General features: G+C 37.0%; 9 protein-coding genes across 11 annotated transcripts in view; 3 read left to right on the top strand and 6 right to left on the bottom strand.

Annotated features, from left to right (window-relative positions):
* Positions 1–5,891: 5,891 nt before the first annotated feature.
* LOC115764978 (protein PAT1 homolog 1) lies at positions 5,892–10,447 on the bottom strand. Its single transcript, XM_030708305.1, has 5 exons — positions 10,355–10,447; positions 9,435–10,167; positions 7,057–8,579; positions 6,744–6,989; positions 5,892–6,676 (listed from the first exon to the last, which is right to left on the bottom strand). The coding sequence occupies exons 1-5, from the start codon at positions 10,397–10,399 to the stop codon at positions 6,398–6,400; spliced, it is 2,826 nt and encodes a 941-aa protein (XP_030564165.1). The 5' UTR covers positions 10,400–10,447; the 3' UTR covers positions 5,892–6,397.
* A 1,159-nt stretch (positions 10,448–11,606) lies between these two features.
* Positions 11,607–12,882, bottom strand: LOC115764921. Its single transcript, XM_030708226.1, has 2 exons — positions 12,450–12,882; positions 11,607–12,385 (listed from the first exon to the last, which is right to left on the bottom strand). The coding sequence occupies exons 1-2, from the start codon at positions 12,840–12,842 to the stop codon at positions 11,813–11,815; spliced, it is 966 nt and encodes a 321-aa protein (XP_030564086.1). The 5' UTR covers positions 12,843–12,882; the 3' UTR covers positions 11,607–11,812.
* An 843-nt stretch (positions 12,883–13,725) lies between these two features.
* LOC115764919 lies at positions 13,726–22,338 on the top strand. 2 transcript variants are annotated; one of them, XM_030708223.1, is made up of 13 exons: positions 13,726–13,818; positions 13,994–14,129; positions 14,208–14,318; positions 14,393–14,552; positions 15,487–15,522; positions 16,212–16,341; positions 17,367–17,615; positions 17,671–18,483; positions 18,547–18,718; positions 18,773–18,944; positions 20,309–20,434; positions 21,494–21,638; positions 21,711–22,338. In XM_030708223.1, exons 1-13 carry the CDS (start codon positions 13,730–13,732, stop codon positions 21,937–21,939), a joined length of 2,568 nt encoding a protein of 855 aa, XP_030564083.1. In that variant the 5' UTR covers positions 13,726–13,729; the 3' UTR covers positions 21,940–22,338. The 2 variants fall into 2 exon arrangements, 1 of the variants encoding a protein (XP_030564083.1); XR_004018063.1 differs by lacking the exons at positions 16,212–16,341; positions 17,367–17,615; positions 17,671–18,483; ... (3 more) ...; positions 21,494–21,638; positions 21,711–22,338 and adding exons at positions 15,596–15,766; positions 15,850–16,080.
* A 1,425-nt stretch (positions 22,339–23,763) lies between these two features.
* Positions 23,764–26,069, top strand: LOC115765075 (peroxidase). Its single transcript, XM_030708451.1, has 5 exons — positions 23,764–25,082; positions 25,143–25,482; positions 25,539–25,737; positions 25,804–25,909; positions 25,988–26,069. The coding sequence occupies exons 1-5, from the start codon at positions 23,764–23,766 to the stop codon at positions 26,067–26,069; spliced, it is 2,046 nt and encodes a 681-aa protein (XP_030564311.1).
* Positions 26,070–30,324: 4,255 nt separating this feature from the next.
* On the bottom strand, positions 30,325–43,453 carry LOC115764924 (peroxidase). The gene is made up of 9 exons (XM_030708230.1): positions 43,284–43,453; positions 32,836–33,008; positions 32,567–32,773; positions 32,291–32,502; positions 31,485–32,229; positions 31,185–31,341; positions 30,746–31,115; positions 30,585–30,690; positions 30,325–30,529 (listed from the first exon to the last, which is right to left on the bottom strand). Exons 1-9 carry the CDS (start codon positions 43,284–43,286, stop codon positions 30,421–30,423), a joined length of 2,082 nt encoding a protein of 693 aa, XP_030564090.1. The 5' UTR covers positions 43,287–43,453; the 3' UTR covers positions 30,325–30,420.
* Positions 43,454–45,699: 2,246 nt separating this feature from the next.
* Positions 45,700–50,872, bottom strand: LOC115764905 (epidermal growth factor receptor kinase substrate 8-like protein 2). Of its 2 annotated transcripts, none has more exons than XM_030708201.1 (7): positions 50,819–50,872; positions 48,352–48,745; positions 48,049–48,287; positions 46,928–47,615; positions 46,477–46,861; positions 46,067–46,407; positions 45,700–46,004 (listed from the first exon to the last, which is right to left on the bottom strand). In XM_030708201.1, the coding sequence occupies exons 2-7, from the start codon at positions 48,742–48,744 to the stop codon at positions 45,909–45,911; spliced, it is 2,142 nt and encodes a 713-aa protein (XP_030564061.1). In that variant the 5' UTR covers position 48,745; positions 50,819–50,872; the 3' UTR covers positions 45,700–45,908. The 2 variants fall into 2 exon arrangements, with proteins under 2 accessions (XP_030564061.1, XP_030564062.1); XM_030708202.1 differs by having other exon boundaries at positions 48,352–48,748; positions 50,819–50,844.
* Positions 50,873–52,427: 1,555 nt separating this feature from the next.
* Positions 52,428–59,411, bottom strand: LOC115764932 (chorion peroxidase). The gene is made up of 11 exons (XM_030708242.1): positions 59,132–59,411; positions 58,332–58,440; positions 56,258–56,588; positions 56,015–56,207; positions 55,775–55,953; positions 55,135–55,709; positions 54,930–55,077; positions 54,495–54,662; positions 53,077–53,194; positions 52,847–53,009; positions 52,428–52,618 (listed from the first exon to the last, which is right to left on the bottom strand). The coding sequence occupies exons 1-11, from the start codon at positions 59,241–59,243 to the stop codon at positions 52,585–52,587; spliced, it is 2,130 nt and encodes a 709-aa protein (XP_030564102.1). The 5' UTR covers positions 59,244–59,411; the 3' UTR covers positions 52,428–52,584.
* Positions 59,412–62,089: 2,678 nt separating this feature from the next.
* LOC115764880 (splicing factor 3A subunit 1) lies at positions 62,090–65,404 on the top strand. The gene is made up of 7 exons (XM_030708158.1): positions 62,090–62,269; positions 62,361–62,525; positions 62,587–62,758; positions 62,811–64,279; positions 64,335–64,513; positions 65,064–65,234; positions 65,295–65,404. Exons 1-7 carry the CDS (start codon positions 62,161–62,163, stop codon positions 65,394–65,396), a joined length of 2,367 nt encoding a protein of 788 aa, XP_030564018.1. The 5' UTR covers positions 62,090–62,160; the 3' UTR covers positions 65,397–65,404.
* Positions 65,405–65,445: 41 nt separating this feature from the next.
* The window catches only part of LOC115764881 (xylulose kinase), a 3,044-nt gene continuing 2,463 nt past the window's right edge, over positions 65,446–66,026 (bottom strand). The window contains exons 5-6 of the mRNA XM_030708159.1: positions 65,972–66,026; positions 65,446–65,899 (exon numbers count right to left, since the gene is read on the bottom strand). The exon at positions 65,972–66,026 is cut by the window's right edge and continues 135 nt beyond it. Of these exons, the coding sequence (XP_030564019.1) occupies positions 65,663–65,899; positions 65,972–66,026 (292 nt within the window). The 3' untranslated portion in view covers positions 65,446–65,662. The remainder of the gene's footprint in view (positions 65,900–65,971) is intronic.

The following is a 66,026-nucleotide window of genomic DNA, read 5'->3' as shown; positions in this document are numbered from 1 at the left end:
TGTAAAACACGTTTCAAATGAATTTTCATGAGGATCCTTGAAAATCGATTTGAATCCGAAACTTCACCCAACAAATTTCTTACCCCTTTTCCATTAAGGAGGAAACGATTTTCGGAAATGTGTTGAGCACCCTTAAAATTTTATAGAAATATCTTCGAAAACGAGATAGAGGCCGATCGTATGGCAAAAAAGTTTCATAAAACTGTCTTCGCCATTTTCCAAACCTTACAATAAGTCTTAGGTCTTACGGGTAGGACTGTACGTTGATTACCAATTAGTCAGTCAGTCATGACAAACAATTTTATATATTAATATTATAATAACATTTCAGCATATTACACGTCTGCAATTTGAAAGCCATCTAAAAGTTTTATTGGGAGATCACTAGAGACGTCAAAAAAGTGGTATAAGTAAATAAAAACTATGTTGGCTACAGATGAATGTTTGCCAAATCTTAATTTAAAAATGATTTTTAAATACATTCAAATATTAACAAGATTTAAGCATAATACTTATATTAACTTGAATATACTTGGGCGAGTTTGTCTTTCAGACCCTTGTCTATGTTTTAAGACCTTATCTTAAACTTACCGAATTCCCAAAAACACTGTTGTATATTATTTTGTAATATATATTTCGAAACTAAACATGTGCATTAATCATTTTCAGACTTTTTTTCAATCAATTTAAAAAAGTTGGGTGCTCAACGGAGGCTGTCGCGTTTATTTTTCTTTTCTATTGCGGTTGTGAGCGGCATTCACTGATATTTCATTTAGGCGGCGCACAATGGACTGCTGTGTCCTGCGGCATGATTCCTTGCGAACTAAATGCCAGCCGTGTACGCGGTTATCCTTTTATATGCTCTCGCCAGTGCGCACTTGTGACCACTGCGCAGAGCATTCTGCAGACTGACGCAGACGGCGGCACAGAAGCGTTGGACAAGGCGCCGTCGCCGCTGCCAAACATCCTGATTTCTGACTCATTGTCACATATGTATGTGTTGACATATATATGGCATCTTAACGTGTAATCCTACATGCGTAGTAGATTATTTATGGTTGAAAATCATAAGTGTGGCTGTCTAAGCGTGAATTTAAATATTGATAATTATAATTCACGTTTCAAAACACAAAGATATTTGTACTTGTTGCTTAAGTTTTCTAAGTACGTTTAGAAAAGTATTAAAAAGCTACGGACAGACTGCTTGGCACAAGGCACATGGCGAGTGCTTGCCTAAAAAGACAAAAACTAGGATTTGGTTAAAAGGATCAAGTGATTTTTAATGAGTCTATATTTGATACATATATGTACTTTTGTACAGATAGGTTTTTTTGCATTTCATGCAATTAATAGCAGCAAGTGTTAAGTCATGTCAGCGACAGAAGAGCACAAAAATTGAAAACAAAACATGCAAAAATATAATAAAAAAATGAAAGACTAAAAACTGAACAGTAATAGAAAATAAATTTCTAGTTGGCGACACTTGGCTTCTTGTCCCCATGGTGTTGAATCTTAAACCTATTTGTATCTGTATCTGCGCTCAGTTTCGTTGTCGAATGTTGGCTGCCGGTCTGCCGGGTGCCGGCTCCAGCTACACTGGCGGCAACCGCGATGGCGACGGTAACGCAGACGGCGACTGGCGGCCGAAGTCAACTAAACAACGCCAGCCATAACAACAGCAACAATAACAGTCATAACGACAACCCCCTGGAGAAATACCCGCGTCCATCCTTGGCGTCGCATTGGCAAAAAGCCCTTCCAGCAGCTTGATGTGGACTTGTACCGTGGAGCGGCGAGCGTATATACAACTAAGATGCTTCACCTGTGCGGCAAATATATTTTGATGAATAACAAAAGACTCTGCGTATACTTATGCATATGCAAGACTATGACAGCACATAAGCCTATATTAACTAAAGTTAACATTTATTCACATCAATTGGTTTCGTGTCGAACCCACTGTGCCGCTCGAGAATTCGGCGAGACGCCACAAAGAAAAATGTCGCCGAGTCAGAGACTTAATCATATCAGGACGCCTTAGTTTTTGACCAATTTGAAAACAATAACCGATCATAAAATTCGATATAAGGACTTGCACAAAAAACACTTTTAAAATATATTTTGAAAAGCGATCCCTTATTCCGTAGATTTTTGAATGCAAACAAAAGCTATCCCAAAAGTAAGCAACACAGTTTCAATAATATTCTAAGGAGTAAATAGTTAAGCCATTCTAAGCCCCACAACTGAAAATGTATTCTTAACAAAAATTAACAAAAGTGCTTTTTATACCCTTGTGGAGAGTCTTATAATTTTGTCATTAAAGAAGGAGTCATCTCCCATCCCCCAAGTTGATCTGATATAGCTACAATAGGAACGATCAGTCGAAAATGAAGTACTTGTATGGACAAATAATAGGTTTATCAAGATAGCTTGATCGAATTCGGCATTTACTAGTTTCACAATGCTGCTTATGTCAGAGTCAAAGCTTATCAAAATCGCAATTCTATATTATACAGCTCTATATGAAGAATCGGCGAAATATCCTTCTTTCCAACATATTTTCATCAAACTTAGCACTAACGATCTCTCTCTCGCTCTCTCTCTCTCTCTTTCTCTCTCTCTCACACGTATCTGCAAAACCGTGGGGAAAATGTCATCAAGGGTATTAAATGTTCGGCGTGCCAAAGATGTCCGTACCTAACCGTTTTTTTTTTTAATTTTTTGACGAACCTGAAAGTAAATTGTTTTCTCCATATAAATTATTAAAATATCTATTTGAAATGTTGGGTCCCAGTTCTTATAGATTCCCAGATCGACTCCGAGCTACTTTTACAAACTTTGGAACATTCTACTGAACATTTGCTGTGCTTTTTTCCCCAGCCTCAATTTATGTTTTTTCAATAACATCGGTGTTTTTCTTCTGATTAAATTTAACATAAATATTGTGTCAGTATGTGTGGAAATATCAAGGCAAACGTTTTTTTTTTTTTATTTAACATAAAAATAATCAGGAAAAATGTATTTCTACTAGCTCGCTTGCTTAGGTTTTGAGAAACCCATAGCAGAATTATTAAGAAAAAATTTTACAAATTAATAAATGAAATAAGACAATAAATCGACAGATGTAATTGTCGTCGCCAGAGATCCTATCATCATACAAGCATTCGGATTTTTCGGAAGAAAAATATCAATACCTTCAGGTTATAAAAAGATTATTGATTTGTGTTTTTTTTTTAGTTATTCTAATGGTCAATCAGATTTTTTATCTTTCCTCAAAATGTCGAAATTAAGTTTGAAAAAATCATCAAAATCGGCAATAATATAAAGTATTTATATTATTTATTTACTTATTTATTTATTTACTTTTTAATACTTATTTAATATTTTTAATATATATATTTTCCACAAATTAAAAGATCGAGTGGACTGCGAGCAGTCGGTTGCACCCGAGTTCAACATTCCTACTTGTATAACTATAACATGGTTCATTACCCCTGAATTTTTCAATTAACAAAATTATGGCATAATTAATTAATAAACGAAATGAAGTATGCTTTGCCCACAATTGCATTGCCTTAATACCAAGTATAGTAGGCTACGCCTTCCCAAATTTAGCTGGTAAGTTGGACTATTGACTACGGATCTATGCATGCTGTTTTGACTATTTTGCAAATAAATAGTTGATGCATTTGCTTACACATTTGTTGATGTCAAGTGTCAGATTTTGAGTGCTCTTGTTATCACTGCCAACAAGGCACCAAAGTGTGTAACAAGTGTCGGCTACTTCGGATGTTTTTCAAAACCCAGAATCGCCGGCGTCGACAGCGAGCACAACTAGGGATGTCAGCGCCAACGACGACCAGCCCGACGACAACTTGTCGGCATCTTATTATTTCTCAATGAAGTAAGCCACGCGCACACACACCCACATACTAAGTATGAAGCAGCCAAAGCGAGATACGGCTTGCTCTTGTGGCGACAATTCCCTTGTCGCATTGTGCTCATGTCGCGACAGTTAGGGCGATTGTGGCACGACCTACAGTCAGGCCGAATACACAACCATATGAACATTCGAGCATACATAGGAATATGCAGGACAAACCGGATACGGATACTCGTACGCACTGCTTTGATTTTCAAAAGGACACTGGCAGGGTGTGGCGAATTGGGCGCCATTATTACCACCATTGTCGCGACAAATGCCGCCGCTTTTTTTTTAATTAGAAGCGGGAATAGTTGAGGCGTCGATGAAGACGAGTTGTATTGGATTTCCACTTGGTAGGCCTGTTTATAAGTAAGTATATGAGAAAGAAGAGTTTACTGAAAGCAAATGCTGACGAAGATTAGATACCTTATTTATTTGAATATCAAAAAGATGAAGATTAACATTTTTGTAGCCATGATAGATATGGTGGGAAATGTTGATTACTACGCACATTTCCATATAATACTTATATTCTTCAATACGATGATAAGTTCCGACGATCTTGTCAAGTCCGAATATCCGTACTTCCGAAGCTATTTGAGTTACTGACTTTACATTTGAAATACATATCGTATAATTTACGCATAACAAGCTCATCATGTTTCCCTTTAAAGTTCATAAGGATTGGTCTATAAACCTAGAAGTTGTTAAGGAATTTAACAAGGGGCTAGGGGAAGAAGTACAATTAGAATTGTGTATTGAGTGTAGGTTTAAATGGAGGGTAGCGCTGGATTCAGGGTATCTCCGAGTTGGGCAGTCTCGACTAAAGCACTGCTGTGCATATATTTTTGGGTGGAAATCAGAATGTTTGTAATGACGTTTCGGCACTAGGCTTGGGTTATCTTCTCTCGACTGAGACTCTCTTATTTTAAAACCATGTCATTTTAGATTTTTAAATATTTTTTAATAATTCACACAAATGTCATGAAAGTAAAAAAGAGATTATTACAAACTATTTTGCTTTCACAAACAATTTTAGAAATCTTCTTAATAATGTTCCATTACACTACTCAAAAAAATATCAAATCATTTGAAATAAATATTATTCTATTATGTGTGGGCCATGTTGTTTTTATTATTATTCCAAGTCAAGTACATTGTTCTGTTTAATTTTTGGGTTTTAAAAACATTAAAAAAACGTGTTATGCCAAAAATTAAAGTGCTTTCAATATCTAAATAAACACAACATATACTTGCTGTAGTATATGTAATATATCCCATTCAAGGTCTATTAACTTAAAACTGTAATTTAATTGTGAAAAAGCCGACATTTTCGTTTTTTTTTTTTTTTAGAAAATATCTTGTTTTAAATTGAAACAAAGAACACGAATAAATTGAAACTTATACGAAAAAGACAACATACAACTTATTAATCGCGGTAACCGGTTACATTAAACAAAGATAATTTACAAATTTTGTTTGGAATCTCACAATTGGCTTTTTGTTTATTTTATTTCTATAAAACAGAAATGAGCAATAAAACACTTCTGCTGTGCTGAATGCACTTTCTTTTCTATTAAGTTTAGTTTAAAAATACACAAAATGTATCACAATTTTGAATATTCTTGTATTAGAAACGTCCGTTTTTTGTTTCATATTTAAAAAAAGTGTGCATGTGAGACAAATTTGATTTCAAAAAACCCACATCGCTTTAAAATGTTTCAAGTGGATGTATAAGCTTGATATTTACAAACTATCGAAACTGTATAGGAAATTGTTAATGTAAATATGAACAAAAAATAAATTGGATTCTTTAAATCACGCTAATGTTAATTTGTTATGCTTTATAAATGTATATCAATAAATAAATGTGCATTGGAAACAATTTTAATTCTATTCAATTTTTAATTACGCACAAGTTTACTTATTGGAAATGTAAATAAAATATGTAAACCAATCAAACAAGTTAAAATAAAATAGTTGTACAATATTATAAACCTCAATAAAATATAGCTGTCGACATGTATTCACTATTAAATACAGAATGGCATATATACAATGAGCAAAATGTTTGATGCCATAACAAGTATTTTGAATTTTTTGGGGCATATTACTATGGATGAAAAAACAGATTTTGAATTTGTTTACATGATTCACATTTTTTTTTGTGTTGCTTAAATATTGTTTCGCGTTAGTTTATATATGAGCCCTGCTTGTGATAAATGTACATGTATTATGTACATACATGTGCATGTTTATTTATATATGTACTTGGTGTATCCATGGGTTCTTTTACAAATTGTGCGCGTGTATTATGTATATGTAAAATTAAACACAACACAAATGTATATGTAGATACATAATTCATACATATATTAACTGCTGAATAACCCAACATTAATGACAGACCTAATACAAGGAATATATAACTTTTCAATTACAAAATCAATTGAAATGAAATAATGCCTTCGTTTAATTAATTTGATGTTTGGCCTCTGTAATTAAAGCCAAAAGCGCATCCAGTTTCAAGTCTTTGAAACGTGCAAAATGATTCATCATTGGCTGAATAGCATCTGACTCAATTGCCGCTGAGATGGTTTGATTTTGTATGGTGCGATTAAGGCAGGAAGCAACCTGTGCAAGAAACTCACGCCATTTTTGTCGGTTATCCTCAGTAAGCGTTTCATCAATGCCCGAAATGTAAATCGCCTCGACCCGTATTATTAATCCGACGAGCGAAAGAATGCCAAACTAAAAGTGCGGTTAATGCGAAGCATTAAACTCAAGTTTGGGTCAATGGCAAATCATTTTAACTTACGCGACTACAGAAAATACCAGACATCTTTTTGTCATTCAATGTAAACGCAACCGAAATGTTGATAATGGTTTCCAAATTTGCTTCGTGTATGTGCTTTCTGAACTCCGGATAAAGCGCATAAAGCGCACCCTCCACGTCTTCACGATCTTTCTTAACGACATTTTGTAGTGAACAGAAAACTCCACTCCAAACGGTCCAGCGTATTGTCTGATCAGCAATAAATGGCATGATTCGGCGTAAAAGTATCTGAAGAAATCAAAAATAAGAAAACCTCATCAATACGTATACGAAACCATAAATTTGTATCATATACCTTGCCCTTGCGCACGTTCATCATGGATACAACTTTATTAAAGGTGAGGCCGGATTTCAGTTTGTTCACCAAAACATTGCGGGACTCAATTTCATAGTTGAATTTATTTTTGAGCGCTGGGTTCATCGTTTGCGGATTAGCTGCCTCAGCCTCACGCTCCTCGGCCGTTTTATTAGCCATTTCAAGTTGTTCTACAGCGGCAATGCGTTCGCTTTCTTTCTTTTTCTTCAAAATAATAGTCGCCATAACCTCGGGACTTTCCAGGTCCTCTAGTTTAAGCAGGTATCGATACAGGGTCTCTATGTGTAGCAGAATATGGCGAGATTTACGCATGCTGCTCGGCACCAGGACCACTTCGTTTTGATATTCATTGGTTTTATCGGCATTTTGCCCAGTTGTTGATGATAACGACAAGGCATTATCCACTGGACTTATATCGCTACCCATGATATCAGCATCAATAATTTTGCGGGGCGCTGTAACACTTCCATACTGTAGCTTTCCCAGCGAATTCTCAAACTTCAAGGGCGAGAAGATATAACCCGGCAGAGCATTGCTGTTGTTAACACTATTTGTGACGCCGCTAGCGTTGCTGCTGTTCGCGTTGTCCGAATTTCGCCTCTCGCGATGTTGCTGGCCATTGCGCGAGCCATTTTTGTTACCTAACTGAACCAATATTAGCTGCGCATGGCCCCGCGGCTGCGTTAGTGGATGGTTCAACTGGTTGTCCTTATGTGCCTGACTGTGACGCACTTGGCCGTTTCTGCGCTCCCTGTGCACCGTGTAGTAGTAGTCGTCAATATATGGTGTGTCCGTGTTTAACTGTGACAGCTGAATTCCGATGAGCCAATGCTTATCGCGCGTACTCATCAGATTGGCGTACTCATCAAACTCCTCCTGAGGAAGATTACCGCCATAACGATTTAGTTGTTGTTGTTGCTGCAGCTGTTGGGGCAGCTGCTGCTGCTGCTGCTGCTTTTGGCGATCGCCAGCACGACTTTGCTGCTGTTGACGCGCAACAGCTGCGTTCTGAAGGAGCGGATGGTTCTGCTGAATTTCCTGCACAAGGCGCATATTAAACATGTTATACATAGAGTTGGGTTGCTGATTGAGCAGATTGTGTGGCGGCAGACGTGGCGGCGGAATAGGCTGCATAAAGGCCGCCGGGTGCATGCCAACGGCGCGCATCGCATTAAAGCTCGGATGCATGGCAAAATTGTTGAGCGCCGTGGGCAAAAGTGGGTTTGGCAGTGGACGGGGAAAACTGGGCGGCAAGACATGCTGTTGCAGCAATGGGTGTTGCGGCAGGTTCGTAGCCAGGCCAGTTGGATATATGAATCCAGGCGGAACACGATTCCCACTGATTCCGTTTAACTGTTGATGCTGTTGTGATTGGGGCGTCGGCATTAGACCTGCGCCGGCTGTCGGCATTGGACCGGCACCACCCAGCGGGTGTGGACCATGAAATCCAACATTTTGCCTTGGTGGCGGTGTTTGCGGCGTAGACAAAAATCCAGGAGGTGCTAAAATTACATTTGTTTTAAATCTTTTTATCTTATTGTTTAAATGTATCATGGTAATGAGCTCTATTTACATAACTTATGTATGCATAAGCATTTGAAATTATTCATTATATTCTAGGAGAAAGTAGCAATATGCGTACAGTAAACACTGATTTTGAGGATATATTTATGAGCGATATTTAGACATTTGCCTCACGGTTTTGCAGATACGTCTGAATAGTGAAGCTCGGAAATGCTGAGTTTGATGAAAATATCGTGAATAACAGAATATTTTGCCATACAAAAACGATCTTGATATTTTACCAAGATAAACAAATAAATGAAACTCAATCCAGATTTCTTAAAAAAAAAAAATAAATATTTTGTTACACACAATCGACTGCTTCTATGGCAGCTTTATGATAGAATGGTGTGATCCAAACGGCTCCGACATATGTACTATCTGCAAAAGTTCTGTTCCTTCTGTTGAAAGTCAATGCAATGGTATAAGACGACCGCTTAAAGCTGAGATACTAGTTTACATTCAAACAGACAGACGGACACGCCTATGTCAACTCAGCTGTTGATGAATGTATATTTTATGGTGTGTCAAATGACTCCATCTATGCTTTACATATTTCACGAGAAAATTATATTACACTCAATGAAAAAACGTTAAGGGTAGATTGAAAGATTTAAGTTTACAACAAGAGCACAACGGAAATAACTTGACCGGGTGAGATCATGACAGAACGGTTTTGGCCGAGCCAACTCTATAGCGAAATTTGGCCTATTAGCTGTCAAGTCCATAATATTAATAAATAATTGTTTTCGCAATATAGGTTAAACAATATATACGAAAGCACTTAGTCTTACCCTTGTGCTGCAGTGGCTTTTGTAGCTGTTGCTGATGTTGGGATATTGTTGGCGTTACCACCACATGCTGGCGATTGCCCAGACTGAAGTCCTGTTGGTGCAAAGGTTGCACCTGCTGATGTTGTATCTGTTGTTTGGGTATTGCCTGTTGAATGATTAGATTCCGTTCAATGTCCTCAAGCGTCGAGATTTTAGCCGAAGCGGATGGTGGCATGGGGGGTAATCCAAAATTGGCATTTGATTCATGTAATGCCTTCATTTGTGTGCCTGTGTTTGCGGTTGTCTGTGGTTGGGATTTAAATGCGCTGCGAAAGTTATCTCGAAAAAGCTGTTGATTGTTCGGTATTGGAAAGGGGGGATGAGTTGTCCAAACGCCCGAGTCCAAGTTGATGCGGTTGTTTCCATCGCTTTCTCCGAACGAACTTACATCAACGTCATCCAATTTCATTGACGACAGATTTAGTTCCAAGTCCGAGTCGTCAATGCTTCCGCTTTGGAACCCACGCAGGTGCATGTGCTGATGCTGACTCTGGAAAGCGCCATTGCCGCTCTGGCTGTGATCCGTGAAGTCAGTCCCTTTGCGAGCTTTTTCGCCATTGCCTCCGAGTAGGACAAGCGTTTCGTGGGCTTCTTCCCAGTCGCCATTTATAGCCGAGCCAAATGTTTCATCGTTAAGAGCGTCGTATTCTTCTTCCGGGGGCTCTGCAATTCGCCCGTCACTGCCATCTTCATCCTATAAATTATATTTCGCATTTTAATTGATTTAACATTTTTACATTTGAATAATACAAAAATAAGCATGGTAGCAATTTAGATGCATTTTTCTGTTTCCAGACGATTGTGATTTTCGCCGAAAACGAGTCTATGGCTTCCTTTACATTGGGTACATTACTATACTTGTTATCCATTAAATTTCTTACCGGTACACCTGTAGTTGTATCAAACCCGAAAAACGAATCGTCCATTGCGAAAAACTATTTGTTTTATAAAAAATTATCATGACTTGTCAGTCACCATGAATGGTTAAGTTGAGAAGAAGAAGTTGAATGCAATCCACACCATCCACAGGCCACATCCACATTTATTTACAATGTTACAACTATCGCCTTCATGTGCATATCGATAAATTTTGCGAAATAATTTGCGATAACAATATATTTTTACCTTATATACCCTGTATCCATGGAAAATGGTTAAAACCGCGTATTTTAGTTGGTTAGAAACTTTTTACTGTTAAAGCGCTGTGGTCAAAAATAAGGAAAATCCGTGTTTTTCTTTTAGCGCTACTCTGCATTATTCAAATTAATATTTCAATTTCTTTGGCGCGCTGTTAAAATTTTAAAATATTATTTGTAACCTTTTCCCCCATTTCCCGCTCGTTGAGAATTTAAGTCTATACGTATATTACTAAATTGGGCTCCACGTCTAAAGTTATATTTTACATGGATAGTTGAAAATATGTTTAAAGTCCATCGAATAAAAAACTAAAAGTTGCATAAGCTTGTAAAAACTTTCGTTCACTAAAACATGTCAAGTAAATGTTCACAAAGATCTTTGTAAATGAGTTTGAGCCCGATCGGACGAAACTTTAAACTTTGCGCTTACAACCTTCGAGCCGCATTTATCATCAAAAAGGGACGGACTTTGAGAAAAGTGTGAAACACGTGACAAACAAATGTTCTCAAAGATCTGAGATAATTAATTTTACGTCTCACATCAATTTTTATACAAATCCTTGGAAATGTATTTGAACCCGCAACTTCTTCCACCAAAACTTCCACCTCCATTTCCACTAGGGTGCATCGATTTTTCGAAATGTGTGAAAATTAATTTGAATAACAGAAAAACATCTTACTGTCTTAATAGAGATGTGTACGAGATAGTACGTTCTCAAAAGATAGAACAAAAGAGGAGAATAACAAATAAGTATTAATTGCTTGTGGTACTTATCACAAGTTTCATATTTGGCAGTTAAAACAAAAATTAAAATAAATCATGTATTCAAAGAATTCAATCCGATCGAATTAAATACATACATCAGACACGAAGTTTCGGATAGTTTATGCCATGAAGTGCATAGATTATTATTTTGTACGTTTGTCGTTACGAACATCGCATTACTTATTTAAATAACGGGTAGAAGTACGCATTTCTAACGTACTTTTCAATATTGAATTTAAGATAAAATGCAACTTTTGATTTGACATGAATGCAAATAAATTTATCTTCACTAAATTGACTGGTTTAAAACATTTTGTATTTAGACACAACATGTTGAATTACAAACTACTTACTTAAAGGCGTATCATGAAATTCACCTTAATTATTTTCTAATTATATGCAAAAAATTATATTGGTAACTGATAGATAAAATCTCGTCATTTCAGCGACAATTTCCGTTGCTCAATTTCCAAGAGCTTTTTTTTTAATTCTATTTTTTCCGCCATCAATTGCTCAATTACTGAGTGGTGCCTCTTGTTTTCAATTAATTTTTGTTTATAAAGCGCGCAAAATTCACTTAGCGCTAGTTGCGTACTGCTCGCAACATCACTGACCAAACTGATTTGTTTAGTCATTATTTCAAGTTCTTTTTTAATGGCTCTCGCCCCAAATTTCGAACTTTTGCCACTCTGTAAGAAAAGTGGGTCAATATCAATTTCGGCTTTTGAATCTTCTGGCTCATAGGCGAATCCGGAAGCATCTTGCAGAGCGCTATGATCTTCCTCCTCAGGCACAACGTCTTCGACGTCTTCCATGTCAAATGTAGCATTGGAATTGTCTTGTAGGTCATCCTCGGATGCATTCATTATAATTTGGCTGACATCATCGTTCAAACGACACAAACTAGCTATAGTTTCCTCTGCGGAGCTTAGACCGGTTGCTAGGGGAATATTGTGCATTTCATTTTTTTCCACTTTCTTGATTATAAATCTTTTCCAGTCCTTCAAAGCCTATGCAAAAAGAATCGCAGGTAAATAAGAAGAAGAAAAACTTACGATAAAATAAACACCTTACCTTTTTCCAAGTCGCCACGTCTTTTTGTGGCGGTCCACTACCATTTAGCTCCAACGTGAGTTGGTCCCAAAGCGATTCGAATGCATTGCGCGTGTCCCATGAAGGATTTTGCAGTAGAACGGGATGTTTCTTTATGAAGTTAAGTAATATTAACTCCTGCGCAGGGTTTCGAGGTTTGCCTCGATGGCGATCATTCAGCTGGGGCATCATTTTATACTTGCGATTCTGTGCCGATCCCGAAACATTTGCGTTTGGGTGCATTCTGTTCATGTGTTTACTTAAATTGGTTGTTGTCGTTTTGTAGGACAACTTGGCCTTGCATATGTTACACAGGGCAAATGTGTCATCAACTGCCCGAAAGAAGCACCAGATTTCACTTGTTTTTCTTTTCATATTGTTATTGTTTAATGCAACTTAATATAGTGAACACTTTTTTTAATAATAGTCGTAGTGTTGGTAAGTACAAAAATAGGGCTGCCATACAAATCACAGAAAACATAAAGGGTATTCTTGAATATGCATGTTACCTTACACAAAAGTGAAATTAGTACCATTATGAAAACTATTCATTTACTTTCGGGCATAATTTTCATTTTTTAATCATTTTAAAATTCGATGTACAAATAAAATGAAATGCTTTGAGCCAATGTGTCTTCACAGTAAAAGATTTGTATTTGTATTTCTTAAAAAAGAATATCTTATTTAACAAATATTTTAATTATTCGTTTTAAGCTGTGAACGTTAAAAATAATAATACCATAATGCTCGAATTAAATTTGACGATAGTTGAAATATCTTATAGTTTTTGGTTGTAAAACAAAATTTATAGAAAAGAAACCCATAGAAATCCAAGTTTGTGGTTTCTTATACAAAGTAAATGTTGAAACAACCTCAAAAATCAAATAAGTTGACTTCTTTTAATAAAATTCGTTCAAAATTCAATATCTTTTACAAAGAAGCGCCCTAAAATAAATACAAAAAAAGATTTATTTAAACATTATAGCAACCTACATAACTAACCTTTTAATGGAGATAAGCTTCACTGAAAATGCATATTTGATATTTCATATATGATTTAATATTTTTAAATAAAGAGTTACTTGAATAACTTTTGATTCAACGGGCTATTCGGCGCGGCATATACTGCTGCTGAGAATAATAAAAGCCTTTGTAAAAGGAAAATCTGTTTAAGTTTTTATTTCATTGGTTCGATTCGGTCACACTTATCGTTACCCACGACGCGCTAAATTAAAGTATTTATTTGCAGGTTGTTAGTGGCAATGGATAAGATGTACTTAACCATTTTGACGGACGTGCGGGACGACGATTTTGAAACCATGAGTTGTGTTACATGTCCGCAAAATCTGATGTAAGTATTATTAAACTGTGGGCATTATGACTAGGTAAATACATATGAATGTGCATAAGTAGGCATTCATATACATACATTGATAAATATGCAGTAATCTACATATACATACATACATATGCATAAAGATATGCAAATATACTTACAAACATTTTATTTCTTTCAATCCATGAAGTGAATCTGAACTATTTGTGCTTATACTTAAAAATGCATCAAACGCATTTTTCGATGGCATTGTCAAAGATTCGGAAAATTTGCTAAACATGGCCAGTAAATTTGTTAAGTCAAACGACATTAAGACGTCACTTAAGGTAAGTGATATCCTCACAAATAAGCACATAGTTATTTCAATTTTTTATACGTTAATGCATTGTATGTAATCTTTTCAGGGACTACAATTACTCAATAAAATTATTTCTCGAACTCCTACCAATACGACGGTATTTCTAGATGCACTTTTGGCACGCAGCGTCTACTTTGTGCAAATCCAGAAGTATCCCGTCTGTATCGTAAATGGAAATAGCTTGCCAAGTATTTGGCTGAATGTTTAAGTACGTACCATGTATACTTTCAGTTGGCAAGGAGCGACTTGGAATATTATAAGCGGTTCAACCCCAAACTTATGACAACAGAAGGAATATTAATCGTACAAACTCTATTATGCTTGTCTTTGTATTTGATGAGAAAAATGCCCGATGCTAGGCTTCATTTATGTCAATTGGAGGAAGTTTTGGGTAAATATATGTAAACTCTTATATCCGCTTAAGCTAAAATGAGATAAAACGAATGAAGTTGTGCATATGTAACAGATTAAGTATATATATTTCTCTATTAGTACGACGAGATATAAATTAATTCCGAATTGTAAATTAACTGATTTAAAAAACTAAAAGCTTGATATATCAAATTTTGATTAAGCTCAGTATGTAGATGTCCTAGTCGATATAGACATGTCGGTCTGTCTGTCCATCCTTATGTTTCTATTCAAGCTATTGTCCTAAAACATTGCATAGATCCTTCCGGCCAGTTCGGACCACTAAATCATGCAGCTGTCTTATGTGAGGTCAGTCGAAAATTAAGGTCTTGTGCGAACAACTTTTTTGTTTATCAACATATCGTGACCAAACTCCGCTTTTAATAATTAATTAATGAAAATGTAAAAATCAGTATAAGTTTCTTATTGTCAATGTCAGTCCGAAGGAACTACTTTATCTTTATAGCCAGAATTGGTCGAAAAATGAGCTTTTGTATGAAAAAGTTGCCGATTTTCCAGATATTTCGGCAGATGCCTATCTCTTTCCCAGTTTCAAGTATTTTTAACGTTTAAGAGTTGAAGACATTATATTTGTTAGTAACTAAAAACATTAAAAAAAATGTTTGGACCAAGGGAAGAATTAAAACACAAGATTCACAACTCTCTCCTATAGTGCCACGAGTACTTGCTCCAATCTCGGTGGTGTAACGCTTGTGTGAACCCAATTTGACTGTAAATGCAATTTTGACCATGCCCATGTCAAAAGTGCTAATCAAACCTTGTCTCTCTACTCGTTACTAAGAGAGGTATGTTATGAACCTTATTGTAGAGTGTATCTTCTGGCCGGTCATTCTCGATCAGACTAATTTATGTATTTGTTTTTTACCACTATTTACTTTGATTTCTCTTTACAGGTAAATTGCCAGCAAATTTGCTTCGCGAAAACTTCGGTAAATATTAAAAATATATAAATAATAATTTTTAATGATCGTTAAGTACACTGTAAATTCTTATTCTCTGCAGATTTTAACGTGAACGATTTTTTTTTGTTTTTTACAAAAGAAGTTATGCTCTTCTCATTGATTTTGTTTGCTTACTGAGTCAGATTGAGTCTAACTAATAAATTTAATTTCATTATTTAGAAGTTATAAAAAAGGTGAACTTCAGAAATTTGTTTTGCATGTAGTATACAATGTAAGTACCATATGTGCTGTGAGTGCACGCTTAGAAAGTTTTTTTTTTGATTACCTATTGAACGGTTTAAAAATAAATTTCAGCGATCTTTGTGCCAATACATTTAAAAAATCCATCCCTCGGTGTAAAAGGGGGTCAAAATTTTAGCGAAGTTTCGGGTTGAAATTAACTTCCAAAGATCTGTCTGAAAATTAACTTAAGACGTGTTTCACACTTTTTATTCGGGGTAATTAATTTGGCATGTTGGAAGTCCATTTTATTCCGAAAGCTGAGGAATATATCTTAAATGAATTTTCACTACCATTTAAAATTCTGTTTATAAAAACGAGGTGAACAACAAATTAAAGTTTATAAACAAATGCTCAAAAGTTGAAAGTAAGCATATTAAATAAATACAATAATAATTATCATACAATAATTAATGGAATTTAATACCTTTATCTAGAATTGCAGACGTTTTTAAAGCATTTGGAAAAATATAAAAAAGAAATTAAACAATCTCCAAGGAATATACAGTACAAAACTAATAAAGAAGGTGTCAGCTTTGGGCCGCTAAACGGATCGAAATTTTACAAGTAAGCACCTGTAATCTAAATTTAATTTAAGAAATACGCTGAAATCGGCAATGCCCGAGTAGAATAAAAAATGGAGCGAGATTCACAAACATACTTCCCCCAAAAACGCAAAAATACGAATGCTGCATGGACTCCGTCAGTAAATGAAGGTTTAGGCAGTCCTCTAACCGGGCATTCCATACCTTTTACTTTTACTCGTATTTTTTAAAGCAATTACCGACTTTGAAAATTAGGGAAGTCGAATCTCGCCTAATGCAGTTCGAATAAAAGCATCATGGGGAAACCCAAAATTTAGTTGATATTTTTATTGAAAGCGATTTTTTAATGTGAATATTCTTTAAAAATTATGATTTGTATTCTATACATTATTCTGATTTGGGTACAGCTTCCTGCTAGTGGCACGCTGTTGGAGTATACAAAATCGCTAAAACACGTATTCATTAAGTGCTTTGAATATAATCATTGTCCCCCATTTCCCCCCAAACAAGTCTCAAATGAACTTGAACAAAGATATCACTTAAGGTAACTTCCGTTTCTCTGTTCTTACGGCTTGGGTTATGCGGTGGTCATCCGTCAGTCGGCCAGGACATACAGACTATATTGGACCAAGCCTCAAGCGCAGAATAGGATATCCATATTATGGAAGTAAAATATTTCCATTTTAGCATTTTGGAGAGTTGCTCCTTCAGATTGAATAGAAATCAGTGCATAATCTACAAAGATACGTAAATAGAGAAATTGTCAAAATCATCAAAGTTGCGTTTAGCAGAAGCGTTACAAATATCAGAAGATCATAAGCAAATTTTATGATTATGGCTAAATGTTCAAAAAATATTGCACACAAAAAAATAATCGATTACGTTGAGTGAATAAATAAATTTTAAGAAAGAAATAATATATGCCTGATTTTTAATTTGTTGAAAATAATATGGGATGAATCGAACAGGCTGTGATGGAATATATACCCATAGCGCAATTGCTAAGAAAGATCTTATCTAACAAGATTTGTTTTCTTTTTAATTTAGTACACCGTTTATGAATTGCGAAGTGTGTGGAGTTTATCGAGATCATTTGTACACATGTACCGAATGTCGTTACAAGACGTACTGCTCTTTAAAATGCATACAATCCGATTGGGAAGAACACCAAACTGAATGTTATGGCTACAAAATTGGAATAATACAGATGCTGGAAGCAACACTGTTGTTTAAAATATTTATACAAGCCACAAAATATTTGTCAGCAGCATTAACAGGCTTAGCCCAGAAGCATGGGTGAGTATTACATTTATTACCAATTAAATGTATTTTTGTACGATTTGTTTTGTAGAGCCATCCGGAATGCAGATTCTGCGTGGGATTTCATTGTTAAATATTCAAAGGCTGACAATGCAAACCACACTATTATCGCAAAGTTCTTGTCCTGTCAACCCGACTGCAATCAACTGACAGCGGAAAAGTGGCGTCAGCTTGTAACAACTGGTTTTCGACTGGCTGTTTTCGTGTATAATGATACAGATATCAATGACAGAATTTTCTCTCAACTTCAAATGCCAAAAATTGAAACCATTAAGCTTATTGCAGCACTGTTAATGCGTTTGAATGTTCACATAACACTAAATTCGCAAAGAAATGAATTTCAATACCAGCAGAAATTGCCTGCAAGCTTTGAATTTCTTGAGCACCAAGGCTCACTTGATTCACGTATTAACGCGAATGCATTTAGCTATCACTCTATTAACGCCCACTTAGATTTTGTGAATTGTTATAATAGGCTGCAAAAGCGCATTTCGTCGACTAAGCATTCGAGTAATCAAGAAGGATTATTTTCTAAAAGCTACAAACCTCAAACAATTTCTGATTATATCTATAAAATTTCTATTGTATGTCTTAAGAACGCTAAGATACAGTCTGTTGGCGATTTAAATGATGTTAAAGCAAAAGCTTCGAATAATATCGAGCTATGTCTTGTGAAGTTGAATACCTCAATGGATTGCAAACTTTTCTCAAACATTGCAGAATACTTTCATAAGTTTCTCTATGATTATTTTTGCTTTGATGGGTGTCGGCGACATGAAACTACAACAATTTGTGGAAATGTAATAAGTTTTACAAATTTTGGTTTTGAAAACTGTGAGAGCAGGTAATTTAAGATGTTTTGATTTCGTTTTATAAACATTCAAATATTAATAAGTCAATTTCACAGAAACCCAAATAGTGGTGAATTAATATTAATGGCCGCCATGAATCTAAGAGCTGATGTAGAGTCGACAGTAACTCTTGATTCTGTCAACAAATTGAAAAACACATCGTATTTAGAAGTCATGGAACACTGCAAAAGGGAATCATGCTCTAGCCAAACTATGGCCGAATCAATTGTAAGAAATTATAAAATTGTCTCAATCTATTCTTAACACTATTGTCAATTTTAGAATAATCGCCATGGTATATTTTGTGCCTTCTGCGAGAAGGAGACAGTAATAACACCTGCTCTTGGTAAATGCCCGCAATGCCAAATAACTTATTCTGAACTTTTTGAGCAATATACCACATTTGTATCAACTATTGTGACTGAGATACGTACCAAGATATCAAATCCAAAAAGTATGTAATATATTTCAATATATTTCAATTTTCATATGACCAAATGTTCGGCTTATACCCCGAACCGAACCCGAACAATAGCTAGAGTCACTAACCTTAACATGTTGAATTTAGAATAGTATACACAGGTCAAGTATTTTTCATTTTATAGCTATCGTCACCCCCCGCAGCCACCCTATAGATATAAACATAGTAAATAAAACTATTGGAACTATCCACTTATTTATGAGGGTATGGTTCTAAAGTTAACTTTCCAATATTGATTAAGCGAATAAGTGGTTTTTTCGGGTGTGTCCGATTATGATTATCAATTTCCTTGTGATTTGGTATATACACACAGTTGAATGTCATATTTTTGCACTTGATTTCATGAAGATAGGACAAAAATTATATTATATATGTATGCATGTATATATTATAATTTGAAGAATTTAAAGCGTGGTCCTATATGTGTTGACGAAGGAGTACAGAGGGTACAGAGTCGAGCACTCTCTATATTGAAGAAGTATTTGAAAATGTATTCCAAAGGTCATCTTTTTATTATCAAGCATTTATTGAATTGGATCAAATATAAAGAAACAAAAGGAGAATGGCGGCGTTCTCATGCAAGTGCATGTGTTCTTATGTCTACAGGCACAAGTAATGTTACGTATTGAATTCATTCATATGTTATTAAGTACACAAGGTCCGTTCACTTTGGTGGCTGAATTACTTGCGTAGCGTTCACTTTGGTGGCTGAACTACTTGCGTAGCGTATATAAGTATGACGGTCACCAGCAGCTTTGACCAATCATGGTTTTTGATTTATGTTTGTGTTTACATTTGAATGCTTGGATATTTAACAGAGTGTTGATCTATAGTAATAGTTAAGTAGTAAATCAGACTACGATCACTTTAAAGCACCTTAGACAGTATGGTTGGGTAGAATACACAAAAGGTCTGTCTGTCAGCCAAATTGTGTATTGCTTTAAATCCACGTCATAACTGCTGACCAAGCTATGGGATATTTACTCACAGATCGGCTTCGCGCTGTTTGCCAAACAAATTCCAATTTACGCCTTATGTTATTTTGCGTGCAAATAAATTCATTTAGAATGTGTTTCTGATGACTCGTTATTGTTGGCTTTTCAAAGTTTGCATGGTTGCTGAGTATGTCCCAAAGATGTCCCCACTCCGAATGATTCCACTAAGCTTTGTATATTAACCAATTCGCGTATATAAGCTGTTATTACATCTGAGCACGGTATTGTATAGCTAGTTTAACCCCAATCGCAACGATTTTTCTTATTTTTTTATACAGCCACAAGCAACTACATATATTAAAAAGAATCATGATTTATTAATTTACATTTTTCTTTTGGCAGCTACACGACGCGATTTAACAATCTTGTATGGCACATACAACAGTTATGTTACTATGCATTTTTCTGAAGGAAATGCATTTCGTCTATCGGGCGTCCTAAGTTTCATCGAGTTTCTCACATCGAATGGTTTGTAGCTTTCGTTTTATTTTTATACTATCTATTCATTTAATGAGTTATAGAGATAAAGTTTGTTCAAATGAAACAGACAAGGGAAGCTTTTACGGCGCTAAAATTTACAAGCTTACTTTTTTTTGGGAGATTAGGAGCCAAACGTTAACTCCATATATGTTACAAATTTAAATGGGATTAAAACACAAAAAGTTTTTTATACAAAAACATAGTTTTCGACCAACATTTCTGTGGCAGCTGTAAGATATAGTGGTCCGAGGAGCATAAGTAAATTAATAAATGCAAAGCATTATCAAGATATCTTCATTATATTGGACCGATTCGGTCGGTTCTCACATGGGTACTGCTTGAAACAGAAAATCGGACACAGACAAAGTTTCAAGACGATTCCTTTAAAACAGACTAGTTCGCCCAGAAATATACGGACAGACGGATGTGGCTATACGAATTTGGCTGTTGATCGTGATCTAGAATACATAAACATTAGGGCGACGGCGATGTGTCCTTCTATGAGTGACACATATCATGACGAAATATAGCTGGATCGTTTCCATAATAATCGATATTTATTTCTATAATTATTGATATTAAAATTCGGTTGTTTGGGCTTATCTCGTAGGTTGTAAGAGCTTGGGCCTTTAAGATTGGATACTGTCCTCCAAAATCAAATAAATCAGAATATATATGGGAACTATCCAACTATTTTGTCCAAGTTAAAAAATTTAAATATATTGACTTATGTAAACTTCATGTCATGTAAACTGCATGTCAAATTTCGATTGCCTCGACCATAGAATTTGATGAAGAATATCTACTTTATGAGGTCGGAGATGGTTCTTTCTGCCTTATAAATACAGTTGTTCAAAATTGGTTAACCTCTTTACCTATTTTCAATGGGTTCAGGGTCCAAGACCATGTATTGGTTAAGAGAAGAACAATGTGAAACAAGGTTTATGTAGGAAGCGTATTAAATGATAGTAGGATTGTATCAATTCAAAATAAACTTTCATAAAAAATAAGAGTTTAAATTATTTTAATTTTTTATTTTCACATTAGATTTTTTAAACCATGCCTGCGATATAATTTTTGTGCTGCAAAGTTCTGATTACTTTTACGCGAAATATGATCAATTAAACAAAGATGTTTTTGTAAGGATATTAAAGACTATTCAGAAAATTATGGAACGATACATTGAGACTATGTAAGTACCCAATATGGATTTTTGATTATCAAGTTTCTATGAACATGGAAATATATACATATACTTTTTCAGTTTTAGTAATTGCTGTTTGGATGTAAATCCGACCTATCCCAAAATGTTATTGGCAATAACCTGGCACATTCTAAGCAATATAGGTGCTTATTTGGACATATATAGAGATGATATCGAAAAGCATAATTCATTCGTGGACAGTTTTACGCAGTATTATAAATGGAAGAAAATAATTAATTCTAACCTTACAATGTCAGTGTCATTGCAAAAATTTTTGAAAACAATTTAGCTTGTTCATAAGATACAATGCACAGATAAAAATGAGGTTTGATGCGGTATGAACCATAGAAACAAAATTTAAGCACATAAAGCACAAAGCATACACAAAAAGGAGTAATCAAATTGACAAGAAGTGGTCGCAAGTATTATCTTCCTAATGCTCAGTGGTACTGAAGGAGCCAATCGACAACAGGTCGTTTGTAAAAAAACAATCACATAACTGGCAACTGGCAACAAAAGAAAATGATCGTTCTTGCTTTGGTCTTTAGCCTTTCACATATGCGTTAAAGCACCTTGGCGACAAAACTATATTTATCCTTTTGAATTAGTTCTTATGCCGTTGTCGCCGCTTTTGATTGAGGGATCATAATATGGGCTTGTGCTTAGTGGACCCGTTTCAGCGTTTTTTGTTAATGGTTCACACGAATGTTAAAAATTAATTACAATAAGTTTAATAAAGTTTTATCAAAAGAACTAACAATATTTGTGTCTTATTTAAAGATAAGAAATTCATCCCCTTCCTCATGGCCACCCAATTCCCCTTCCTCTCCCTTCCCGTCGCATGCGTCACTCCCCTCCTCTATGTGATCTTGCTTCCCACACAGAAATGCAAACATACGACCCCCTGGTCCCTCCTCACGAACATTCACTTACGCACACACATATAAATATTAACATAGCACCTCCCACTCCCCCTTTCTTATGAGCGTCTCTCTCACATACCTACAGAGACACAAATGTAAGAATAACACCCCCCGCCACCCCTTCCCCATGAGCGTCCACTTACGCACACACACACACTCACACACACACACACATTAATATTAACATAAACACACTTGTCCTTGATAATAAATGTAAACAAACGTCACGTAATTTCCTGAAGGTAAACATACATTTCCATGTCTGACTAGCCATATGATCGCGTCAAGAACAGAATCAATAGCAGCTGAAATCAAATCCTGATCGTAGGTGTGTGTGCATGGAAGTTGGAATGCTTGTAACGGTATCTCCCAGTCGAGCACTCTCCTTGATCACACTTGCTATCTTAATAACTTCTCAATTTGCTTAATATCTACTCAATCTCTCAGTTCGAACAATAGCGCTTATATTTATGTTATTCGTTTAGTATATCATGTGTGTGTATCTTCGTTTTTGTATATCTAAGCTTAAATATTTACAACGGCATCTCCTAGTGGGTCTCTCGCGACTAGAGCACTCTGACTAGTTTAAAGTAAAAAGCCTTTCAAGTTTAGTGGTAGTTTTTTGAAAATGTCCACATATGCATTACCTTTTTGAACTACCTAAACTATTTGGACTTACTGCTTAATTTTTTTAATAGGAACGTGATGCTTTCTTAAATTTTTTTATCGTAACATCATCTTAGATCTTCAATTATAAACTTAATGTATCATACAATTTTAATAAGGCACAAGCGATCGACGATACTCAATCGAATGGGTGAACAAACATACTGGAATATATATAGGTATGCATAAGTTTGCATAGCAAATATATATTTATCTATGAAGCCCCCTGAAATGCGGAAAGAATTGCAAAGTATAAACGACACGAAGTGAAAGTGCTACTTGTTATCTTGTTCTGGTGTACTTGTTATCTTTTTTCTGGAAATCATGCATTTCGTTTAATCTTTGCCATCAAACTAAGAATTTATCACGTGCGTGCTTTACTATGCGGAAGATACCATTATGTGCATGACACGACTGTTGGGACTTGATGATCGTGCGAAAACTCAAAACATTAGCCGATGATGCGCCGTATATATGCAGAGTCTCTGGTGAAAGTGCATCATAATTGGCTTGACTTGATAACAATGAGAGTACTCACTGCGGTTGTTGGTCTGTTTTTGTCGGTGATCAGCGCATCAGAGGCGAACAACCAACATACAGGTTGCCCGTTTAGCCAATTGGATGCGTTGGATTTTGATACTTTGGGATCACAGCAAGAATCCGCTGGTCGAAAGAAGAGAAGTAGCGATCCGTATGACGTGCGGTCTACCGCGAGCGCGGATCATAACCTGGACGATCTATTAAAAAGCATTTTGCCCAAGTATAGCATCAATTCTGGACCCAGTAGTTGGATGAACTTACGGGGAGATGAAAAGCGATCTCTTGAGCTAATAAAGTGTGGCATACCACCGCGGAACTGCTTAAATGATACACAAAATTTGCATTATCGCAGCATAGATGGCGCATGTAATAATTTGCTCTATCCAGAGTTTGGTATCGCTACATCAAGGTACCGACGACTTCTGCGCCCCATCTATATGGAGCATGGACAAACAGTTCCGAACGCACGACTTGTTTCGCTCTCATTGTTCGGCGAGGATACTTTGATGGACAAGTTTCGCACGGTGGCTGCTATGCAGTGGGGTCAGTTCGTCGCACACGATATCAGCCAGATGACTACAAAGGGAGCACCCAAAGACTGCTGCGCCGAGTCTCGTCATCCACAGTGCCAACCCATCACACTAGCAGCAGGTGGACCCATCGCCTATAATACAGGGAAATCATGTCTCAGCTTTGCCCGTAGTGTATCCGACGCGGAGGCTATTTGCCCAAAGAGTGGCCTTTCTTATAGCGAGAAGCTGTCTGTGGTTACAGCCTTTTTGGATCTGTCATCACTTTATGGCAATTCGCAAGCACAGAGTCGACGAGTTCGTCTTTTCAAAGGTGGCCAGCTCATTACGAGTTACATCAACAACCAACAGTGGTTGCCTGTGAGTCAGAATCATGAAGGTGAATGCGGCACTAATAGTGAGTGCTATAGCATGCCGGATAAACGCAATCGTTTCACGCCTACTATTGCCGTGCTTCATACGGTTCTTCTGCGTGAGCACAACCGGTTGGCGGAGCAGCTGGCTATATTAAACCCTCATTTCAACGACGAGCGTTTATACCAGGAGGCCCGCAAAATCAATATTGCACAGTATCAGAAGATCACCTACTATGATTATCTGGTAGCTGTTTTGGGAAGCACTTACACGCATTTAAATGGACTTACTTACCCCTACTCGGACGATTCAACCGAATTTGTGAACGACTATGATGAGGGTGTTAATCCCAATGCCTACGCAGAGTTTGCATCAGCCGCTTTTCGCTATTCGCACACCCAGGTTCCCGGATGGTTTTCGTAAGTGGTGAAATCTTGTACATTAAAATCCCAGAATAGCATATTCTTATACATTTACAGAATGGTTGCGCCTAACCGGTACGCGAATCAGACGTTCCGACTCAGCGACTTTTTTGAGCGTACTGAGACCATTCAGCTATTGTCCTCCAATTTTAACCTAGCTGATCTGGTCCGTGGAATGGCCACTCAACTGCAAAAGCGGGCCGACAGTAATATCGATCGCGAGATCAAACACTACTTCAATCGGAAAGATTTTCAGGAATACGGTTCCGATCTAAAGGCGTTGGATATCCAACGTGCGCGCGACTTCGGACTCGCTTCCTACAATGATGTTCGTGAGTTCTGCGGTTTGCGGCGAGCCAGCGAATGGTCAGAATTCGCTACCGAAATATCTAATGAGGTAGGACAATCTTTATAGGTAATGCTTATTACAAACTTAACGTATTTTATTTGCAGAAAATTAAATTACTGCGTAAGCTGTACGCCTCTCCAGATGATGTGGAGCTGAGTGTGGGAGGAACTCTTGAATTTCATGTCCCTGACTCATTATTTGGACCTACTTTGCTTTGCATTGTGGGCAAGCAGTTCCTCAACACACGTCGAGGGGACCGCTTCTTTTTTGAACGAGAAAATCATCTAAGCGGATTTTCACGCAGTGAGTAATCACTTATACTATTTATTTATTTATTAGATTGTATAATATTGTTAACCACCCATAAAGACCAACTGGCAGAGATACGCAAGGTTACTTTGGCCTCTTTGTTCTGCAACAATGTTCAAAGCTTACATTATATCCAGCCGAATGTGTTTATTTTTCCTAATACTCGGTAAGTCGCAGTCATTGGATCTTAAGTTGTGTGGATTTTGTAAATGTCATATTAATCATTCTACTCACTTGCTTTTAGCAATGTTCTACTGAACTGCAACGACATACCTCAACTTGACCTTAGCAAATGGCAAGACCTTAGCCCTCAACTGGCTATCTAAAACAATCAAAACAGCGGAAAATCTATAACAGTAACTTTTTTAAATGAACAGCTAACATCAATTATCTTATGCTTAAACAACTAAACATTATATTACATTAAAAGATATATGTATGAAAAACTTTCATTTACGTTAGATTTCATCGCCCAACTGATTAATACCCACAACATCAACATATTCTTATAATTTCAAGGAATTTTTAGAGCAGTGGAATTGAGATGAAGTTTGTTAACCTATATTTTAGAACTAAAGTTGTCTAAGAAACCTGCAATATATATATGCACAAATATGAACTAAACTTCTTAGATAAAAATATTGACGCCTTTGCCCTGGTATTTTGGACAATCGAGGTCAATATCGAGAAAACCCTGCAAGTCTGTGATTTAGATCAGACAAAACTGAGTAAAGTGGACTGGCTCCTTGTACCAACCATCGGCCAAGGATCCAGAGCAATCGGGTAGGAGTATTCGCTTAGTTAGCTTAGTTGCTTGCCAGAACTACACTGCGGAGCATATCTGGATCCTGAGCTTATCTGCGGAGACTTAGCGGAATTTTTTTTGTATTTTCTTGGCCAAAGCATGCCAACGAACGCGCAATACGATGTGCACCTTTTATGTGTTATGCGTAATAATATAAAATAAAATATTATATAAAAATAATATTAGTTGACGAATTCGATGTTCAATTTTAACTTGGTTAAGACCTATTGAAATTGGATTAAATTTATATAATATTTGTACGACACGCGCGGGTTAGGTTTGTTTGAAAATATCAATAGCTTGTTCCGGAGTGTGTGCTTGCGTTCAGGTGTTCTTAAAAGAAGGGAATCTGCCTTCGACTAAAGCACGTTTACTTGTTTTACTGGAACATTTGTTTTGAGTTAGTATATAAGTACCAATTGACATATTGAAATTACAGGCAGTGAATTGTATTTAATATTAAATCTGGGTCTTGCGTAATATAAGTAAAAAAAAACCGTTAACCTTTAACTTTCGCTATGACCTTGCGGCTTGATTATACTTGGCTTGTTTCATTTAAGTTTCTAAATGTGGGTTAATGATATTCTGACGCGCGACACATTTGGTTTTAGGCGAAATACTAACAAGGTAGATGTCACCCCTTTTATTATGCAAAGTCAATGATATTCATATTCACACTATTATTAAATTCATTGAAAAGAAAGATTTCTCAGTGGATTTGATGAATAACGGTCCTATAGAATCTGAATTATTGAAAGTAATTTGTTTGGAAAAAATGCTACAGATTAATATAAAAGTGAACGATTCGTCGGCGAAAGGCAGCATATTCTTTTTCGCCATGAAGCTGATCATATCAATCTTCTGCTGCGGTAAGCTACATTTATTATTATTAGTAATGCCAAAATAATAACAAACCCATCTTTTTAAGGTTTCTTTATTGCCAGCAGTGTAGGCTCGGCGAGCAGAAAGAATAGCGATCAAGAAACTGGAAGATTTGTCGCAACTCTTCAGTCTCCAGTTCCAGCGCCAGCCCCAGCACCGCATGTGGTTTACAAAATACCACCATCATATTATCCGCATCCACATCAACCGCAACAATGTTTTTGTCCACCGTCTCCACCAGGGCCGCCGGGTCTACCGGGTCCGCCAGGTCCTCCAGGTTAGAATTCTACTCAAGATGAGGATTGTGTGCATGTGTTTATTATTGCTCTGCTTGTTCAACAGGAAGATCAGGATATCCTGGCCAAAAGGGAGATAAAGGAGAAAAGGGCGACAGAGGACACTTCGGTCCCCAAGGGGTACCAGGACCTCAGGGTCCCATTGGACCGCCTGGCTATCCAGGCAGCAAACCGTGGCCGGCACATCCGCCTATTTATCCCCATCCACCTCCAATAATAATTCCTTTTCCAATTCATTCGTCAAAAAAAGGACACCACCATGAGGATCACAGTGATGGCCAGAAAGGATATCCAGGGCATCCAGGATATCCGGGATATCCTGGCTATCCAGGCCATCCGGGTTATCCAGCGCATCCAGGTCATCATTCTCATCCAGACAATCCTCATCCAGGACATCAGCACCCAGGACATCAACACCCAGGATATCACCACCCAGGATATTATCATCCTGGACATCCACACCCAGGACATGCCCACCCAGGACACCCGCACCCAGCTCATCCACACCCAGGACATCCACATTCAGAACACACACATCCAGGCCATAATTGGCATCAATGGGGACCTCCGCGAAAATATTCTACAGGGCTTTCCCTGGAAAACGAAGTGTTTCTCGAGCTTCCAGAAAATGATATAAAAACTTTTGAAAATCTTAACGATGAAAGTACCTTAAACCACAACGAAATTATGGCGTCAGCGGCTTATCTAAAAGACCCTCTGTCTGATGAAGGTGAATCTAGTGATAATATGTCTGATACAGATAACATGAGTGCAGAAGATAGTTTAGAAATAAACGATCCAAGCACAAATGAGCACAGCATCCAAAAACAGCCAGCAACCACGGACAACCATTTTATTGAGGATAATAGCATCGAAGAACGAAGCAGCAAAGGTCCAATTATCCTAGCCATAAGCACTCCTCGCCATCCATTTCAAATGTATTCATATGATAAGGAACAAAATACATAATAACTAAATCAATTAAAGCAAGAGTTCTCAGGCTGAGCGTGCCCAACTTTAGAATACTCGTATACCATATTCACACAAAAGTCAACATTAAATTTGTGGCTTAAATTGGTGCGTGGGGGTGGACATGACATGAAAGATACTTAAGAACTCAAAAGGTTTGGTTAAAGACTGAATTTCAGTATCGATTTTTATCGATTAATTGGTAACGGGGTAAGTTTTCGATTACCGGAAACAAATGTCCTGCGCAGACACTGGGATCTATGTTCAACATTTCAAGCCTCTAGCTGTCTAGCTTCTGCTTTCATCTGCTTGTTAAAAGCATGTACACAAAATGATTAACCCCCTTTTTTTTTATTAATTTCAATGAATTCAGTGTATCAAAGACCAATTCTTTCTTTTTCTTCGTATTTGTTCTCTCTTGGCTGACTAATTGGTGAATTTTGTACTGTAACTACTGTACGTGGTGAAGGTGCATTTAAAAATATCTTTGTTCAAAGTTCAAAGGTGAAGTTTCACCTTTAAATTAAATCTTAAGGATCTTTATGAAACATCATTTGATAATATTTATTTAATTCAATTTTGATAATTCCATATGCGACTGTGGAAATATGGCTAACAAGATGAAACTTGTTTGCTTACAATTGCAAACTCAAGAGTTAATAAGAGAAAGTCTTTTTTCGGCCCATACGAGGCTTGGGCTTGAGTCTATTTTTGCGTATAAAATGCATGTACATGCTCTACTAAATTTCTGATACGCCAACTCAAATCTCGGTATAAAGCTAGACAAGGGCACTCGAACTTAAGCAAATATCGGTCGAAATTTGAATTTCCCTTTTGCTGTATAGCTTTCAGATTGAATATTTTCTTTAGTTTAATTTGTTTATTAACATACAATTACCATTTTTACTCAAAAACATAAGCACATAGACCAAACCAAAAAGAAAGAACACTTTTGAATGAATAACAAAACATCAGGAAGAATGACAAATATGTATTGACAAATATTTAGATAAACACTTTTGTGTTTCATATAAATGCCTTAATAACATATACATATATATTTATGTGTTTGAAAACGAAAGAAGAGACAACAAATAGCAAAAGAAAAAGTATAGAACAAAGCGCAGACTCTGCTAGAGTCGACTTTCGATATTTGATTCTCTATCGATCAGAGAAACATATTAATGCATTATATAGAATAAAGAAGTAGCTGGTTGTCAACAAAGAACTAAACTAGAGCAATGTATATAATTTCCTGTTGATCGCGCTAACCTGATGACGCGGAGTGTATATAGGCAGCGATAAGATTTTAATTTGCCAGATAAAATTAAGCTTATAATTAAAATTCGACCCAAACGTATTCGGCTTTTATGCCAGAAACTCTCTTAGCATTTAAAAAATATCTTATTATTAAAAAATATGTATGGAAGCGTCGTAATTGACGCCGAGCTGCTAATGTTGTTACATTCTGCTTGTTTATTATACCATATAACTTTGAATGTACGAGGAGTATAAATAGAATAGAGTCAAGCATCTAGTTTCATTTGCATTGATCGGGGCCATATATTAAAGACGGTTAAGTTCTTATATTGATTTGTTTATGTACATAAAAAGAGACAATATAATACATGGAGTTTGATTTCATAATCTTTAAACTGATTAATCTAAATGTTATTATATTTTGAACTAGTTAATGATAGATTCGTGTGTATAAAGTGCCAGCGATCATTTCTTTCCAAAAAGAATTGAGTGATCTGTGGAGGGATGTGCACTTTGGTCGATCCATTTCGTGAGGTCAACTTGCGGAATGTGTGTGCATGGCACAATAGGGTTCCTAATAAACGATTATGAAAAATGATTTATGTTAACTATAATTTTATTGTACTTACGATCCAGATATTGTTTTGAAAGCAGCAGGCTGCATTGAAGCAATATTGTTACCATTGTCGCAGAGCAAACGTGCCATGCTTGCCTTACGCAGCTCTACCAGTTGATCTAATAGTATATAATATATTAATATCAATATATGTAAGGGTGGATCTTATAATACCTGGAGTAAAACCAGTGATTTTATCTCCATTTTCATAGAAGAAACGATCGCCCACACGAGTTCTATAGAATTGTTCTGTAAGAATACAAAGAAAAGTTGGACCGGCTAACGCACCGGCAACATGTGCCTCTAAAGAACCACCAACTGTTAAATCTACATCCTCATGACTATCATAGAGCGACTTAAGTGTATCAATTATTTTCGGACTGATCAGATCGCCAAAGTCTTCCCACGAGTGCGCCCGTCTTAGCCCACAAAATTCCCTCATATCATTGTATGATGCAAGTCCATGATCACGATTGCGCTGAATATCCAAAGAAAGCAAGTCCGTGCCGAAGGGCATATTTCGTCTAAACAGGAAATGCTTGATCTAACAAATATAGGATGTCAGAAAAGGCTGGTATTTATATTTGATACTGCATAGTATATGCATACACACCTGTCTATCAAAGTTGATGTCCGTCAGCTCTTCTGGCTGTGTTGCATGACCTCTGGTAAGGGAGTCAAAATTGTCGCCAACTTCAAGAATGCCAGGTCGATTAAACCAATCACTAAGAGTCAATGAGCCAAGAACTGAACGCAGCTCGGACAAAAGGCTATAAATAAGGAATAAGCTCGGCAACATTGAGTGGATGCTTATTAAAACCAAACCTTCAACAGAGTGTATGACTCAATTTAAGTGAAAGATGTTAACTTCCAATCATTCAACCTATTGAACGGCTAATAAAGATGTACTTACTCCAATCTACCTTCGATTTGGGAATGGAAATATCTAAAAGCAGCTGTCGCATGTTCGTTTAATACACTGGGATCTATGTTGGAATCGTAGTCATTCACATAGCTTCCTCCAGGAGCTTTAAAAATGAGTCGATTTTTCAACATATTTTCAGTTCCGAGGAAAATTGGCAGCCACTCGTAGTAGCTTATATGCTGGTACTGGGCAATGTTGATTTTGCGTGCTTCCTGGAACAGAGTGCGATCGTCAAAGTGTGGATTTAGGGCCGCTAGAGCATCGGCTATACGGTTGTGTTCACGTAACAGTACGGTCTGTAATAAAGCTAGTCCTGGGTTCTGATTGACACGTACATCGCCTGCTCTATAGCAGACTTCACTGGGATCAATGGCATCACACTCGCCAGTGACGTTACGTGATAAAGGAAGCCATTTTGCACCATTTCGTTCCTCAACAATCATGCGTCCGCCTTGGAACTCACGAATGTCGCTGTTCTGCTGTATAGAGTTACCATAGACTAACGAGAGGTCCATATAAGCGGTGACTACCGTCAACTGTTCCGCCGGTCCACCAGTATATTGACAGTTAGAGTCGCGGTCTGTCAGCGTACGAACAAAGTTAAGACATTCTTTACCGACTTGTGAGAAAGCCGGGTCATGGGGAGGCACGACTATCGCAAAGCAGGTTTTATGTGCTATGTCTAAGCCTATAAAACGTCCGTCATTTGTGCAACAACGTGTTGGATGTTTCCCTATAAAAGTAAACAGGGGTAATGAGCTAGTACTTTATTATAGTTAAGTGATTGGGCTTACTAGATTGGGTGCCACCGGCTTGCATGCTCATGTCGTGGGTTATGATCTGTCCCCATTGCATGTTATGGAGCGTAAACTGAGGATCGGGCACGTCCTGCTCACCAAACGCCACCAAAGATACAAGACGAGCACTGGGCAGCTCGTTTCCGGTAACAGAACGGGTAGGTGCCGATATTCCATCGGCATATTTGGGCGTCACAAGACGGCCATACCTAGAAAGAAACCATTCAGTACATAACGACACAAAAACGTTGCAAGGGCCAGTCTGAATCATACTTAGTGTTAGGGACGCCTAGCCCTGAGCGTTCCAAATTATTGCAAGAGCCATCCATCGCTCGATAGGCCGACTTCGTACATATTGGTGGAGGATTAGCACATGTGACTCGCCCAGGCATTGGCGGAGCCGGTGGAGGATTCGCAACCAAAAGGAAGGGATTTTGTGGCGCCGGCGAAGTATCCGCCACTGCATTAGGTAGCGCATTTCTAGTAATAAAATTATGTTTGTTAGACTTATTTAAATAAATAGAAGCGAATCTTGGGCTTACCTCACTAAATATTGATCTCCTGCGTTAATATACCTGAATCCATGGAAATTTGGTCCATGAGTCTGCGGTTGCTCGTTGTGGACGATGTGATAGCCAGTAGACACTTTGAGTCCCACAATGCTGGAGACAATGCCCAAAATTCCAATTAAAAGCAGCTCCTGCGGATAGCTCATCTGAAATTGAGTTTACCATTCACTGTTAGTGAGCTAGCCTTATGAAGCAAGTGTGAGTGTGTGCGTAGGTAAAATATATGCTATAAGGTTACTTTTTATATTTTTACAAGCAAAAGATATTAAATCAATGTTACAATTTTAATTTAAGAAGAATCACGTCAAATATTTCTAAAAGGTTGATGATTATCTATTATTGTACATGTGAAATTTGCAGTATGAAATTGTCGATTGGCCTAGAAAGCCAGTAAATCATGATACTTAAATAGTAGAGCAGGAACTGGTAGAGCCTCGATTTATGTGAACTGGCAACAAACCCGTACCGCAAGCGTGCTTTTTTGCATGCGCTGAGCTTTTCAGCTGCTAGGGAACAGCTAGCTGCAACAATTCACAATCGATCTTAGTTTTTCCGACACAGGCTCCTGCAGTTATGGTCAGAACTGGTTTCATCACCTATTTGGTATGTATTCATTATTATTCATTTTCATTGCGACATTTCGAATGCCAGCCATTTGTTGCTGGTATTTGCCTAAACTACATACATATATACATATAAACATACATAGGAATTTATTTATACTTACATATGCTCGTGCAATGTAAGCTGTGGTAGCGTGAAAAGTCTCATAATTGTTTTAAAATAATATATATATATATATTTGGCCAACTTGCAGGCTACTTATGTAAATAGAATGAATCGCAGGTCTCTAATAGATGGCTGTACACAATGCATTTTTCCTAGCGCTCTGGCCTCGGGGCTAGACCTAGACTCATTCATCTAGCAATAGCGCCACAGCCGAGGCTAACCATAAGTCCCAATCTGTAGTCAGACCTTTGGGTAAAATGCCAGCTGCATGCAAATGCGCAGATATTGGCGGCCAATCCGTCCCAGTTGCTGCCGTGACAGAGACACAAACACAAGCAACATGGTGTATATTTTAATTGCATGGCAAGCAGAACAATGGCCCAGGCAATACGATTGGACTGCTTTAGATACATGCAAAGCTGTAATAAGTCTTGAATATGCCAACAGGCTCTGACAGGGCTTCCTAGTTAGCTAAGCTTCCTACCTCTTACCGCAGTTTAAACCATAGCCCCAACAATCTCAACATCAGGCGATTTAAATTAGAAAAAAAACGGGTAAATTCACGATTTTGAATTGTAATTTAAATTAGAGAAACGAGGCGTTTGGTAACTACAATGCAAACAACAGCGATTGTTCAGGGTCAGTCATTTTTATTTTTGTATATATTTACGATCGTTAAGCATATTATTAATAAGAGTAATAATATACTATATATATTAGCTGTCTATCCACTCTTCCAGATCTCTAATATCGACATGAAATTGTCATTGAATGCGGAATAGGAACCTTAAGGCGAAAACATATACGTCTGTCCCTAGCTGTGACAGTAATTCCATTCATTGCATGCCCTGTTTGCAAAGTAAAAAGGAGTATTTTTTTGTGATCTGTGCGTCTCTCTGTCCTCTCATACCAGTCGTGTGGTCGCAATTTTTGACGTTGTTGAATGTGTACTCGTGTCAGACAAGGAGACGACAAAAGAGTGGGAATCGATATCTTCCAAAATTTCACAGCTAGAGTCATCAAAGTTTGACAGGTAACTGTCCAAAGATTTTTCTTTTTCGATCGAAAAAGCAACAGCAACAGTGATAGTAAATGTAATATATTAAAGAAAAATCAGCTCAGTAGTTATTTTATAAATATTAATACTTAAAAAAAATATAATTGTATAACCGTATTAATAACAGAATTTGTTATGTACTGAGTCTAATGGCATACATTCCCAAGTGCTTAAGTCAGCAAAATACTCGAATATTTGATCACAAAAACATGCATTTAAAGTGGGGCAATATTGGCGACCCCAATGACTAGCCAAGATTGGCCATATTGGGTAAATGCGAGCAAATTTTTTACAACTTTAACGACTTCTAATTAAAATCAAATTTATATCGCCGAATCGGCAAAGAAATTTGGTGATCATTAAAGTGTAAAATAGCTCACCGCAAGACGGCGAAGAAATTAATACCAAATGATTGATTTATTGATGGCTTGGCACACTGGTCGCTGTCATCGACAGCCTTATTGGGATCAACAGTGTTGCGCCTTTGCCACTATGGATACAGACGTACATATCTGTCAATATCTTTCTGGCAATCCGTTGGGAGGCGGGTTCAGCAAAGGCATGTGAAAACCTCGATACGACGACGTGGTGTGCACACAAATAGAAAAACATTCCGATTGATCTATGTAGGTAAAAAGCGTTCGAGCAACAAGCACTAATTGATATTGCCATTTAAAGTGAAAGTGCCTCAAACAGAGAACCGAGTACCCAGCACCTTAAAGTGCAGATTGGGAGGCTGTCTGGCATCGCAGATGCAGTCTACCATTCGCATGTTGGCTATAAGTTGTGTAAATTTAAGCGACTCCTCAGATCAACAAGAAAATTACAACATATTTGGCCTTATTTTGTGATCGAAATCAAGGCACACACTTTATGCAACGACATGTCTGCTTTTTGTATAATTGATGCCAATAAGTAGACTGGCAGACTAGGTGCCCAGTCAAACATAATGTACATACATATATAAGTGCAAATGTGCATACATTTTCACTTACAGTCACACACACAGTGAGGTGTTTGTACCCAAAAAGTCTTGTGACCAGCCCGCTAAAGTTGCGGCTGGTAAACCGTAGCTCAGCTTTGATGCAGCTAGCCAAAAGTCACATGACCGAAACACTCAATATTAGTACACTCACGCAGTCGGGTGATTAGCAATTTATGAACCCGTTGGGCTGGACTGGTCGCATTTTGGTGTTCGAGTTTATTACAAGCACAGCGCAGGTATTTTCATTAATTGCGAGCGCAATTTGCAGTCGCCTTTGCCGTCGAACATTTAGATGCTACGAACTAATTGATTCTGAACGGATTTGGCCCGATTAAGCCAAGTCGAGGTAACTGGTTTTAAAGGAAATAATACAGTAAATCGAAATTGTCAAGTAACCTTTCATTTGCAGATGGATTTAAATTAAAAATATTAAAATATATGCCAGGGCAATGTACTTGGTTTTGTTTTGCAAGTCGCGATATACAATCGTCTTACCATACAACAGGTCTTATGGGACAGAGTAACAAATTAAACAAATTTATGTGAGTTTAAAATGTTTGTCATTTTTTAATAATTTGTTTTTGACTGTTAACTTTAGTTATAGGCTTTTTATGCATTTTCGTATTAAATATATTTATTAGATATGCATATACATATTGTTTAAATTTCGAATTAAATTGAATTAATGTCACCAAGAGCATTGGCGATTAGACTCAGCCTTAAAAGTCATCAGCAGCTAGCATAGGAGTTAACATTCTAGGTCCAGGTCCAAGGTAATGCAACTCTGCAAGTGCCTTTCGCCATTCAGTCTGACATATCACGATTCCGCCTCTAATACAGGCCCATGAAGTCAACAGTTGCCTGCTTTACTTTTAATTACCGACCATGCATAGCGTCGTGCCTATTTTGGTGACGGCTATTTGTAGATTCGCAAAAAACAACTTCTATGTCGATGCAATCGAAGTTACAACGCAATTATGATAGCTTAAGCTCCCTAGTAGAGGGGACTATAACGAAGATATATATTCTTGATCTGCATCAATACAAAATCGATATAACCATGTCCATCTGTCCGTCAGTCTATTCATATTTCCGTTGCAGGCAGTCGAAGGCAGATATCTTCACCAAACTCAGCAATTCATTATTCTCCTGACACATCTTCAAAAGCATAAGCCATACTTCTACAAGGGAATCAGATTGGGAGTGCCGATGACATCCGTCTTTTCTTGTTAAATAATACCAATTATCGGTATGATAAATAATCGGAATAAGGAAAGAGTTCAAATACACAAGATATCTATGTAAATTTATAAAACCAACTGTCATTATAATAATATATATTTATTATTTAATAGAATTTTGCCGCGACCTTGTCCGCGAACGATTTGATTAAGCCGGTTAAGTGTGCATCTGTCCCCACCTCTCCCGAGTATTCCTATCAATTTTCCATTGAACAAAGTAATAATAAGACACAAACAATGGCTCCATTTCGCTGTTTTGTTGTTTTACCATTGTATATCTTTCGCGCAAATCTCGATACAACATTCGATAATTCGGTCTTGCTGCCAACTTTTGACTTAAAAGGAAGCTTCAGATGATTTACGTTTCAAATAAGTTAAAAAATAAGTTCGGCTAGCTTGAACCAGACTTATTAAACTTTTTAAAATATTTAGACTTTTTTTTTAGGTTTGATAGTCTGGGAGTAAAATAGGGTGGCTTTGAGGAAGCAATTGTGTTTAGAATACAAACATCTAAGAGGACGTTCAGGCTATTATAAAAAAATTATTAGCAATATTCATATCAGCCGAGTCAAATAAAAAGACCAGTCGGTTGCATGAATTCGTTGATTAACCAAAGAAAATGTACTTTGCGAAAGCAATGGCGGGGTTTGTTGGTAGCTGGGGACCTGGAAAACAAATTAGCAACAAGACAATCTATAAAGTCATGTTGCGCTGAGGGTACTAAATAATTGTCGGCAGTTAACAATGATCAAGAAATGTTAGGTAAATTAAAATCACCCAGCACTATAAATATGTCATTAAGCACATGAGTAGAAACTTCTTTAATACAAGTAATATGTTTCATATAAACTTGCAAATCAAAAGAAGGAGGAACAGGAGCATGGGATATAAGTATCGCGTAATGGAAAACTTACCTTAGCTGATTCAATCTCAGCGTCAGTAGGCATTTTTCAACACTTTCCGTCGAAAGGTGTAGATCACACCTACCATAAATATTTTCAGCAAAGATATTTGAAAATGAGTGAGAAGCTGATTGGATGGTGAACGGAAAAGTTTTATGCAACCTGTTTTCTGGAGATTTTCCTCGGTGACGGTTTGAATTTCCAAAATCCCCGAAACACGTATTCATTATATGTTTATTTAAAGTTTTGGAAATGAAATTAAAACCGATCGGACGAAACTTGAAATATTGCCAATTTAACACTTTGATCCGCATTTTCCATCAGAGAGTGCATATTAATCTTAATTTTAATTAAAAAAAAAAAAAAATGTTCGACTTTCCTCTAATAATTGGGATTCCGTTTCTATTGTACCATGAACCACATAAAAATAGCTTAGTTTTTTGTTTTTTCGTAGTGTTGTAACGCTCACTTCTGAAGCCAATGAAAATGGGTAAGAAGCGTATAATGACTTATAGCGAAGGAATGAACAAGAGGGAAGCACATATTAAGTATATTTGTATAATATTAAGTATATATATTCTTGATCAGCATCAATAACCAATTCGGTCTAGCCATGTCCGTCGTTCCATCAGTATGTATGAAATTGTCGATTTTGGAAACCACAAGAGCTGGAGACTGAAATTTTGAATGTGATTATATGTATGTGTGTGTGAAATGAAGACAGAGTTTTTGTGTTTCAGGGAACCTCCTTCCCGAATAGAGCACTCTTATTTTTTTCTTTCTCTTTGAAAATTTGTTTAAAGCCGATTGAAAATCGTTGTATATCAATGTGCATTGCGTCTTCGTTCAGTGAAAGTTGCTTTTATAGAGTGATGTAATGCTTGAAATTTTTCGTTACAATCAGAACAATTATGAGGATGTGTAAGGTACTATTCATCGCTATAATATAATTCGTCAATTATTGGTACATAATTTGTACACCCTATGAATGTGTTGATTCAATGAGAGACTTTCTTACGATCCGCTGCTTGGTTGTGTTTTGGACGTCACACGCTCACATGTTTCAACTTGCAATTATAATCAAGGTAATTACGATGCTCTTAACGCAATTGCCGCGTCCGGCCCGGTTCCGGCCCCACGACGGCGGCACTGACAATGCCAACCAGAGCAGATCCATCAGCGTTGTCTTTGTAACGGAAGCGAGCAAAAAAGACATTGTCAGGCGGCAATAATAAGAAACACGCGAGACAAATAATCACGACTTGACGATTAAATAAACGCGTACCGCTACTATATCTATGTATGCAACATATTTATGTATAGGCATAGATATGTATGTATGTATAAATGAAGTAACAGGCGTAAATTGGGCATTAGAAGCGGTCAACTGCACTTCTTTTGTTTTCTTTTCATTTTTCAGTTTTTTTAGTTTTAATGAAGAAATAAAACGTCCGAATTTCCCCGTAGAAAAAGGTATAAATTTCTATTATTAAAAACAAATACATTCATACATGTGAATATCATTTATACATATGTACATGATTAGCAACTAGTACTCATGTATGAATGTTATTCAGCAATAATGATTTCAAAAGCGGTATGTGATTGGTATCGGTGTATGGTATGCCATAGTATGATCGCAGACATTATTTTTGTCCCCATTAGTAAGCTACAGTTGACGGATAAGCATTGAGCACGACACACAGTGTGAGAAATATTTCGAATGTACATCCATATGTGCATATGCATATCTATTCATAATTACATTGGTACAACTCAATGTGGAGTGTGCGAATTTTAGTGTGAATTTGTTAACTCCATTCAAATTTCGCACGCTATTCGTTTGGCGCTTGCTGCAGCCGCCCCCCATTCATGCGCCGACAACATACCTCCGTTTGTGGCGAGATGAAGTTGTAATCGACTCAAATTATGGCCAGATGCTGTTGGGGTTTGCCCGTGGTCGTTGGCTGGTAGCTAGCAACAAGTAGCCGGTAGCCGCACCGTCTACCACTGAGTCAAGCATTCGTTTGCAGTTGTTGTTGTTGTTAATATAGACCTTGACTTTGAAAAAGTATAAGTTGCTAGTGCAGTTGCATCAGCGGTCGGTGCGAAACGTGGCTGAAACCGAAAGCAAAGGCCAAACCCAAACTGGTTAATCTGAACGTGTCATTCGCTTTCTTCGATGCCAATTTAACTTGTTTTATACACTTTGGTTTTTAACGTCGCTTGCTGCAAACTTATTTAAATCATGCCGCTGAATTATTATGTAAATATTATGTAAATATAGTATTTACTGTCTACTATCTACAATTGCAAGTGTTTTTATTAATACGAGAATGTTTGAATATATGGCAGAAAATTCTTGTTTTTAAATTAAATATATCTTTTCTGTCTGCGGTAAATAGTTTTTAAAATATTTGGGGGGTATTCATAGATATAATTTAATTATGTTTCTAATTATCCATATAATTACCTTTATTGCGAAGAAGTATTTATGTATGAGACTTAATTTATTAAATGATGAGAATAATAATATTAATAACATATACATTTTTATGATTCACTTTGATTTATCATTTTTAATATAATAAATCATTATTAATTTTTATTCAAATTTCAATAAAAAATTTTTGGAATAGTTGCAGCTGTTAAAATCGCAATGCTCGTAACGTTCAGCTAATTAATCCATTAAAAATATGTAAATAGGGTATAATGGTTTTTTGCAAATGTATGTAACAGACAGAAAGAAAGAACTCCGACTCCATTAAGTATATATATTCATGATCATCATCCTATGTTATATCAGATGAGTCTTAAATTCCTTCTAGTGCCCGAGCATATCTAGCCGTAATAGTCACAAAATTTGGCACAAAGCTTCTATAATAGAATTACACAGAGGAAGTATATTTCATTTTTTTGATACCTTTTTAGAAAACAGTATCAATGTTAAGGCTGCTGTCATCCAGCAGATGGAAATATTTTTTAGGTAAAATTCGTATTTTTTGGCAAAAGCGTGTACTTCAGGTTTTGGTAAAAGATGATTCAGGGTATCTGTTAGTCGGTCACTCCCGTCAAGTGCACTCTAAATTGTTTGGTAATTAATATATTTCTATAATAAACAATAATTGAATTCGCTGGCGAATTGTCGATTCTCGAGGCAAAAATACTCTTGTCGAAAAGCCTTTTACGTTAAATTTTGGTTTACCAATATGCTAGGTGCATGGGGCTCAATAGTTTCGTGCAGACTTGTCTAAGCAAATAAGTATAATTTGGCTTACGCTTAAATAAGCAAGCATGTGCAACCAAATGGGTAAAGTACGCGTTAATTAGTAAGGTGTGCACTCAGAAAAATATAATACATACACCATAGGTATATAATATTCACGTGTAGGTTAAGTGAGCCACTTCAACAGTGGTTGCCATTATTACTCGCTAGTATTGCCAAATAATTGAAAACCAGAAATAATGTCCCTCAAAATCTTTGAAAGATAATTGGATCTTTGGATCGTCTTTGTGGGATTGCTTCCCAAAACCATAATGGGCTATTGTTTTGTACGCCCTGAGATGACGTGACTTAAAAAAAAACCGCAATAACATGTACTATTTATGTTACACATGAATAGGTAGGAGGTAATTAATTCATCTCTTTATGTATAACGCGGGCTTAGTGCATACAATTTGAGAAAGTATATAAGTCAAAATATATATGACTAATATTTACGAGTATCTGCATATTTGACTTCTGGGTTTTGGTTTTAAAAAGCCATAACTGAAATGAATGTAATCGCCAAGTGAATGGCAAGTCGTCAAATTGTGGTTATACTAGTGCATAAATAAACAACATACACACATACACTCTCATTTAGGCATAATGAAGTTTGTATATAAATACGTAATAATTAAGTAGATTACATAACTGGCTTAAGATTCCAGTTGGAAGTGAGATACAACTGGCGAGTGAGAGAAAGTACGCACGGTTGAGCCCATAAGCCACTTACCTTACCACCTGGATAGGTAGGTCACAACACAACTGTATCGGCGTTCGAATCACCGTTCTATTGAATGCTAAGAGCTCCATCAATGCAAATGGTCCAAGTCAAATAATCAAAACATATCCAATACAAGCAACGTAATTGTCGATTTGCGACGGCGAGTGCCACCATTTGGCCCCACTTGAACAATTTAAATATGGATGTATATAATGGTATATGTATGTATAATTTATGGTTGCAGCTAAGACTTGTTGACTGTCTGCGCTGATTAGTATCTGCTAACAATTTCAATGTTGGCTTGAATAGAGCCGATGCTGAACAATGGGGCGTATCCAATTAGATGGCGTAAATTGCTGACCATGCGCAGCTTACAAATGGTTCAATTCGATTATTTATTAATAAAGCTGGGGCAAGGGTAGTAATAGAATGAAATTCGAGGAGCTATGTTATGTGTTTTATATTTGACTTGAAGCCATGCTACAGGCCCTTTAACTGTTGGGGTCTGCAACTCGTGACGGGGACAACAATAGCACCACAAGAATTTAAACGAATTCAACTATGAAGGTCATTTGCTTGGTATCTTAAATTAATTACCTTACTTTTAATAAAAACAAATGCAATTTTCAACACAATTATTATGCCACTTTCAAACTTGTGTGTTTGTATGTAGTGTGGTTTTAGTGTGGTCTTACAGTTAGAGCAGGTCTCGTATAAACAATAGTCCGTAATTTGTTTTTAAATATGCTATTAGAGCTACTCAACAGAAACTGGTTTGAGTAGCTAGATTAACAAATAATGTCAAATTAGCTATGTACTTAAAAATACCTAATTAAATGTTACTTATGTCCTAAGAGCGGGTATTTTAAGTTTCTTGTGAAATATGTAATGTATTGTGTACTCCGACAACAATAACAACTCTAAGTCAATACCAAAATGTATATGAATATCATTTAATATATTTTAGTTCATAAAATATGAAGCTTGTTTTTGTGGAAAGTGCATTATATTTACCGATTCAATGACTAGTTGTTACCCGAAAAATGTTTACTTAATAGATGACCTTTTTGTTTTTTAGAAATCTTGCAGAGTTTGGTCTACAAAATCTTTGTTCAAAAAATTATTTACAACAAAATAGTTTAGTAAAATCTACTCAAAATTTGTATAACATATTGTTTGACTTAAGGTTTCTCCTTGTTAAAATAATTTTATATTTTGGGATAGACTTATAAATGAACACTTACCGAAGTTATAAAAGAAAATGTTATTATATATTAGTTAATTATATAATATGTTATATCATATATGGAATTTATTTAATTGTAATATTCTGTCAAATAAAATATATTAAATATCCATCCAAATCTTCTTTTGGACTCATCAAGAGTCCTTTAAAGAAATAATACAAGCTTTTTGCCATCTACTGTTAGCAATGTTCAATGATATGCATACTTAAATGATAACTGACCAATCGTTATTCAAAAATTGTTTTATGTTTGTTTAATTTCTATTACTTACCATGCCAAGCTGTTCTTTCCTCAGGCAAACTTGCACTTGTGAATGTGAACGTCTCGCCCAATATGCATCAACTTAGTACAAATATTTCACTTTTAATTGCTCACGACTGCAGCTGCACCACGAATATAGGCCAACCAGCACAATGCTTATAATTCAGCAATTACCGAATCGAAAACGCGAATTCCACGGTGAGTTGAGTAAATTATATCAATATTGTAGGCGAGTTATATTGATTTGTTTCTGATAAACATGCAGCTTAAATAGCTACCCATTCACAACTCGACACCTGTTCATAAGTGAGCGCTGAGCTTTAATCCACTGCTGGCTTGATTTCGGTCCGTTGGTAAATCTCTTTCTACCAAGGCCCCAAGTTACTGTCAGCGGCAAACTAACTGGCCAGCCGTTGAATTTGGAGCTTTTATAACGAATCGACATCGGTTCCCGCGGCGACTGCACAACGCCAGCGCCTAGGCCAACGAGACTGCCTGCGTTTGCGTTTTTTAAAAGCCAGTTTACCGCTGGCGGCGCTGCAGGCGCAGGCATATGCGCTGGAATTGCCGCCGACTGCGAAGAAGCTTGCTTATTTTTTTACTCTGCTCTAATTTATACTCATACCGGCGTCCGCGGGTTAGAGAGACGAGGAAAATATGTACATAGCAAGTGCTACTGAATACGATCAGCAATAGTTTTTAATGGCTTATACTTGCAGTATATACGTCAGTCCATGGGCCGGTTGTCACTTTTGGCTAGGACCCGCAGAGCAGCGCTTGACAAACTGTGCCAAATGGTATTTGTAAAACTTTGAGGTAAGCTCACATATAAAATAGATATTTGTACATACATACGCACACACACAGATACACATAAGTAACCCCATCGACCTTTCGGAGTGCGGCTGTTGTAATGCGACAAAACGTGGAATGGAAACGGCGTACATACATATGTGACCTAGAAAGTTTTTCTTTCGGAAATGTTACGAAAATTGTTGTTACGTTTGTGTAACGTTGATATAGGTAATTAATGCATTAATTAAGCATTTGGTCATATACTCAAGATCTGACCTATATTTGTCAGACTCCTACATATGACTAACTTATAAAAGTATTATCCCCTTATTTGCTGATCGTATTGCAGCCTCTAGTACTTACTACCAAAATTCAATAGCCAAACCCACATATGTGTCAAAATAACTTATTCAATGTAAAACAAGTAAGAGGTTCTTGTCGTGGTCTTGCGACTAGGGTATACCCTCTTATTATATTCTATTCTAAAGATTGATTTCAAAAATTCCCTTGGCATGGTTCGAACTCAACAGCTACACCAATAATGGAGACTTCATGAAAAAAAAACGAATTAAAATAGCAGCACAGAAAACAATACAATCGCAATTGCGTGAGTGTACATGTATACAAAAATTCTTGCAATTTGCGCTAGCTGCTGCTAACACGTAACCGAAACACATTACATTTGTGTGCTTCTTAACCAATCTTAATGAAATTTTCTACAGTATATCTTATCTTGTACCATAGAATATTTGTGTATTCTTAAAAAGTCAATTGCATTTAAATTGTCGTTTAAATTGGTGGGCAACACAAACGAATTATTGGAGTGGCTGTTGAGTAGAGGCGGCGACAAGTAGCGCGGTATTTTGCGAGACCTAACCCTACCGTAGCGCGATCTGGTTTTAGGTGTTGGAAGAAGAGGGTTCAGAGTTTCCCCTAGTTGGGAGCTCCCTACTAGAGCCTCTTATTTGTTTTATTTGAATAAGGAACTACTTGCCATCGACTCATACCTTTCCGCTAAAATAACATTTAAATTTTTCTATAAATTGGAATTAATAGCACTCACAGATATTTATGGACTTTGAAAAGGTCACATGTGAATGCATGTGTCTAAATTTTTTTTTTTGGCAAAATTAATTTTGATTTATATCAAATCAGTCACTTAACATCGAGAATAGTGTGACTAGGACGTGCTGTGAATTTGCAAGCAAAGAGAACCAGGTATCTAACCAGGTACAAGGTACTCCAATAAAGGTAGCAATATCTTTCGACACACACAATATCTTTCATTTCAATGCTTTGAAGCTTACAACATGTCCCCATCGTATAAAATGAGCTCTGCAAAAATTGAGGATGTTTCTGGCTAAGCCAGTCGATGCTTTGCGTAACAACGAGGATCAAAACGAGCTAGAGACACCAAACGTAACATGCATACAACCATTTCAAAATTATGACAAAAGTGTTATTTTGAGTCCATTAAACTTACTCCATTAAACATTAATGTTAGCAACTTGGTCCGCCTTTTCTAAAATAAGAGAAGAGTATTTGTTTTCAATGATGTCTTCACAATAATGGACGTACAAATTCATTTTTGATGTGTTTCACACTTTGTATTTTTATGTAGCATATATGTACAGAAATATTTCATATTTTTATAATAGATGAACGGAAAATTATTAATAAATAACTGGCAAAACTTAAAGGGTTCTTTTGAATAATATTGACTTAATATTTTAACACCATGTATTCGTAACGTTTATCCCGATCGAATTATTAAACTCAACCTTCCATGGAACTGGGTATAAGTTTCCTCCAAAGTAAACATAGAGTAACGTAAGGCTGCTTAAAATACCTCATTCTGATCACCATTTGATTGATCAGCCTTTTGCCTAGCACGAGCAAGTTTAGCCGACAACTCTGATGAACGAATTGTTTTGTACTGTGAAAGATTACAATTAGAAGGGCTCAATAGTGTGTTTAATGAAGTCTGAATATCTTTACCTCACAGAAGTTTTTCTGTAGCACAATTTGTGATATGAGTCGACGGCTCTCCCGCTGGCCAAAATAACTCTCGATGGTGTGGGGCGAAAGCGCAAATAGTTGTTCGCCACTGAGCGTATGCAGTCGCTTGATAATGTTGTCAGAGAAGCCTTTTCCGCGCAGCCATTCCTCCACCTCCCTGGGCTTGGAGTTTTGGTTGATATATATTTCAGGTGTCTTAAGAATTTCGAGGTCCCTGCGATGCTGTCTCTGCTGAAGCATGATTCTCAGTTCATCGTTAACGTCACCCTGTATAAGATAAGTCTCATCATCGGCATCGCAGTCATTTCGAGCGCGCATTGCTGTTATAGAAAAGTCAAAAATTTTATTGAAGTCTAGGCTACTAGTGAGTAAGTAGATTTTAAACCCACCTGCAAGTGCGCCAGCTGCGGCCATGTTTCGTTTCAAAGTCCCACTTGGGGTAGGAGTTTGGCTCTCACTAGCCGGAGGCATCGGTGGTGGGATGGGCACATTCGGCATTGAGTAGGAACGAGGCATGTTTTTGGAAGTACCGACTGGTTGCTGAGACTCACGCTCAGCAGCTGGCACATACATGGCCATCGTATTACGGTAAAGCGGATTATTGTTCTCTCCTTCTCCGTTCTCCATAGATACAGATGCCAATGATTCATTATCGCGAGCATTCCGATTAGGTACGTGCTCGAAATTGAAAGGAACTAACACGGTATGCGGTACGTAGCCAATGCTTCCAAAAGAATTTCGCGCCTTCCACCAGTTTCTAGAGTCGTCAATTATCTGCATATGTCATTACAAATTTATATTAATATTGTTGATAGATTTAATAAAAAGCTACGTATGTACCTCTAGATATTCGCCCTTCGTAACACCTAATTCCTTATCGTTCGTGGCCTTCTTATTATAAACCACCTCTGCGATATTCACGTTACGGCTTTGAAGACGACTTAGCCAGGTGCGGTTGCTTGCTGGACTTAGGGGTATGGGTACTGATGAGAATGTTTGGGTATTCTTGATCGCAGGTGCTAAGTACTGCACCTCCTCATCTACCACCCAATCTGGCGACCAATCGTCATAGAAAATAGGGTGGTATACCCCTACGTGATCTTTAAATTGATCCTTCGGCACTGTCCAATTTGGGCCCAGACTAAGCCACAGGCTTTTCTCATTTGAGTCCAATGTACAATTCAGAAAGCCAATTGTTTCTCGGCGCAATAGTGGATTCATGACGCTCTCTGGCAAGTGAGCACCGGCGTAAACATCGTTGCACACGTTCACAATAGTTTGCAGAGAAATGAAAACATTGTGAATTGGATCAGCGCTTTTGCTGAAATGGTTCTGCAATTTGACCGCATAGTTGAGGGCCAACTTAATTTTGGCTAATATGTCACAGAACTCGCTCTCGATTGGCGGACGCGATCGTAATACCAGTAGGCCTTCCCCATGAGGGTTATGCTGATTTTTACGAGACTCTAACTCATGCAATGCCTCGGCTGCATAGTGTAATCTTGCAATAAATCGTTCCACATCCTCGCTACGTTAAACAAATTTAAGAGAAACCAAAAAATATTAGTTAGACTTATTCAAATTGAAAGTAAGTTATAGCCTGAGGAATCAATAACATATCAAAAAGAATATTTTTCTTAAAATTTTAGTTTGATTATAAGAGCAGTCACTTTAAACAAGCAAGCATGATTCTAAAATCCATCAGAACAGTGCGAAATGTGCTTTAATTCCAGAGCCTCGAATGATTTTTACAAAGGTATAGTTAGCTTAATACACTTGAATACTCAATATTACACTGGGAAATCAATGAAATATCATTTGAGGCTCAGCTTTTAGAAAACAAGTTCTTCCCCTTAATAATTCTTACCATATTACAAATAAGGGTTACCACTTTTGTTAGGTTTTACTTAATATTGAAAAATGTAACTTTTTCAACTAATTACAAAAGAAAGATAACATACAAACAGTGATTGAGCACCTGCACATCGCGATCGGTTTGCTCGCGATCTTGTGCATTTTTCTCAGCGGCAATTCCTGCCACGGCTGCTGCTATCCCGTATTGATCCTTAGCCTGTTGATTGGCGGGACGCTCGGGCTTGGGCAAGCGTATGGGCGTCTTGTTCCGGTCCACTGTGACTGGCGAGCCGCTGCTTAGCTGACGCAGGTCTTCCACCAAATGTACCGAATTTACGTCACTTACCTATTGAAAAGAGTTTACATACTGGATTTTGTTACAAGTCATTAGATAATGACTCTTAACTCACTTGGAAAATGTGCATTTCTGTATTGCCCAAGGAGATTCCCGGAACAGAAAAAATCAAAATATTATTGTATGTTTCCAATGGATCATCGCTGATAAATGCGGTTGGCTCCGTTATTAGACTACCCGGGAAGTTCTCAATTTCTTTCATATCCTTATTAAGCATGACCAGCCATTGGCCATTAAAGCACATATACATCTTATGTGGCCAAATGCCACCCGTCTTATCTAACTCAATTAAGAGTTTCATTTTCTCTTTTGGGTGCTTAACTTCAGACTCATTTTTTAATTTAAAGGTGACCAAGTGCTCCAAGGCATATGTCGGCTTATTATCATCGTTGTCGTCATTGTGCTTATCACTGGAATGAGCACCATTTTCATAGCCGTTGCGGAGCATACTACTTTAAGGCAAATTAAAGGGAATTAATATTTTCACAAAAACACATATACTCATTTAGTGGTTAAGTAGTACTCTATCTATCATCGCATGACACTCTATCAATTAGATATTAATTCATATGAGGGGGAATTCCATAAAGTACAAATTTTTTAAACAGTATCAAGAGTAAGGACGATATAGTAAAACTGTCTGTTTGTTTATCTTCACGTGTCTCCAAGCTTTACACATCGTGTTACAATTTTTCATGGGACCGTGTTGTGAATGTAGGCAGTACATTTTTCGAAGTCGGCTAGGCTTAACCACTACATCATATTGCTGCTAAAAAACGATCGGTCAAAATTAATTTTCATTTACACACACTTTTTCCCGATGTTTACGATATATTGGCTCAATTTAGCACTTAGCTCGTATTTCTGGCGTATCTTACCAACATTGGACTACTTGCTATAACGCATAGCTAGAACCCTTCAAAGTATTGTAATATTTTTTGGAGAAACCCCATACCAGCACCACACCCACCCAACGTAATGAGCGTTTAATTCACATGGCGCTATGGTTATAAGGTTATAGCCTGAGAGTGCTATACCATATATAATAATAATTACAATTATCGAAAGAACGGTTTTTTTCTGCACGTTGAAAATTAGTTACCCTTGCAGAATTATGACTTAATGTTTTTCACTAAAAAAAAATTACTGTCCTCGAGGCCAAGGTCCTCCCATGCAATAGAAGCTGCCTGGGCCGCCTTTTCGTCCATCCCTTTCACACCGGCAAGAAGGCTTTTTATAAGAGAACAGCCTTTGCAAGTCTCAGTAAAAGAAATCATTTCAATAATAAACGAAAGAAAGGAGAATTGTGAACCTCCTTATTGCTGATTTCTTAAAAACATAAGCATTTTCAATATAAAACTCATTTTTGATCGATTCTTTATGATTGATATTGTAGACCGACACTGATAAGATTTCGCTCACATATAACTTCCACGGGTCTTCCGTACGGATTGTGTGCATATAAATAGCAGCATTATGATATGATATTGGTCGGAAACATCTCCGTCGTTACACATTTCGTTTGGTTTTGCACAATGTCCGACTTACTTTTAAGCCGCCCAATTTTTGGATGATATTAAACCTGAAGATTTGAATAATATATCGTCAGACAAAGTGATCAAATTTGCGGGACATACCCACAAAAAAGCACCAGATAGAACTACCTTCAACGAATCGCAAAATCGATACTTCCTCAAGGTGCAGCTGAAAAGTGTCTGCTTTGAGCTAATATTCGATACCTCTTGAAGCTCTTCTTACAAGGAGAACGAAGGAGAACGTCGGTCGCACCCAACGGCTAAGTTCTTACTTGATTTGTTCCGAGCCTTTGCAAAAATGAAAATGACCGGCTATTTTTTTGAGTTCTATGAATATTCACCTACGCGTAACCACCAGGGATCGAAAATATTTTAATGTCCTGTAACCTGGTTTGACCATTGCAATGCGACAAGAGTACTTCGGTTGCTAATGCGTTTAACCAACTCCGTGCGACTGATTTTTAAACGAAGTAAATTTCAATTTACAAAAATCCATACATGTACTAGTACATATATAAATATGATGATTTATAAGAAAAACGAAAATATATATTTATTTACGGGGTATAGTTTCTGCAATACACCTGTACGCTTGTGAATGTGGTGACTGCCGTGCTGATTAGATAAACGCCATATAGCGCCTGGTTATGCTTTGCACCTTATTGTCAATGCCACAGTTTTCCAGTTATCGCATTTTGGTAGAAAATTCTTGGCAAATGAAGCAATTTTTATAAACCGCCCGTTACATAAACCATTTATTTAAGGTAAACCAAAATATTTTTAGACCCTAATGACGGTTAAGTCGTTTTTTATTTTTCTCAAAAAATTTTTGATGTCATGACATCATTACCACACGCGATAATGACATCCATATCGCCTTTATCTTGCAGATCTTGATTTATTTTGTATATCTGCCGTTTTCTTATCGATCGGTTAGCGAATGACTTATTCTATTAATACACATACGCGAGATGAGCAATGCTTTACCTTAGAGGAGATATTCAGGCACTGAGCTGCTCTTTCAAAAACTTCCACTCTCGACACGCCGCGAATCAAAGTTGAACTAACTGCCAATGGCAATCTCCCAATGGAGCGATATCAGTTGGTTCTCTGCGCAGCGACTATTAATTGATTGCTCGAAATTGTTTCGGGTAAGTCTTATCTCTCCGTACGAAAAAAAAACACTTTTATCTACCTGTTCTTTTTATACCCTTAACCCATTGAAAATGGTGTATCAAATAGGGTATAATGGTTATCACCAAATGTATGTAACGGGAAGAAGGAAGCATCTCCGACCTTATAAAGTGCATATATTCTTCTCGATCTCGGAAACCATAACAGTATGAGGCTTGAAGTTTAATCCTGCTGCCCGTGCAGCACAAGTTTTTTCTTCAAATTTTCTATAACTGGCCCTACCTTAATGAAATCGATGTCGAATCGATATCGAAATTTGAGTTTTTAAGCATATCACTTCATTTTTTAACATTTTCGCCTTTTGGATATGTGGTCCCATTTTGAGAGGTAATTACACACAATGAGATGCATTTAAAAAAACTGTTGTACACCGAATTAAATCACAAGTATTTCCCATAGATGTGTGGCTAAGGAGGTAGAATTTTCGTGACGGCGCCTCAGCGCGCGGCATAGGGAATCTCCTAGTCGGGCTGACCCAATTTTGGCACTCATACTTTTGTTTTTGTTTTCATTGCTGCTTATTGACGCCGCATATTTTACTAGAAACATTATCAAAAAATAGTCAACAGCGATACTCACACATATATATTTTAGGTATATTTATATAATAGATATGCTTCCGACCAAATAACGCCTTAGCAATCAGTAGCAAAGTGCCATTTAATAATCAACTCAGGCATTGAAATCTAGACTGACTGATCTCAGCAAAATATTTAAATAAAAAATATTATATTTATATAACATACATAAATGAAATAAGAAGTAAGTGCTCGACTACGAGATTTCATGAACCTCGCGCCGCATTCGAGCTGTCTTGAAAATGGTGTAAGTTATCGATTATCGGAAGCAAACTCGATCCTCGCAGGCACTAGGAGGACTTACAGCTCCTTTAGCTATTTCAAGTCTCTAGCTCTTATAAGTTCTGATATCCTTGCGTTCATACATACGGAGAGACGGACAGACAGACGGACATGGCTAGGTCGACTCGGCTATTGGTGCTGATCAAAAATAGAAGTACTTTATGGGGTCGGAGATGCTTCCTTCTGCCTGTTACATAAATTTGCACAAATACCCTTTTACCCATTTTCAATGGGTTCAGGGTATAAAAATATATGATGTACTAGGTAGAATAGCATTTCCACTTTGAGTCCCGACATAAGACAGGTCTTAAAAAAGTGGTCGAAAATAAAAATACATGTAAAATATATTTCCGAAAAACATTAAAAATTGAGCTATTAAACGGACCAGCGTGCCAAATATAAAGTCTTTTAGAATGAAACGTTCATACATACAGATGGAGAAACACATTGCATTTTATATATTTTCCTATAAATATGTGTTACCAAAGTAAATAACTTATAACTACATGGGTATAGTTTTAAAAAGTACAAGTAATTAAAAGTTTATGTTCATTTAAATATTTATTGAATATGTAAATGGTCTTTTACAAGTGGCTGCGTAATCTGGCGTATCAGTCAAGATTAGGAACATCACCTTAAATCATCTTGGTATAAATTGGGTTTTTGTTTTAATTCGTTTTCGGGTTTGCCATTGCCAAATTATACCACATCGTTACAATTAACCAGGCGATTGCTGCAAATGAAAGTAAGAAATCAATCATTATACGTATGTAATTACTTTGGTCGCTTATCACACTACCCCTTAACTGAATATTAAAAGCAAATCAACTTTTTTCACTGCAACGTGACTCAGAGCCGCCTGTCTTATTGATAGCGACTTTTGTTGACATGTGAGTTGAGATTTGCGATTGTAGTTGTGCAACAAATACATTTCACAAAGACGCACTTCAGCAACACTCACCTGTCGGACTGCAATCGGAAAATATTTTCTGGTACAGCCTCCACATCGGAGTTCAGGCACAACAATTTGATACCGTTTATGGAACTGTATGCATTTAGTAGATCGGCGTGAGCTTGCGATTGCTGCTGCTGATGACGTTGGTGTATTTTAGAGAATTGCTCAGCTGAAATGGTTAATTTTCATGGGTTTAAAGCATACTGTATCAGTAGAGATTATTTCTGGTCTCTTACCCAATATACAATTAAAGGTTGGCCCAACAGTTCCGGTAATCGTCCGCTCCGAAATGCCTCCAATTATAAGGTCCACATCTGTCCAGCTCTTGTATACGCTCTTTAGTTTATGCACGAGCTTAAATAAGAGTCAAATAATAAAATATTAAATATGTATATAAATGTGAATTTTATTAAAATGAATCCACATGTTTGCTACAATTAAGAAAAAATAAATTAATATTCAATATAAAAATCTTTATACATAAAAAATAAAATTGATCATTTCAGTTAAAACCGTGTAATATTGAACCAGAAAGTAAGGTGACATTTGCCTTACGGTTTTGCAGATATGTCAGAATAATGGAGCTCGTAAATGTTGAATATCATGAATATCTTTTGTTAAAAAAAAAGTTTTCATACAAGAACTTAATTTTCGTGCATTTTGGGGACAAGACACATTAGCCAAAATCAAGAATGGGACGAATAAAGGATATCACAAGAGTGATCTAATCAGGCATCCCCGACTAGGAAATACCCAGAACCTCGCGGCCAAAAAATGATACTTTTGCACATATTTAATGGGTAAAGGGATATATCTAACATTATTAGAATTGAACAATATAATGAGTTCCCATAACTTGGACCTCATATCCTAATGCCAACAAATAGATTTTTCAGGACAAAAACAAAGTTGCTGTTACGAACATTTGAACTTTCTTAAACGCATACGTCAACGTTCAATTCATACATCCACTGCTCTAGCCGGGACTAGGGAATATGCTGAACATTCTTCTACCAAAAACAGATGCAGCTCACGCTACTGATCGTTTAATGGGTAAAGGGATATGTAAGTATAATAAGAAATAAATAGCCAACTTTAATTCTTTTTGTACATTTAAAACAAGTAAGAGGTTCTAGTCGGGAGCTTCCGACTAGGGGATACCCTGAGCCCTCTTCTTCCAACATCAAATGCATATATAAATTCTATTTTAGAAGCTATATGTCAAGTTTGGTGACTCTAGCTCTTATTTTTTACCAAAATTGCCCAAAACACAGGATTTCGATATCGATTTTTATCGATTGCTTGGAAACGGAGTATCGATTATCGGAAAAAAACTCGATCTGCGCAGGCACTAGAAGCACCTACATCTAAAATTTTAAGTCTCTAGCTCTTATAGGTTCTGAGATCCTTGCGTTCATACATACGGACAGACGGACGGACGGACAGACGGACAGACAGACGGAAATGGCTAGATCGAATCGGCTTTTGGTGCTGATCAAGAATATATAAACATTATGGTATCAATTGTACACACGGTATCAAATATACTCAAGTCCTGAGCATAAAGCATATAAATATTTAGCATGGCAATTATTCGAAAATGCATTTGCTACCTACCAAGAATACAGTTAAGTGTATAAGGTCATTTACTTACCTCCTTTGGTATAAGTGGCTCAAAATCTTTCCAATCAGTAATTTTTGTGTTATTACTGCATGCCTCCAAATACTTGTAATAGGGTTGTAAGCCATGATCCCGACCTCTTTGAATGTCAAATGCCAAAATATCGGCATGCGCCGGCTTCGTTTGCTCATGCCACACAATCTGTAACAAAGTTTAATAATGTCTTAATTTGTATAGAGGAAAGCTTTTTATACTCTGTTCACAAAGTTATGAAAATAGTTTATTGTCCGTCCGTCCGTATAATGTCTATTCAAACTAGAGGCTCGGAATATTACTCGTTTATGTGTTTAAACTTAAGAAGATTTAATGCCCTTGTAGAAATTTCCTTACGACTTAACAGATATGTTGCAAAAGTGAAGCTCGAAACTGGTAAAACCTGAAACTTTATTAATTGTTTTAAATACTTACAGAGCCTACGTAGGAAGCATCCATTTTCATAGCCCGCTCGTGGAGTAAGCTTTGCAGGATCACGTTAAGTTTTTTGGAAGTATACCCCAGTTGGGGCTTGTATATTTCATTTTTAAGCTCAAATAGATTCGTTAGCGGCAGGATAGTGCTGTAATGATCAGCAAAAATGAAAAGTATATTAACGAAAATATGTATATTGTCTTACTTGCTAACTGACTTAGAGTCAACTTCGTTATTGGTGGCTAGATCGTGCAGCACGTCTGGGAGCATTGAGAAATAGAAACGGATAGCAGCTACTCCAAATTCATTGGAAACCTCAAACAGTCGTTGCTCAGCAGTTACGGGTGGTGTAGTAAGCACTTCAGCGGCGTTCTCCTCGCCTAGAATCTCTGTGAGCCACTCCCTCAAGAAAACTCGTCGATAAATATCGATGTTGACTGCCTTTGCCGCCTGGAATAGCTGCTCATCACTCCAGCCCTTGTTACGTGCCAGCAGCTCAGCGGCAATGCGATTGTGGTTGCGCATGAAGATTGTATATATCAGAATAGAGAACGGATTGCTGTTAACACGCGAGTCCCCCGCCACAAAACAGGTGGTCGCATTTGCATTGTCGCTCCAAGCGCAGAAGGTATGATATTCATCCTCTGAAGTCATGGGCAAGAGGTTTCCGTTCGAGGTGGACTTCAAGGTGCCGTTGATCAACGTGCGCATTTTGCGCTCTGCTACATCTGTGAAACCGTAAAGCTGGGACATATCCAAAATGCCAGTCGCCTGGTTGAGCTGTCATACAAAAAATTGATCGAAGACGTCATTGACTGGCATTAATATTTTTTAAACGCACACACCTGCTCAGCAGCCCCAAAGCTACAGCTCTCGCCCACAGCAAGGGCGCTTCTTACATAGTTCAGACAGTTGGGCCAACTGTATTTATCATTGTGGAGAATTGGTGCACACAACGGATGATGGAAACGGGGCTGCAGACTGTTTTGATTGCGGTTGCAGCATTCGATCGGGGATCCATTGCCTAACATAAGAAATGATTGTTATTGGCAATGCAGTATCTAAAGAAATTTGCGGTGCCTTACTCATCGACTGAGAAACTGTCTTGCTTAGATCATGCTCTATAAACTGTGCAAATTGAACAAGCGCTAAATTTAAATTTCGACCATCATCTAGTTCGCTCTTTGCCCTAGAGCCAGTTTTCTGCTCTGCATTTTCCCGATCATACAAAGCCATGCTTATGGACCAAGCAGCGGGTAGTTTATCCTCGTCAAACATCTGGAAAGCAAATATCAATTAGCAATAGCTCAAATTTAGTGTCCACTCACCTCGTGAAAGCCATCCTTGTAGTGGCGCGGCAGAAGACGCCTAAAAGCATAGTGGCCAGCGCGTGAACTGTGCAGTAATCTATCACACTCGGATTTGAGCGCGCTGCCCTCAGGAAGCGCCTTTGTCCCAAGGTATTCACGGCACTCATCACTAGAGATCCCTAGAGGGACACACTTGCTGTTATACATGAATAGACTCGCCTTCAGAATTTTTAGCGCAATGTCACTGTCAAGTTTCGTTTTTTCATTCGGTAATGTATCCAGCAATTGAGCGTGTGAGATGCTGCCATGCTGGACAGTGATGTCAGAGCTTAAGAGATTGTCCTCGAGTCTATAATACACATTTGAAATTGCGAAATGTTCAGTAAGAGAAATTGCTGAAGCTTTGGATAGTTTGGTTTAGATTGTTCAGGTATAATTAAAAATAAGATCTTGCTCTACAAATTTCAAGCTTAGTAAAGCTTGCAACTAATTACATTGGAAAGATAAAATTATAAACAAACTGTTGATTATACATCTTCTCTGAATCTGACTGGGTATTTCTATAACACCTATAAATAAATAAGAGTTCTCTAGTTGGCAGTGTCCGACTAGGAGACATCCTGAAACGATTACATCAACTCAATTCATCGATTACATCAACTCAAGTTTACTTATTTAATAAATTCTCATTTAGTTGATTTAACGTTAAAATGCCTAGTGGCCATCTACTATGCTGCTATGCAAGAAGACTTTTGTAGTCTTTTCGATGATTTTCGTCCCTAGTTCTTTATCGCTGGCAACTGGAACGTTCACCATCTACTCTGCGGTACTCTGCAGGTACATGCAAAGAGGCCTAGCCACTGGTGATCCTACATTCTTACCCTTGCCTAGAACTAGGTCGCTCTTCGCAGAATACTATAAATTTGAGCACAAATTACCTCCTTTTGCTGATGGACTTCAGAGTTAAAACTAAGACTATGCCTGCGAACATCTCCCGTTTTCAAAGTAGGCTAGAGCCATTGGTAAATCGTAATTTGCATCCTATGCTCACCGGAAGACATTGACTCTCTAATGCAAGGCCAACAACATGTTGCTGGTACCCTTCTGCCACTTTATATCCTAATGTAAAAGTGCGGTTATCGTTATGGCATTCAAGAAAGGCAAGGATCCGCATCTTTCGAAAGTATATCGCCGTACGAGACGTTCGCCAGCATTTTTTAATTATTCGAGAGAATATTTCTTGATAGCATTTGGGCAGTCAGTTGGTAAATGCAAAATAATAATATATAAAGCTAAATATGCAGCTTATCGCAATCTGGAAAACTACCTGTTAAGCCGATCTTTTAACCCCACCCGATCATGTAATGAGATTATGTAATATATAAAATGACCAGCTAACCTCATTTTCATATATTTTTGCCATGGAATCTAAGAAAGTACGAGTAGAACTTAGCGTCGGTGGAAAAAAGGTGAAAGCTCGATCGATACAGCTCATGATCTGACTAGAAGTATTTTTATACCATGAACCCATTGACAATAGGTAAAAAATGTAATGTATTTTTGCAAATGTATGTAACAGGCCGAAGGAAGCAACTCCGACCCCATAAAGTGTATATATTATTCTTTTTGTTTGGCATCCTGTGGTTAAGTTAGCACAAGTACATAAAAATGTCTTGCTTGCAAAAATTCAAAACCAAAATAAAGCACAAAAGATCGGCTTTCTTCGACACGACGAAGAAATTTCCATAACGCATAGCGTAGAATTTCTTTTATACAAAAGCTTTTATAGAAGCTATAAGATGATATTCTGATATTCCTCCAAATTTCTATAAATACTTTATAGGGTTGAAGGCATTGCACAGCCCTTCGTGACAAATTAATACCCAATACAAGGATATAACAACAAAACTGAAGCAAAAAAGGCTTTCATAAAGATCAGATATTAAACAAGTATATATGTAGGATAGGTAGAATGTTTGTGGCGGCAACTCTGCGGTGGATACAGTGTAACTCGAAATGAGACTCTCGCGACTAAAGCAATATTACTTTTAAAATCATACACTAATATAATACAATTTTAATTAAATACAACCTTTTTTGTCTATTGATTGAATCAATTCCTGAAGTTACGAACTCCATCCATTGAACTGGCGAAATTCCATTTAAGTACTCCCTCACATTCTTGCTTAAAGTAAGATGAGCTGTAAGAAAATAAATGCAATTTTTAAAGAGAACTCTTTACACTTAGTGTACCCATGGGAAATGAGTAAAAATGCTTAAATGGTTTGTAAAAATACATGTAAAAGACAAAGATTTTTTTCCGACGAATTACTGTAAATATATCCTTGATCAGAAGCAGTTCCTCTTCCTTACATTGCAGATCATGTTTGTTTTATATAATCACTTCGTTTCTACTAGCGCGATAGGTATCGATCTTCAGATTAGAGTTTTTGAATATGTCTCGGACTTAAGAAGAGCTATAGATGCAAACTACGTTATAAAGGTTCTCGTATAGTATAGTATCATTCAAAATTATATTCTTTTTTTATTTTTGGATAACCATCCCGTCAAAAAACAATTTTAATTTGGACCCTCACGCTTTAGTTGAAAAACACGATCGAATTTCATATTAAAGTCCTGAAAGTTTTATAAGAAAAGAATCGAACGAAGCATGCTGCTATTTTAAAATATGAATATACACGCAAGTTTACATACAAGAATATACATGCATAAAGTTTGAATACGTAAATAATAATTTTAGTGTTATTTATTGATTATATACAGATACATATTAATATTCATATATCGTATAAATATGGTTTACAGAATATTAATAATTTTTCACTTGTATTTGCAATTGCATTACGTTTAATAAGTCTAAAATAAACTTACATTTTGGAAATTGAAGCACCTTAGCACTATTGCCGGGTCTCGCTGCTAACGTCAACAGTATTAGAAAAACGGGCAGGAAAAGATAAATAGGTAGCCCCAATATTAATTTCATCTTTTTTAATATTTATTTATATTAATCTCAAAAAGTGACTATGAAAACAAGATTCGTTCTATCAACACAAACATTAAATAATAGACAATTGAAGCCACTTCACAGATTGTTGATAAGAAATGTAATTGCGCTTCAACGATGCTAATCTCTACCCAAGCCGCTTTGTGGTATCTCTCGGGCGGTTCGTGTATTACTGAACGATATGCAAATCTCAACACACTACGCAGCTGAGCTGCGCTTAGTCATTATCAGCAGAATGAGTACTCATCGTACTCTCGAGAGAAGAGCAAGTAGAAATGCTCTGATTGGAAGCTTGACTTTGAAATACCCTTTAGACAATGTTGAATTCTTCACAAGCTTATTAATCAATGGTCCAATTTTTAAAATTAGTATTCGGCTATCTATATTGTTAAAGATTTAATTTTTTATTTTATATATTTATTAATTTTAATGGAGTTATTTTAAAGTTGGTAAATAGATTTTTATTTATGATCGTTTGTTTTTTTTTTAAATATTTTTGCATGCATACATATACATGTATAAACTTTCATGTTAATATCATCTTCTCATGCATGCAATTCATGTTAAATTCCGAAAAAATCGGAATTCTAGATATACCATGGAATTTGGAATTATTTTTACTATGTTTATATTAGTCTAGTACATTTACATATGACACTTTCGTGAATAGGGTATTCATAGGTCTAAGCGGAAAATAAAATAATATAAGCTTTGTTTTGATTCTTCGCCAAATACGCACATATCTATACTCTTGAAGTTACACTTATTTATGGATGATCTTCTTTGTTTGGGACATTTCAATTCATGATGTATAAATGTTTATATTTGGATACACTGAAACTGTACAATTACGATAATAATGCTCATACAAAGGCAGTATACGTACTTACATATGACATTTTTGCTCGTATGAAAATAAATAAATATATGTATGTGTGTGGCTTTCGCTTTGTATACAAAGCAGTTATTCAAACGCCACCAACATACTAATGAATATATGGACAGTGGTCGGGGTAATTATTTTAACGAGACAAATTTTGATTAATTTTTTTTATTTTTCAAAAAAGTTTTTAATTCAAAATTGACTACACAATTTGTATATATCCACTTTGTTTTAGGCATATTTAAATGTATCGTTATCAAATTGTTATTCAAATTAAATATGCCTTTATATGCTTCTGGAAATGCATATGAACTTAATTTTTAAATATTTATATTTATTTAATTTAAATAATCTAAATTTTTATCTCTATTTCGCGCTTATGCTCTGTCACTATTTACCAAGAATCAAGCTCGTAAGAATTTTAATTGTTATCAATATTTGAGCTTATACACAATATACATATGCATAAATATGTATGCAAAGGTTGACCAACTGTGTGTACTGCGATTGGCTTAAAAATATACATTTGTACTAATTTTTCATTAATTATATTAACTCAAAATAAATGAATAAATAATTATTCATAATTACAAAAATAATTTGATAATTTTTGGATTCAACGACAATATATTGTTTTGTAACATATCTGGCATTACCTCCTTTTTAAATTCTAGCGTACCAAATCTCTTTAAACTCTAAACAGGGTACACAAATTTCATCACGAAGTGCGTGACAGGTTGAATACATATGGATATATACGCACAGTTATAAATGACATCGCTAATTGTAATTACATTTGACTATGTAGGTATATACATACATGTACATGTATGTATATATTGGTAAACATGAATTTGTAATTTTGAATGAATCAAATTGATTGTTTCAAAAAACTTGATAGCTGTGGATATTCAAGGAACTTGATTCTGTATAGTTTTGTTGACGTGGTAGTTAACATCAAAAATTCCGATAATACCTGTTATATATCGAAAGTGAGTTATAAGACTGAATCTTGGAAAATTCAAACTCCAAGTGGGAGAAAGAGAACTTTTGTGTGAAAAACATCAAATACCACGAGCGATTCGGGTGTTTTTAAAAGCGAACTAGCAAGTGAGGAGTCGCCAACAATCCCGGTTAATAACGGTATAAAAACACCTGCTGGCCTTCCGGATAATCGAAGCTAATAGAAGCTCATAGTGCACAAATTTACAAATTTCGTTACCAGTAAAATAACCTAACATCACCTACATTACAGAAAACGAGTAGCCACTCAACATTTCAACCAAATGTTTTCGTTTGTCATCAGTTACAGTTACATACACTAACCATACAATGATTAGATGTATAAAAAAAAAAAAATAAATAAAATTTATCAAAAAGCAATATAATCAAAACATTGTATGGTATATATTATATTTGAAGACGTTCTCAGGTCTCATATACTAATTTTGGAGAAACGCATAGTTATTAACAGCAATCAATTATAATTTCGAAATATATCTTTCCTTATTCCCTTGAAATAAGATTTACACAATTTTCTATAAATTTAATTGTAAATAATGTAAATACTAGAAACAAGCCAGTATAATAAAATACTAGAAATAAGCCAATCTTATAAAATACCATAAGCTTATCGATCTGTAATGAATATATATCGATGCACATGGCATCGTAAGAAGACAATATTTGAATTGACATGGTGCGGTCGAGACTTAAGTCTTAAATAAAACAGTGTGAAATAAAAACTTAGAGAACGGAGTTTTACATAATTTAATTTTATTTTGCTTAAATTAATAATCGTATACCAGGGGCTTCATACAAAATATAGGCGAATCCCTTTGAAAGTATAAGTTTTGGTATTATACACTTTGAAATAAGTATTTCTTAGTAGTATCGTGGTATTTTCGTTCTTTCGTAACACGGTCACACTTAAGTTAGCTGTGGTTTGCCGAGTTTTCGTGTTGATGTATTAATATATTAAATACATAAAATAGCGTGCAGCAGTTTTTAACAATGCCTTTACTTGAAACGGATAGCTCCAACGATCAGTTCAACAATGATCAATCTAAGCCAATGTCTGGGCCCATCATTGGCATTATATATCCGCCGCCGGAAGTTAGAAGCATCCTTTTACAAAACAAACTCTAAATACATATTATTATTTTTATCTGAAGGTTTTCTTTATGCTCAGTAAACTATATTTAACTAATTAGATATTGTCGACAAGACCGCTAGCTTTGTGGCGCGTAACGGCCCGGAGTTTGAGGCTCGCATCCGGCAAAACGAGCTGGGTAACCCGAAATTTAACTTTTTAAATGGAGGCGATCCGTATCATGCCTATTACAGGCATAAGGTCAACGAGTTTCGTGAAGGAAACGGCAAGTATTATTCCTTGCTTAAATATCGACTTGTATAGTAATGTATTCCTTATTTAAATAGATAACAGCAACGCCGCAGTAAGTGGTATTAAGCAGCTGTCAGTGACGAGTGCGGCACAGCAGAGGCAGCAGGAGTTATTAAAACAGGTAGTGGAACAACAGTTTGTACCAAAAGAGCCGCCTGCGGAATTCGAATTCATTGCTGATCCGCCTTCTATATCTGCGTTAGACTTGTGAGTTAGAGCTGACCAAAATGATTCCCATAATGTTTGAGATTTTTTTTAGAGACATTGTGAAGTTAACAGCTCAATTTGTGGCCCGAAACGGACGTCAGTTTCTTACAAATCTGATGAGCAGGGAGCAACGAAACTTTCAATTTGATTTTCTACGACCGCAGCACTCTCTATTTCAGTACTTTACCAAGCTTTTAGAACAATATACTAAGGTACTTATTCCTCCAAAAGATCTACTGGGCAAGCTGCGTACCGAAAGCGCTCCCGGGCGCGCTAGTATGCTTCTAGTGCTGGAACAGGTAAAATATCGTGCCAATTGGCAACGACACCAGGAGGCGCAACGTCGCCGCGAAGAAGAAAAGATAGAACGCGAGCGTGTGGCCTACGCGCAAATCGACTGGCATGATTTTGTCGTGGTAGAGACGGTTGACTATCAGCCGTTTGAAAGCGGCAACTTTCCACCACCAACTAACCCCGACGAAGTCGGTGCTCGTGTGTTAATGGAAGAGCGTTTAATGGAGGAAGAGGGCGACATTGAAATGCAAATCGAGTCTGATGAAGAGGTAGATTCTCCAATGGTTAGTCACATGGACGGTGGTGTCAAACTCTCACAAATGGAGAATCGCGTAGGCATTCAAATGAAGAACGCTACGGCTTATGGGCAGCCAGCAAACGCAAAACGCGACAACACCCAGGTTCAGGACATGGATGAAGCTTCAAGTGATGAGGACACGCCAACTACAAAAATGCAGCCAAGTGTCGCGCCCATGCTACCACCCACACACGACAAGGTTGTGGTTAAAAAATACGATCCAAAGGCGGCCCAACCGAAGCCGGTGCCAGTGGCAACAGATGAATACCTTATATCGCCAATCACAGGCGAGAAAATCCCAGCCTCTAAAGTGTCGGAGCATATGCGCATTGGACTACTTGATCCACGCTGGGTGGAGCAGCGTGACAAGCACACAGTAGAGAAGATCAACCAAGACAATGTTTTCGCAGCAGGAACGGCTATCGAGGCCAGCTTAAAACAGTTGGCGGAGCGCCGCACAGATATTTTTGGAGTGGGTGATGAAGAAACTGTCATTGGAAAAAAGCTTGGGGAAGAAGAGACCAAAAAGGATGATCGCGTCACTTGGGACGGTCACACATCCAGTGTGGAAGCGGCCACGCGAGCAGCTCGTGCTAATATTACGCTCGAAGACCAAATACATCAAATTCACAAAGTGAAAGGTCTGCTGCACGATGAAGAAAAAGAGAAAATTGGACCCAAGCCTGTGGGTAACAAAGCGACGCTTTCCGCGCCTCCGCAGCCATTATCTTCAAAGAACCAACACACCAGCCACACAAATAGCCAGGCACAGCATCATCAAGGTGGTGGTGTCACTCATCACCACGCTCAGCACCATCATCACCAATCGCATCAGCAGCCGCCGTCGCTCCATCAACACCAGCAGCAGACGCAACACAGCATGTCGCAGTCCAATCCAGTTATGATGATGCAGAGACCACCCATGATACGTATGTTACATACATGAATTGTAATTTATATCTTATCCAATCGGATCTGTTTTAGCAACACCTTACGGCGTTGGCTCTGGTGGCTACATGGGCATGCCATCTGGAAGCGGCCCGCAGCAAATTTCTCCTGCGCCGCCAGTTGAGTTAATGCCTATTGAGGATGAGCCGCCTACTAAGAAAATACGTTCTGAAGATAACTTGGTGCCGGAAGCAGAATTCATAGCTCTTCATAAGGTTGGTTATGACTTATGGATATATATTATATATTAATTATATATTAGCCTGACAACTCTTATAGATGCTTTATTGTTAGTATTAGTCCATGGTAATAGGCTTATGTAAATAGTTAAGATACTACCGGCAGTCAGACGGGCAGGATTGATTAATTTAACACAGGTTCAGAGCCTGAAACATTTTATTATAAAATTTATTGCAAGTATGTTTTGATTTTGTGGCCTCATTTTCCGCACGCATAAAGTACCAGTTGATCTGTCCATCTATGGAGACCTCGAAAACTACAAAAGCCAATATTAAAATTTTAAATATGGATTCTTCTGTAGCATACGTAAAACAAGTTAATGTCGATGTGGTTTATAAGCCACAGCTCAAAAACGATGAGAGAGAAAACACAAGTTAGGTATATATAGACTTTCATGGAGTATACACAGATTTCATGAAAATCGTATGAATCATGTAGGGTACCTCCTAGTCGTACATTCTCGACTACAGAAAACTTACTTGTTTCAATAAAAATTTTCTGAAAAAATATTAACATTTTTTGCAGAGCCCTGTAACCATACAGGTGCAGGTACCAAACACCGAGAAATCTGAATGGAAGCTAAATGGTCAGATGATTGCCGTTACCCTGGCGCTAACCGACCCTATTGCAAACCTTAAGGCCAAGTTGCAGGACGAAACAGGCATGCCACCTGCAAAACAAAAAATATTCTATGAGGTAAGCAGTTCTCGACATTGGCTTTTACAAAATTCTTCAATTTATTTTGTTATTTTTTAGGGTATGTTCTTTAAGGATAGCAATACCATGGCTTTTTACAACCTATTAAGTGGTACTACGGTACACCTTCAAGTCAAGGAGCGCGGCGGTCGCAAGAAGTAAGGAAGGATAGAAATAAGGAGCTTACTCCTTTTAATAAAATCCATTTGTAACATGTAAAAGTTTATTTTTGTGAATGCTTTTGCAATCAATCAATATAAAAATGGTTAATCACAGAGTAATTTTGTTAATTGCACTTTAGTTGTATATATCTGTATATCAAATTTGGAGTATGGAATGTGGTGTCCAAAGTGCTTGGGTGATATTCAATATTTAATTCGTGAAGCGCGGAGTTACTAGAGATGACCACGTAGGGATTATACAAAAGCTCAGTGAGCCAATTGACCTTCGAGAACGCTCGCCATATCCCTGTATCGTTGCAACATAGGCGTGTATACGGTCTCACTATCTTTATTCGGCTCGCAAACTAGCTTAAGGTGATTTGGCGTTTTGCTGAGGATGTAGTCCCGATAGCTGTTAATGGGTTCCCTCTGCTCATTCTTATTCAGATAAAAAGCATAGGCTGCCCGATATGCGGCACCAAGAAGCGCCGCCTCACTCTCATTCTGTAACAGAGCAACGCATATAAGGAACACACTTAAAAAGGTCTGTCGGTAAACGGAAGTGGTCCCACTCACTTGTTTGTAGACAGGTGCATTGAACACATCAGCAATTACTTGAAGAATAGATTGG

The sequence above is a fragment of the Drosophila novamexicana genome, unplaced genomic scaffold (assembly GCF_003285875.2).
Source record: "Drosophila novamexicana strain 15010-1031.04,08,12 unplaced genomic scaffold, DnovRS2.1 tig00000877-arrow-arrow-pilon, whole genome shotgun sequence".
In the NCBI taxonomy this organism is placed as follows: Eukaryota; Metazoa; Arthropoda; class Insecta; order Diptera; family Drosophilidae; genus Drosophila; species Drosophila novamexicana.
This window is presented reverse-complemented; position numbering and strand designations above follow the sequence as displayed.

Bases quoted from the DNA above. Each gene is read 5' to 3' on its own strand.
- LOC115764978 (XM_030708305.1), bottom strand. From the start codon at position 10,399: ATGGACGATTCGTTTTTCGGGTTTGATACAACTACAGGTGTACCG. The intron at 10,168-10,354 runs GTAAGAAATTTA...TATAATTTATAG, and splicing joins ATACAACTACAGGTGTACCG to GATGAAGATGGCAGTGACGG. The intron at 6,990-7,056 runs GTATATGATACA...TGATTTCTTCAG, and splicing joins TGAACGTGCGCAAGGGCAAG to ATACTTTTACGCCGAATCAT.
- LOC115764921 (XM_030708226.1), bottom strand. From the start codon at position 12,842: ATGAAAAGAAAAACAAGTGAAATCTGGTGCTTCTTTCGGGCAGTTGAT. The intron at 12,386-12,449 runs GTAAGGTGTTTA...CTTTTTGCATAG, and splicing joins ACGTGGCGACTTGGAAAAAG to GCTTTGAAGGACTGGAAAAG.
- LOC115764919 (XM_030708223.1), top strand. From the start codon at position 13,730: ATGGATAAGATGTACTTAACCATTTTGACGGACGTGCGGGACGACGAT. The intron at 14,553-15,486 runs GTAAATATATGT...TTCTCTTTACAG, and splicing joins TCAATTGGAGGAAGTTTTGG to GTAAATTGCCAGCAAATTTG. The intron at 16,342-17,366 runs GTAAGCACCTGT...TTTTTAATTTAG, and splicing joins AACGGATCGAAATTTTACAA to TACACCGTTTATGAATTGCG.
- LOC115765075 (XM_030708451.1), top strand. From the start codon at position 23,764: ATGAGAGTACTCACTGCGGTTGTTGGTCTGTTTTTGTCGGTGATCAGC. The intron at 25,083-25,142 runs GTAAGTGGTGAA...ATACATTTACAG, and splicing joins CAGGTTCCCGGATGGTTTTC to AATGGTTGCGCCTAACCGGT. The intron at 25,738-25,803 runs GTGAGTAATCAC...CCACCCATAAAG, and splicing joins TCTAAGCGGATTTTCACGCA to ACCAACTGGCAGAGATACGC.
- LOC115764924 (XM_030708230.1), bottom strand. The intron at 32,774-32,835 runs GTAAGCCCAAGA...TTTTATTACTAG, and splicing joins GGAGATCAATATTTAGTGAG to AAATGCGCTACCTAATGCAG. The intron at 30,691-30,745 runs GTATTATAAGAT...ATATACTATTAG, and splicing joins AATCACTGGTTTTACTCCAG to ATCAACTGGTAGAGCTGCGT.
- LOC115764905 (XM_030708201.1), bottom strand. From the start codon at position 48,744: ATGCTCCGCAACGGCTATGAAAATGGTGCTCATTCCAGTGATAAGCAC. The intron at 46,408-46,476 runs GTGGGTTTAAAA...TTTCTATAACAG, and splicing joins CGCAGCTGGCGCACTTGCAG to CAATGCGCGCTCGAAATGAC. The intron at 46,005-46,066 runs GTAAAGATATTC...AATCTTTCACAG, and splicing joins TACAGAAAAACTTCTGTGAG to TACAAAACAATTCGTTCATC.
- LOC115764932 (XM_030708242.1), bottom strand. From the start codon at position 59,243: ATGAAATTAATATTGGGGCTACCTATTTATCTTTTCCTGCCCGTTTTT. The intron at 53,195-54,494 runs GTAAGTAAATGA...CTCTTATTTAAG, and splicing joins AGCCACTTATACCAAAGGAG to CTCGTGCATAAACTAAAGAG. The intron at 53,010-53,076 runs GTAAGAGACCAG...TAACCATTTCAG, and splicing joins AACCTTTAATTGTATATTGG to CTGAGCAATTCTCTAAAATA.
- LOC115764880 (XM_030708158.1), top strand. From the start codon at position 62,161: ATGCCTTTACTTGAAACGGATAGCTCCAACGATCAGTTCAACAATGAT. The intron at 62,270-62,360 runs GCATCCTTTTAC...TTAACTAATTAG, and splicing joins TCCGCCGCCGGAAGTTAGAA to ATATTGTCGACAAGACCGCT. The intron at 64,280-64,334 runs GTATGTTACATA...GATCTGTTTTAG, and splicing joins GCAGAGACCACCCATGATAC to CAACACCTTACGGCGTTGGC.